The sequence below is a fragment of the Mchenga conophoros genome, linkage group LG3 (genome assembly GCF_057382185.1).
Source record: "Mchenga conophoros isolate Kocher_MC1m ecotype Shallow Benthic linkage group LG3, M_conophoros_male_GT1.1, whole genome shotgun sequence".
NCBI lineage: Eukaryota > Metazoa > Chordata > Actinopteri > Cichliformes > Cichlidae > Mchenga > Mchenga conophoros.
This window is the reverse complement of record NC_140528.1, coordinates 32,560,679-32,632,465: the sequence shown is the minus strand read 5'-3', so window position 1 is coordinate 32,632,465 and position 71,787 is coordinate 32,560,679. Positions and strand designations below refer to the sequence as shown.

Genomic DNA, 71,787 nt, shown 5'->3' with positions numbered 1-71,787 from the left:
AGGGCAAACAGCCACAGATTCCTGGGACTGCAGGTTACATCAGACCTGAGCTGGACTCTCAACACTACAGCAACTGTGAAAAAAGCCCAGCAAAGGCTTTATTTCATTCGGCTGCTCAGGAAAGCTGGCATGAACCACCACCCTCTCACCCAGGCCTGCAGAGGACTGATAGACAGCATCCTCACCGCAGGCATCACTGTCTGGTACGGAAACACTACACAGACAGAGAGGAAGGCTCTGCAGAGTCAGAAAGTCTGCAGAGAGGATTATGGGAACAACACTTGCATCCATGGACCTGCACATACAAAGCTGCACATACAATCTCAGACACAACAGAGCGGACAGCAGCATCACACACAGAACACGATTCTTCAACAGCTTCTTCCCCACAACTGTCAGACTGACGGCAAACAAAAACACACTGAACACTTAAAATAACACAGCACTACTTAACCTCACTTTGAATGTATCATCGGTTCACTGACCATCGGGCAATACACTCACAACAGACTTGTGAAACAGATCTGTGGAACAAATGTGCAATACTGTGAGTGCGATAAGAGGTAGAGAACTACACACTCTCTGTACATTTTCTTCTTTTTCTTTGTATATAGAAAATAGTACGACTACCCTACTCCGGACTTCATTTCTATCCTTCTGCTTTTTCTGTCTTTATATTGTTAAAGTGTGATTTGACTTGGAAAGCTCTGCACAAGTATTCCACTGTGCATGGACTGTTGGTCCTGTGTGCAAATGTCAAAATAAAAATCTTGAACCTTCAGTTGTCAGAGTAACTGGTGGAGACCCAGCAACACACTCAGACACAAACTGGTTCATCTGAAACACAAACTGAACAACGTCGTGTCTGCTGTACAGTGCAGCGTCCAGATGAACAGGATCAACAGGATGAACATCTTTTTAACAGTCGTTACAAAGATGTGAAGTTGTTTGGCTGACACAGACAAACAGTATCCCACATTCTTGATTTTTAGCTCACAAACACGTCTTATAAGGACTTATTGATCCTGAAATATTGGAGGTTTTAGCTCTTTAAACAGTAAAGTTACAGGAGGATACAGATAATTATCAGGAAAATGTCCTCGGTTTGTTAAAATGATCCCGTCCGATAACACACGAGAACAATAAATGTATAATTTTCTGTTGTAACCCACAAACTGAACGGTCACACTCATCTTTCATGTTGTCACTAAAACATCACTCCTTCCACGTCTAGTTGGTCGTGATGGAGGCGGAGTGCGTTGGGTCCGCTTTCCCTGCCCAGCCGATGTTCCTGACGCAGGGAAACAGATCCTGTTGGGGATCCCTACCTTGGCACAACACCTGCCATGGTCTTTGCACACTCACCACAGTAAATGCATCATGTTGTCAGCTTTACAGTATCATAGTCAGAGAAACTGGTCAGGCCGCTCTCTTCCAAATGTCTACACTTCACCCTTTTACTGTCAGTGGGCTCAGAGTCCATCTAATGTGGCTCATTATCTGATGCCGTCTGCAGACCAGTGTTAGACACTGAGAGGTTGATGGCTCCGTGTCAGAGCACCGGCCTTAACGAAAAAGTTATCAATCGTTCTTTTCATCTTTTCTCATTACCCACAGCTACATCCACTCCTATCACGCTGCTCACCTCTGCTGCGACGATTCAAACAGCCGGAAAGTAAATAATTTGGAGACGGTGCGTTTGTGTCACAGTGAACAGTGAAAACAGAGACTTTCTAAAACAATGATGCATGTTAGTCATGTGATGCAGGCATGTGACCAATTAAACAAAGATAGTGGAGAGCATTATACAGCAGCAGTTTTGATAGTCCTATTAAAGATGAATATCAGTCTGCACATGCTCCACAGAGCTTTTCTTCAAATTCTTTATTTCTCTCTCGCTTTTGCAACTTTGTACTTTTGTGTTACTCGCAGCAACAACTCCACCTCATTATTAGTCCATTTTAAAACTCGGTGCTTTTCCTCCACCTCTGCTGCGACGTTTCAAACAGCTGGAAAGTGAATAAGCAGCAGACAGAAATGAGACCGGTCGAATCGTCTTGCGTTTCACGCATGCGCAGGACTGGAACGTAAGAGTTTTCAGCCGTCTTAATGTGGACGCACAACTCTGTGAAAACGACTGAAAACACTAGTGTGGACGCGGAGCGCTGTTTTCAAATCTATCCGGGCGAGTGTGGACGTAGCCTAAGTGGCACCATGGAGAAATGAGGTGGCGCTCTAGACCCTGATGAAGTGAACAGAGTGAAGATTTGTGTAGAAGCAGGAAGTGTGATCAGCTGCACTCACCACTGTTGCTGAGAGAAACCTGATGGACTCCAGTGAATCTTCTTTTAGAGACAAACAGGACTCGACTGCAGCTCTGCTGCTGCTCTCTCACACTTTCACTTCTGCAAAATGACGTTGAGCTTCTTGTTTTTCAGCTGTTGCTCCGCCTCTTCTTGCCTCTCCCTTTACAGGAATCAGCCGGTCTGTACTCAGTGACTGTGTGCAGCGGGTGGGAGGAGTGAGGAGTGGTGTGTGGGTTCACACAGTAATGACGGCCTCAGGTGATCAGGAGAAACTCACCTGGATTTCCTTTTTCCACAGCAGACTGAGAGCTTCAGGTGGACCCTGAAGGAGGTCTCAGACACAGGTGGTAAAAGTACACACAGTGTGTACTGAAGTAGAAGTACTACTGTTAAAAATACTCCAAGTACTAATTCAACTTCTTTACTCAAGTAAAAGTAAAAAGTACTGGCTGTGAAATGAGAGTAAAAAGAGCTGATTGAAGAACATTTCTAACACGTGTGTTTTGTGGAGCAGGGAAATTATTTTACTGCTATTGTTAAATAATTATTATCATTACCATTGCATTAAGAATATAATCTGCAGCATTGATATTGCATTCAGAGGTTTAACAGTGTATGTCTTTCAGAAAGATTAAAGTCACAGGCTGACAGGAAACTGCAGGCTTGCAGAGAGTTTGCAGAAGTGAAAGCAGAGTCTTAAGTTATTCTGAGCAGCTGGCTAGACGAGGCTATTTGAATTACTAGGTTATTCAAATTGATCATTGCTTTAACAATGTAACAGATGGCTTTAAGATGGCCTTAACAAATTTCCCACGTGTGGGACTAATAAAGGTTATCTTATCTTATCTTAAGATGTTTATGCATACAGTTATTATATTAACCTTGTATTCCAGATGCAGTTATAACTATTTTATACATATTGCATATCTGTGCTTATTTTGAGTTGATGTTCAGGTTCAATAAGGGTCTTAAGCTTCACTGGTGAGAGTGTCCAGATGATACATGCTGAGGGAAAACTAGAACATAGAAGGATTGCAATACATGCTTACAAAACACTTATATCAGGTCATTTTATATTAAGCTTCTAGTTGAACAGCGTTGACCAGCCTCATCAGGAATGTTGCTCGTTCACGTCTGCTAAATTTTTAAATCCAAAACTTCAATTATATTGTACGAAATGGTCACGTGTGACAAAAGCATGTATGCATGATTACAGTTTTTACTGCCACGAGGACTGGACCGGATTCTGGACCGGAGTTTTTCCCATTTTGTGGATAAGCTGTCGGTCCACCGTTTACCTCAGCTGTCAATGCTGGAGCTGAGAAATGTCCACTTTTATTTACTCTCAAACAGGGTGTAAAACTTTGTGCAAGTTAATAAAGCTCACTGCTGACCGAGGACAGCCATGCTGAGGTGAGCTGTCGACGATATGCTAAACTGTTGGTTAGCGTTGGTATTAGCCTCTGTTAGACTCTGCTAGCTGCAAACAGCAGCTAGCAGAGGCTTTTCCACTTTCCTTGAAGTGGATCCTTCATCATTTGTTTGTATTCATGTGTTTTTGGCAGTTCTAGTAAATTGTAAACTCAGTCAAGAAAATCTGGATAAATGACAGATTTGTGTATGAAATGTTTTTAAGTATAGTTTTTAAAGTGCTTCATCTGCAAACAGACTGTTTTTCAATGAGGCCTAATACTTTTCTTATGTTGAAAGCTGATAGAGGACAGGGTTTGATGAATATCTGTGAGAGATTAGAGATTCAGAACAGAAACGCTAAGGCTGCTAGTGTTTGTCTTTGTACCATTTTTCTTGTATCCACTGATATTAGCTAATAAATGTACGGTCTGTACATTTCTTCTGTGTGTGATGATGATTTATTTGTATAAAGAAAAAACTAGCTGTCACAACACAAATCAGTCAAATGTCTGATGTTCTACATATGTATATGTGTTACAGTGCTGCATTTCTGTCCTGACCTTTGACCCCATGCTCAGACTAAAGCTTCACACAGGCTGGTGTGTAAAAACAGCTAACAATGCATTTCTGTGTAAAGCATCATTTGTAGTAAACATTTAATGCCTGTTTCAGTTTTACACAACCTGATGGAAAAGAGAAGGAGAGCAAAGGTCAGTGAAGGGAATGACTGTAGTGCAAATACAGGTGATGTCAGTGAGGATGTGACCCTGCTGCCCTCTCCTAAACAGAGGAGACATTGTTACCTCAATACTGTCAGGCCAACATCAGCAATAAAACAGGGAAGATGTGGGGTTAATGCGCACTAATGTTAAAGAAGATTGTGTCACAGGGTTTTAGAGAAGCATTACATGTTAACTACAGTAGCTCCATAATGAATGAGTAACACGGGAAAAAGCTGTCCTGTAAAATTCAAACAAATCAAACAGTTGGAGCTGTTTAGTAAAGGAGCCGCCGACTAATATCATGTAAAATGTTTAAGAATTCAAGAAAATTACCGTATTTCCTGGACTACAAAGAGCACCTGAATATTAGCCGCACAAGCTAAAATCAGGGGAAAATCCTGTTTTGTACATACATTACCGCACGTGACTAAAAGCCGCAGGTGTTTCAATGTTGACTTATCATATGTAAGAGAATATGCACAAAGCGAATTGTCAGGAAAGAGATGGCTGTTTGGAGACACACCCCTTTTATTAATATTTTGAAAAACAAGTTATGGGTACATATTTGCATAACTTTTTAGGTATACGTACAAGTAGCGGTAATTACAAGTACGAAACATGTACTGTGCTTCATAAACGGGTAACAAATGTAGTACATAACAATAACCTACAGCACACCAGAAAAATAGCTTCGGACTACTGTTATGTATGAACCAAGAATTATTGTGTGCTATGCAAGCCATCGCCAGTAGGGGGCACCACGCCCAGTTATGTGTGTGTGTTACTTCTGTGTTATCCCAATAAAGAAGAAGTCAACTTGTAAACAAACTATTGTGTGTGCAGTCTGACTCGGCATAAGCTCTAATAGTGTATTGACACTACAGTGGAAATATAACAACTACCTTTTAGGCTCAGGTGCAGCGACACGGCTTTAACAAGAAGAAAAGTCAGTCATTCACCATCTTTCTCTTCTTCCTGCGCACTAAAACCACCAAAGTCCTCTTCTCCAGTGTCGGATACGAACAGGCTCAGGTTGGCTTCCTCATCCACTCTCAGCTTCTTTCCTTCGTTGTCACTTTCAAAACCAAAGAAATCCTCGTTGTCAGTGTCAGAGTCGAACACCCTCTGAAGGGCCGTGGCGGTGTCCTCCTCTCCATCATGCAGCAGTCCAGCCCTTCGAAATCCGTTGGTGATCATGGATGTTTTCACACTTTTCCACGCTGTCAGAATCCACCGGTGGAGTTGAGCATAACTTGCTTCTCGCAAGTTTATCGCCGCTCATCATCCATGCCTCCTGCTGAACGCGAGGAGGAGGAGGAGGAGGAGGAGGATGGGAGATATGAGTGGTGATGGTGGTGGTGGTTGTTGTTGTTGTTGTTGTTGCTCTTTCTGTTGTTGCAACAGAGATTGGTGTCACAGAACCTGCAGGAGAGATGAGGAAGCTGGTTAAGTCAGTTTATCATCAGCTTAGCAGATTGGCTTTAAACAGGAAGTGATGTCATTGTTCTGACCTCTGACCCTCAGAAAGCTCTGAGGAGATGATCCAAACTCATCAGTAGAACACCAGTAGAGACCTTCATCAGACTTCATCAGACAGCAGCAGCACACACACACCTGTAACAGGAGGTCAGAGGTCACTGAAGGTCAGAGGGCAGGAAATTGTAATCTGTTCCTGTGTGGTTCTGGAAACATCATTCAAACCTGATCAAGCAGATTTGGTGTAAAATGCTCGAGCTGAATTCAAATGGACTATTTTTCCTTTTAATTTCTTTTTAGGTAGAAATTCTGAAATTACACGAACCTGCTCTCAACTCAGGCATTTTAGACTAAACCAACTTCAGAATTCTCAAAAGAACCTCAAACCTATTTTCAGCTCTGGAGACCAGAGTCACTGAATAGGAGACTTGGATTTGCACCCTTTAAAAATGTGTAGCTAGTGTTAGTGTGTTTATTTAGGAATCACAAGCCAAAACACTTTATTTATGACTATTGTTTTTTAATGCATTGGATGATTAAAAAATCGGCGTGTACATGGATCTCTTCCATTCAGAAATCCGCATGGCTGCAGCCAACTTCCCAGGAGAGAGTAACCTGTCCTAGCAGTTTTATATCAGGACCAGTTAAAACTGGTGGGGTTGACCTGCTTGTTTTGCAGGCCCTAATTCTTTTATACGTCTGCAGGTTTCTAAGTAGTTGTTCAGTAAGTAAAAAAACTACAGATTCTACTAATCACAACATTAAACCCAACATTAGCAGGTTCCCATAGCCAGTGCTGGCAAAGGTAGGTTAGGCCCAATCAGCTCTTACTGGCTAAGTAAAACAGAGACATTTTAAAAAGCAATCAGAGTTAATGAACCATCAAACCACCGAGATCACTGGATTAAAGTTAGGCGACTTTGGCAATATCAGCTGCTGAGTGAGCAACCTGAAAAATCTGTTTAGTAAACATTACAGTCGTTTGAGTCCCGCTCGTCTAAATCGCTATCAGAAAATTAACAAAGCATACAGAAAATGAGGAAAATCTGACGTTAATTCTGGAAAACCAACTATCTTCAGTCATTTAGTTAGACTCAGTCAATCTGGTCTGAACAGAGGAAGTGATGATTACAACAGGCAGATAAGGAGAACATGTGGTACATGCAGCTAGGAGCCGTGGTTTCCTGAGTAAAGGTTAATGTTTGATGAAAACAGGTCACTTTCCTCTCTTACAGACACGACATGAAGCTTCAGCTCTGTGAGTCAGTCCAGATTACAGGACAGAGAAACGCAGAGTTAAACTTCTAAATTTTAAAGAGTTTATGCAATTGAAACAGTTTTCTGTCATTTGCTGTATCTTCATACACTCGAGTTAAATATGAGGTGCTTACAGGAAATACACTACTTGATTTGTGTCCAAACACACAAACAAATATCAGATACAACCAGCCTTAGATAAACAAAAGAAGTAGTGATCACTTCTTCTCACTAAGGAAAACAAAACCAACAGATCTGAACAGATTTCATGTGAGAGAAACTATCAGCGAGAGCTTCCAGCTGCTGAAAATAGGCTCTTTACCTTTGACCTTTAGTGTGTGTTGGAGCTGTGATAAAGAATTGAAGAAGGGAGGGTTTGACTCACCGAGGAGCAGAGCGACAGATGAAGTCCGCATGTTGTCATGTTGGAGACCGACAGCAGAGTGATACCTTCAGCTTCACCACTTCCCTGTTAACATCATCAGCTCGTCACGCTGCTGCTTCTCCACAAGGACGAGCTGTTTCTAATACACTCGTCTTCATCAGAATCAGAGAAACTTTATTGATCTCAGAGGGAAACTGAGTTATCATAGCAGCAAATATACAAGAAACAACACATAAAATGAGTGTAGAAACAGAGATATGATAACAAAACTATTAAGATACAGATGAACACAAAGACATGGGACTAAATATAAATATACATATGAACGTGGAAAGACAAGCATACAGTCCTGAGTGGACATAAATTATATGTGCAGTTTGCTAATACTGCAGTTTATGCAGTCTATGAACAGCTCAATGCTCCTTCTGAGAACAGGAAATAACAAAGAGAATACAACTTTATTTATATAGCACATTTAAAACCAGCAGTACCCCAAAGTGTTTTACAATAATACGATCATTTATAGGAGGGAAACATTAAAAGCCAATAAATACACCAACAGGTGGAGCGCACTAATTTGCTGCAGTGCAGTGAAAATATGTAAAAGAAAATACAAACACAACTCGACTAGGAGATTATTTAACAATAAAATAAAATAATTAAAAATACATAAAAGAACATTTACAGGATACAGACAATAACTAGGGAAGGCTAGATTGAGTAAATCCTTTTATTAAATTATGACCCCTGTGACTTTACCTGTAAGCTTCTCACTGGGAAGCTGCAGTTTCAGATCGCTATGAAAGTCCCGTGACCGACTGTCACTGCAAGGCTGCTGAGCTTGAACAACTGCCTTTACAAACCCAGTTACACAAGATCTGGGGGCCTTCGTAAAATGTAAATAACAACAGAAAGAACTGTTTCGCAAATCTCAGATTTCATTTTTTATTCACAATAGTATGCAGAAGTCATTTAGAAAAAGACTGAGGTTGTGATCAGGAAGATTTTTCATTTCATGAAGTTTCTGCATCTATAACCAGAAATGGTGGAATTATGTAAAAACATACAGAAAAATGTGTCAGTGCTTCTTTAATTACCTTATTAAGCAGAGAAGACATCAGATCATCTTTTTTTAATGGAGTGTTTGCCCAGGGCGCCAAACAGGCTAGCCTCTGCCTATTACTAAAAACATAAATAAAAACATTTAAGTTTGTGGTTTTAAGGTGAAAAAATGTGTACATTTTCAAGGGGTATGAAGACTTTTTTAAGCCGTCCTAATCCCACAGATGATCTTCTGTAAGGGAAGTGAGTCTGGAATCAATGAACCAACTAGAAAAATTTGCATTTCCTGCAAAAATGCAGTGTGGATGCTTTAAAGCTGAAGCTGTCTGCTGAAAAAAGTTGAAAAAAAAAAATGCTGCCCTGAGCAGGATTCGAACCTGGCCGTTCTAGTCTCAAGGAAGCTACTCATCTCACTGCACCAAACTCTTTCTCACAAAGAAGAGGTGGAGAGACTGACAATTCTGCTGAAATGAGCAGAAGTTGCAGAGAATTGAGGTGAAAAGAGGTGAAAAGGCTAAAACTTTGCAGAAAAGAAATAAATCAGCAGAATTTGTGCTCAAAAGAGTTTTTTTCTGAAAACAGCTGAGATTTGTGCTAATAAGAGGTGAAAACGCTGAAAAATTTGCAGAAGAGGTGAATAAGCAGAATTTGAGCAGAAAAGAGGTGAAAATTCTGAAAATTTTGCTGAAAAGAGTTCAATCAGCAGAATTTCTGCTGAAAAGAGGTGAATGAGCAGAATTCTGCTGAAGAGGTTTTTGCTGAAAACAGCTGAAAAAGCTGGGATTTGTGCTGAAAAGTTGTGAAAAAACTGAAAATTCTGCTGAAAAGGGATGAAAAAGCTGAAATTTGTGTTGAAAAGAGTTAAAAAAGTTTAACTGTTAACTGAAAGAAATGTTGCCATAAGCGGGATTTGAACCCCGGCCTCCCAGTCTGAGAACGGATGCTCATCTCACTGAGCTAAAACACAGCTCAGCCCGGCGAGCAGAAATAAGTGACCACATTGATAATGTGTTCCATTCATTTCAATGGGCAAAAATATTGCAAAAAAAATTCAATATCTCAAAAAGTATAGAAGTTATGAGCACCAAAAGATATAGCCGGCATTAGCAAAAAATAGCAGAATAGTTTAAAATTTGAACGGTGAAAATCGGCTGAAAATTGTGGAAGTAGTTAAGTGCCAAAAAGTGTACGGAAGCAACTAGAATAATAAAGTATAAAGATTAAAGAGAAACAGGAACTCAATAGTGTGGATGCTTAAAGCAGCCACACAATTAAACACCTGGTTGGTGGCAGAGCCTGTGGTGTGGATGGGATTCACTCTGAGTTCCTGAAGGCTCTCGATGTTGTAGGGCTCACTTGGTTGACAGGCCTTTGCAACGTTGCATATCTGGGGCCCTTGACTCTCAGACTCGGGTAGTGGTCCCCATATTTAAATATTGGGGAGTGAAGGGTGTGCTCAGACTGTAAGGGGAGTAAGGGAGTAGCTGACTAACTGGTGGAGAAGGAACGTCAGTGTGAGGCTTAAATATCTCCAGCCTGATTGCCAAAAATCAGCTCCAGGTGAGTGGAGCAGATGAAGAGATTATGGGCCTGCTTGGGGCGGATATGAAAGAGGTTCAAGAACCTGGTGGAAATTTGCAGCCACTCACCTCGATTGTAACGGAATGACACACCAGTAAACTCCACTGATTTGTTGTTTGTTTGAGTTGATGCTCCCCACTCAGGCTCTCAGCAGCTTTGGGTAAGTGGACAGTAAAGGTACTGCAGGCAGGTCTTGCAAAATAAAAAAGCACATTCTTGAAGGTTAGATGTTTATTCCACCTCAGCTGTGGGATGAACAGTGTGAAAAAGCTGTTTCATGGATTTTATTTGCAGGTTTACGTCCTGTTTGAGTCTCACTTTGCTCATATTTGAAGCTCATCATCAGAAAGTAACAAAGCATACAAACTCTGAGAGAAATTAAATTTGACTCAGTTGACATGATGGAAAATTTGTAAACAGAAGAGGAAGTGAAGACTATACAACAAAGGCCGGTCAGACAAACATTTAGTACATGCAGCTAGCAGCTGTGGTTTCCTGAGTGAAAGCTGATATCTGATGATTGTTGGCTGATATCTATACAAACCATCATGTTACAGAAACTGAAAACATCTCTACTTGATTTCCTCTTCACAACATGACAAACAAATATCAAATAAAACCAAAACACAAAAGAAGATGAGTGAACTCTTCCTGTCGCCTAAACAACACATGAAACTGTGGACAGACCTGAACAGATTTGATTTGAGAGTCAGTCAGTGAGAGCTCACACTCTGTTAGTGTGTCTATCTGTGACAGATGAGTGAAGCACTTCAGTGTTTACACTCAGTGTTTGTCCTGGACCATGGTTCACTTATTTTTTGCCCTGAGCTGGAAGAAGTTGGCTTTTACAACGGAATTGATTTGTTTCACAAATGAAAAACTGCCATGAAAGAAATCACTTGCAAATTTTTTAAACAGGAAGTTCTGGAGTTTTCCAAAGGGCTAAGGTCACCCTAAAGATAATGACGGGGCTCAAATCGTAAAATCTACGTTCTTTGATCATTTACATGCAAAATATTTAATGTCAACCATGATTTTAAATCATTGGGTTAATCTAGCAAAGCTGCACCAGCTGTTTGTGGTCAAACAGCCGCTAAAAAGAGCTTAGTAATAGTAATAACAAGATAATAATAATAGTAATAACATCTTGGAGATTGAGAGACCAGTGACGGACATCTAGAGCAACTGTAAAATTGGCATGCAGTTTTTGCACTAAAGGAAAATCACTACCATCTCATGCGCCTACCACATTGGCGCCAGCTGTGGCCTCAAGGCTGGAGCTGGACAACAAGACCTTTCTCCATGATAACAGACTGTGTTTAGAATCTTCGTTCCCATCCTTTGCACCCCAAACACCTCTGCATGCTTATCTCCAAGGCCGAGGTCAGGGGGCAGATCTGGGCCCAGCGCATGCTACAGGACCAGATGTGCTGTCTACACCGGCTTACCCCCGCCCCTGTTGCTTGTGCTTCCATGGTGTATTAAGAGTCATTGAGCGCTTAGAACAGGTACTGCTGAAGGGATTGGCTGAACAGCTGTCCCAATCCAAGGAATGGGTGCGAGTGCAAGGATAGGTTGTGTCTTGGCCACTGTCACCCTAGGAGTAGGGACAGGCATGGGAAGTAGTTGGACACCAGCCAGGGTGCAAAGGTGGACTGGGCCTTGGATGTCCTCACGCTGGGAGCAGGCATGGGAGCAGGTGACAGCTGGACACTAGCTGTTGCTACCTGAGGAACTGATATGGTTGCAGGGACAAGCGGAGCCCTAGCTGCTCTAGGCAACTGGGACTGACTGGACCACAGCGACCACCATTCAGGGAACTGGAAAGGGTGCAGGGGAAGGCAGGGTACAAGCCTCTCTGTGAGCAGGAACAGGCAGAGAGACAGGCTCTAGGATGGTCACGGGAGGGCAGAAACAACCAGAAAGAAAGAAAGCAGGGAAACTATAACTGATATGGGAAAATTTGACTGAACCACACGGCGTTGTTGAGGTGGAACTGCTGAGTGAAACAAAGCTGACCTTGAGGAGACAGGCATTTGAGGAGGGAGTTTGTGGGTCGTCTTCTTCCTTCTACTCATCATCATCATTCTTAGTTTACTGTAGTTCATGAGGTCATGGTATTTCATTCTCAGTAATAATTTGATCCAGTTCAGCACACTCTCATGTTCTGTCAGACACTGTTTATCTTTTCTTTCTTCATGGCGGGAAACAGTCCACAACGTTCGAATAGCAGTTAAACTGAACTTAAACACATAAAACACTTCGTGGTTTATCACACCGGTTGTTTTACCTTTGATCATTTCCCACTGGTGTCAACAAGGAAGCCCTGTCACGCAGAGACTTCAGCTTCTCTCATCAGTTAACCACACCAGCAGCACCTGTTTTGATGTGGGTGAATGAACACTCGACTCTGGGAAAAAACAGCTACTGACTCAGGTGACTTCACCATTTATCTGCTTTTGATGTGACTGCTGCGTCTCACACAGGAGAACTTTCTCCCGTCACTTTGGTGACTCTGCATCTTCATCAGCTCCTCGTGTGGAATCCAAAAGGTGGCCTAACCTCATCTTTGATCTCTCTCTGAGCGACTTGTCAACTTTATTTTTCACCAAACACACATGGATAAAGAAAATTTCCCAAATTTATTTTGGAAAAGGGCAGACGTTCATACTAACCTGAACTGACTCACACTATGTACCAATCACATTCTTCCAGTGCAGCGATCTGTTGAAGCTGCAGGATCAGTGCCACGGCTGTCTGACACTGTCACTGTCCCATTTTTCAAACCGTGAATCGACCACAGAGACCACAGTAAAGGTTTAGTGGAAACCAGTGACAACGTTAACTGTAAAACAGGAAACTAGCGACAGAGCTGCAGACCTGCTGTGGATCCTGCGTTCCTGTCCCACTTTCAAAACTTTTGATATGTTTGGTAAATGGTCTGTATTTGTATAGCGCTTTTACTAGTCCCCCCTAAGGACCCCAAAGCGCTTTACACACCCAGTCATCCACCCATTCACACACCGATTCACACACTGGTGGAGGCAGCTACAGTTGTAGCCACAGCTGCCCTGGGGTAAAAATATTTTTTCCATGACCACATGTTACGACCTCAAAGTAGTGATGCTGTTTAAAACAAATAAAAACAGAATCCAATGATTTTCAAGTCTCATATTCTCTCAAAGACAGAAAACCAAACACATGTCAGAAGTGTAATTTTGTAATGCTCCTGTACAGCCTCGCCTTTTAACATCATTCTGTAAATGTCTGTGAACTGAGGACAGCAGCTTTTGGACTTTTTGGGAGTGGGATGTTGCTCCATCCGTGTCTGATGGAGGGTTTTAGCCGCCCAGCAGTCCTGGCTGTTCTTTGTCCTGCTTCTGGTTTCATGATTGTCGCGGGGTCCTCTCCTAAACTTCTCCCGAACAAATACAGGCGTAGTCGGAAAGCATTCAGTGTGGATAATTTATTTATTTTGCCGGCCTCCCAGGTGCACAAAAAGTTATTTACAAAGAAAATAGAACTGACTTAAGTCAGCACAAACAAACATCTATATACAAAACACAGTCTGCATGTTACCCTCTCTGTAACAGCTCACTGGAAAAAAGACAACAGGTAGGCCCTGACCGCCTTCTCTTATACCCCATAGCCCCTCCCACTAGGCGTAATAGTCATCTCTTTATTATTTCTTTTATCAAACCGTCTTTCCCCCTCAGCTTATTTCCTGCTGTAGTCCTACAATACATATATGTATATACAGACATTTATGGCCACTTCCAGGCAGCCTACAGTGTTTCACAATAACACCAAACAAACCAAAAGAATAATGCAGTTCACGTGACCCTTCAAGCGCACGCGAACCCACTATTTAAACCCCGGAACACCATACCATCGGCTTGCATAACCCCCGTATAATCGGCGATCACAGCGAGTCTCTGCGACCGGCTTTATTGAAGGTAAGTGGGAAAATATGTTGGCCACCCTCTGCGCTGCTCAAAATATACCTCTCACCCTTTTTTGTTTATCTGCCCGGTCGCCGAAAAGCCGCGCAGCCACGGTAATTGTAAAAACTAATGGTGGTGGTGCGTGTATGCGCCCAGATCAGCTGTCGGCGGCTCGGGACGGTGTAACTCCGTCACAATGATGCTCCAGATGTTTTCATTGATGAAAGATCAGGACTGCAGGCAGGCCAGTTCAGCACCTGACTCTCCTACTATGAAGCTGCGCTCCTGGAATAGGTGGTGTGGTGAACTGTGTTCATTGTCAGTCATTTCTGGAAGTGTTCCTCCGCCAGCTGTTGGTCTTTGGTACCACTTTCTCTCCTTTTAACCTGTTTTTGGTATTGTATTGTTAATAAAATATAAGATTTACAAATCTTTTTATTCTTTGTTTATTTACACAGTTTTTAAATTTAAAATGTTTAGAAAATGGGTTTACATTTAAATTTGTCCAGAACAAGAAACTTTCAGATTAATTTAGAGACAGAGGTCAAATACACATGGCAGCATGATGAGGAGAAAAAAATCAGAGCCCCAAATAAAGCTTATTGTTATTCATGTTTTTATTATTGGCTCCAATGGAGAGGTTGTTGTTCAGTTCCACCTGCAAACACAGATCCCGTTTGAGTTGCCTCAGGAAGCTCATCTAGTGCAAAACTGCCAAATCAAACATGCTGAGCTACCGGCTCCACCTGTTTATTATTTATTAATAATAAATTATAGAATGTGTTACTGTTTATCTGCAAGACCTTCATTAGGAACCTGGAATTTTAAATCATTATGCTATTATTATCATTTCAAAATGCCAGTCACTGGCTGTCACTACAGGTCTGTGCTGGACTTTCAGTAACAGCCACTTCCATGCAACAACTGCCTGAAGCATAGTACACTAAAAAATCATTCTTTACAAATCCCTTTGCAGCCCTGGCAAAAGCCTGCTTTTAGTAAATGGTAGAAGGACTGGTTCTTATGTAGCACTTATATAGCGCTACTCTGACACCACAGCCAGGGTTCAGTTTATCAGCAAGAGATTTTTATTTAAACAAAGGAATAAACTGAAGGCTTATTTTTGGCCAAGACAAACATCAAAGTTGAAGGCAGCTGGACATTTGGATGCAGAATGTACACTTTTTAAGCAATGGCAAGAAAAACAGATGAGCAGGGCCTTCATTCTGAAAAACAGGACAAGCTCTAAATCTTAGCAGGGAGCTGACGGGACTGGCAGAGAGAAAATCCTCTTCTTCCCATCCTCCTTTAAATTTGATCTGGGAAACTCCATCAATAACTCAGCCCTGATGCACAAGAGAACGAGAATGAGTAGATGGTTAAAAGAGAATCCAGGAGATGGAAAGACAAGACGAATATAGGAGCAAAGAAATTATCACAAGGACCCACAGTGGACAAAGGGTCATAATCATATTTTGTGAAGCAATAAGTTGTTGGATAACAGCTGAATGTGTACCTGCAGTGTCCTCGGACTGGAGAAAACAACATGTGAGTGTGTATCTGTAATTTTATTGGCTGATTGTCTGAAGTTCATATCCTGATAGGTGACTTGACTCAGACTTGATGACGGCGTCCTTTCTGCAGGAATGAGAAAGACGAGGATTTAAACACGAGACAAATAATAAAAGATTCTAAACCGAAGACGTCTGCCAGCATGGAGCACAAACTGGGCGTCATCAGGACGCTACAACACAGAGCGAACACCATCCCCACAGACACAGCGGCCAGGAGGAACATCACATCAAGAAGGCCCTGAGTAAATGTGGTTATCCCAGCTAGTGATGTGTCGGTCGCGAAGGAAACTCTCAGAGCCGACTCTTTGACGTGAACGACACGAGCCGGCTCCTTATCGCGAGCCGTGGGTTTTTTTTTTCTCTCACCCTCTCTCTCTCGCACTTTTTTTCGCTTCACTGAGCAGAGGGGGGAGGGGCGGTAGTTACACTCAGTAGCACAGGAACAGAGCGGGAGGGAGAGAGAAAGAGAGCCAGGGGCAACAACGTCACATTAGAAAGGTATAGTAATCATCCACAACTATTTTCAGTTGCAGATGATAAAGGATTCAGAAAGTTTATTCATGCAGGTCCATATGACAGAGAATGTGCATCTTCTTTTTGTTTTCATATTTTAATTTATATTTAATTGTGTTGTGGTTTGCAGTGTTTTGTGTTGTTTCACTTTAAATTTGTAAAAGGAAAAAGCTGAAAATTTAAATAGTTAAAAGTTGAAATGTAATTAGTTGGTTTTTGTATTATATGATTTATTTATTACATTTTATGTGGAGTGAATAAAAAAGTATATTTACGGTGGCCCCTACAGACAAAGCACGTACAAACTCCAAAGCATGTACAGAAAACAACAGAAGTGCTCCAGGATGCTAGGGGGCAGTGTTGAGCTTTTGTTACCTAGAGGCTACACAAGCCAGCAAGTACCAACAACCGGATTTGGTGTGTGGTAGTAACAGGCAGTGTTGGTCAAGTTACTTGAAAAAAGTAATCAGTAACTAATTACTGATTACTTCCCCAAAAAAGTAATCCCGTTACTTTACTGATTACTTATTTTGAAAAGTAATTAATTACTTAGTTACTTAGTTACTTTTTAAAAACATGATTTACAACCTGAAGAGGTGATAAAGTGATAGATCTTTCAGCCCAATTCTACTTTTTCTACATAATCCATCATACAAAATGTAATCAAATGGAAAAGTCTCTTTTTTTTAACTTGTTTTATCAGTTTTAATCTTTTAACTTTATGCATCAAGCAAAAATTTAATTATATGCAACATTCTCTGACTTGAATAAATTAGTTTAACATTTAAACCTATTTTCTGCACATTCCAGCTCATAAAATAAAATATTTTGTGTGTTTACACTCAGTCTTTCAAATAGATGCAAGTAAAACACAGCAGAAAATAAATAAAGTTAAAGACTCAGCGGTCCTGTTGCTCTATTTTCACCTGTAAAGCAGGAGTCAGGTAGGCGGAGGTTTACCCTGGTGCAGGTGTGCCGCAGCGGTCAGTGGAAGAATCCGCGAGTGTCTCTGTGAGTTTCCCATTACGTCGTTGCGCACTCGGTGCTTGCTTGGAAGTTTAGGGGGTTTTTTTCACTTTAAAAAGAAGTTTTCTTCCCACGCACAACGGACGCTAATGTTTTTGTCACTTTTTATGGAATCAAACTCAAAGTAAGGTCAGTACTTCCACGCTTTAAACGCTGCACGCTCATACTCTCTCCCGCACTCGATATGTGATCCACTGTTGTTCTGCAGACAGCTATTGTCACGAACCGAACGGCACACTCGCTTACGTCACTGTCGTGAGACATTCTGGCAAAAAATCACGGTTTTAGTAACGCAGTAACGCAGCGTTCCTGCGGGAAAGTAACGGTAATCTAATCACCGTTTTTGCAATAGTAATCCCTTACTTTACTCGTTACTTGAAAAAAGTAATCAGTAACGCATTACTGCCCATCTCTGGTAACAGGTAAATGAACATTTGTTTAAATTATTTGAATATATATGAGTGCTTGTGTATAAATACACAAACAATACACACATGCTTTCATGCTTTCAATTGTGTAATTTAAGTGATCTAGTAGCTCTGTTTGGAAGTTCAGTTAAAGTTCAGTTACTTTGGAAACATGGCTCGAACAATTTCTCTTCCACGACGTAATCCGATAACTACCGATCTCTTTACCCGTCGGCTTCCCGTGGCTGTCATGTGACCGGCTATTGCAGTTAATAATACAGCAGCTTCTTGCCATTTTTGTGTTTCTTTTTATTACTGTGTGACTGTTTTCGTGTGAAAGCCTGCGTGCGCTAGTACCGCTTGCCACGCGTACCCACAATCCTTTGTGGTTTTACCCCAGAATGACGTCACATTTCCCATCTCTATTCTCTGTGTTTTCAGGCCGTCCCACCCGCAGTCTTGTCCGTCTCAGGTGTCTTAGACTGCAGGTAAACTGCTCGTCCCTCACTGAGTCGCCCCCTTTGGCCATCTGAGGAACTGCAGCTCCAGCCTGCTTTAAACTCTTACTGCTGTGTGTGTGTGTGTGTGTATGTGTGTGTGTGTGTGTGTGTTTCAGCTCAGAGCTGGTGTGTTTTCAGGGTGTGGTGTCTGAAAGGATCAGTGTGAACAACAGGACTGCCCACTCTGGACACACACACTCAGGTACAAACACACAGGTAGTCTGTGTATCAGGCTTTTTCTGCTGTGAAGTTTTAACATGGGAGTCTATGGGGGCGACTCACTGCTGCCTCTGCTGGACACTAGAGGAACTGCAGGCATCAGTGCTTCAGGTATGAGTCTCAGGTCTGACTGTTAGCTGAATGTGTGTGTGCAGGTGTGCGTCTCACTCTTTGTGACCAAGCTGGGAGGAGTCTGCAGGTGTACCTGGACTTAAGCCACACCCCCTACCCACCTGGCCTGTTGCCGGGTAACACTCTGCTGTTGTCTGGTTTCCAGAGGAGGCTGTCCAGGTGAGACACACATAGACAGGCTTATAAATGTTTGGACTCTTTATTTGGACTCATTTCCAACAATGTCAGCCCCAATAAAGTTCTGGATCATCTTGCATCAATAGGCTGCTGGTTTTCTTTACTGGTTTCAGGTGTTACCAGCAAAATAGTTGTTTAATCATCTGGAAATGTACCCAGATTTATTTATTTAGACAGAGATCTTGACCCCCCCAATGTGAATGGGGACAGTTTATAATTGAATTATAGTATATAATTACATAATTATTAAGGAAAATATATTTTTCCATGTAAAATGTTTGATCTAATGAGCTCTGGGGGGTTTGACACACTTTATACCTATTTTTTTGTTCCAAAACAGCAAAGCTGCAACCAGAATAAGATCTAGAAGACCCAGAGAACCCAGAGCAGCTACAGGTGAGATGATGGAGGAGGACGATGTAGAAGGAGGGGAATTGAGATTGGTAGTTGTTGTTGGTGGTGGTTTGGTGGCACTTGGTGAAATGGTGGTGGTGTCATAGACATCTGCAGGAGAGATGATAAAACTGGGTCATTAAATTTATTATAAGCTCAGCAGGTTTGCTTTAAACAGGAAGTGATGTCAGTGTTCTGACCTCTGACCCTCAGCAAACTCTGAGGAGATGATCCAAACTCATCAGTAGCACACCAATACAGACCTTCATCAGACTGCTGCACGTTAATGGTGATGTTTTTCTCTGATTTAGGTCCAACAGGACGTCCATTAAAGTAGAAATAAGCTGCAGCTGTGCCACCAGTTTTCTTCTTACAGCGTAGTGTGACATCACTTCCTGTCCTCACAGGAAGTGCAGGGATCTGCAGGATCACATGTTTATCTGAGGAAAAGACCCACAGAGTGATGTAGAGGTGGTATAACAGTCTGCTGTTAGTCTGATGAAATGAATGACTTCATTACCTGATACAGTGATGTTGACTTCTTCACTCTTCTCTCCAGCTTCACCTTCACACCAGTAAACTCCACTGATTGGCTTGAACTCATCAAAAACACAGGATGAACCATTTAACCTCCCGAAGCCCCGCCCACCTGCTCCACATGACTCAGTCCCACTTCCTGTGTCCCTCTTCACCGTCCATCCATCAGAGCCCAGCTGACCTTCACATGTCAGAGACACTGAGGCTGCTGTGAAGAACTGCTGAAGGTTTGGACTGACGCTCAGAGAGACTGGAGGACAGACGGACAGTTTCTATCAGTGTTTACACTCAGTGTTTGTCCTGGACCATGGTGCACTTCATCTACTCACCTGCACAAACAGCCAGTGCAGACAGCAGCAGCACACACACACCTGCAACAGGAGGTCAGAGGTCATTTAAAGAAAGACTGAGGCTGCACAGTTTTTTTTTTGTTGTTGTTTTTTTTCTCTCAGGAAACTTTTTAATCTCCTGAAGTATCTGCCACAATCTAAGGAGCTTGGAAAGAAAAGCGTGTGGACTTCTTTGAGTTGCTTGAAGACGTTTCACCTCTCATCTGAGAAGCTTCTTCAGTTCTAGGATCAAACGGTGAAGAGACCCACATTTAAGCTCAGTGGGAGTTTCCCCCTGAGAGGGACAATGGACCCCCTGATGATCCTCTACCTAATCACATGAGCCAAGGTGTGATAATGGGTGTGGGTCACAATCAGCCAGGGTTTTACTGCTACTACTTTGTACGTTCTTACTTTGAGTACATTTCCTAGTCTGTACTTTTTTTTACTTTTACTTGAGTTAATAAGTTGAATCAGTACTTCATCTTTTACTGGAGTATTTTTGAACAGTAGTATTTGTACTTCTACTTAATTATGGAAGGTCTGTATTTTTGCCAGATCTGTGAGCCACGCAGATTAAACTACACAAACACCACCGTGCACTGTAACAGGAACAGGAAGTTATAAAATACCACCGAGACAGCAACGCAGGTTAGCCTGTCTTTTCCTGTTTTCTATACATTTTTTGATCAGATGGCAATCAACGGTAAACATCACAGTGCACAGCATTGTAAACAATGGAGAAGGAACTGTGCATGGATGAGCTTTCATTCATGTGCAGAGAAGAAAGTGTGGGACTAAGAAGCCACCCTTCAAAAGCACAGTTTTTATTTTCAGATTTGCGGCCTGTTTCAGTCCCACACTGCTGCTGTTTAAAGGTCATCATGTCAACGGGAATGGGAACTTTAACAGTCAAAACCGTCTGTGGTTGTTTGAATACACTCAGTCCTCTTAATGGAAAATTGGCTGTGAATAGAGGAAGTGAAGACTAGATAAAAGAAGGGACGCAGTCAGAGGACCCTGTGCTTCATGCAGTCAGAGGCTGTGGTTTCCTGACTGAAGAGATGTTTGATGAAAAGAGGTCAAGTCTCTTTTGTTCTTTTGGTCTTCATGTTACTGACACTTAGCTGGGCAGAAAGTTTAATCGCTGACTTAGTCCAGACTATATGGTGACTTTCCTGCAGGACTCCAGGTTAAACTGCTGAGAGTCTGAACCTCTGAGAGGTTTGCAGTGATGATGAGATCGATTTAAACCGAAAAACTTTCATCATGCATGTTTGAAACCATTTTCTATCACTCTTCATACATTTCAGTTAGAACTGTGAGCTCCATTATTCAACATTAACATCACTTCTTGGTTCCTGCCCAACTTCACAGCCACCAATCAAATGAAACCAGAAAGACATAAGAAGGAGAATGAACTGTTCCTCTCGCCTTGACGAAACTTTTCAGAATTTTTACATGAACTTTAAAGTCAGTAGCTGCGAGCTTGTAACTGCTGAAAGGTTGTTTTCCTGCCATATTGTTTGTTGGAGCTGTGATAAATAAATCGATGATTTTAGTGTTTGACTCACCGAGGAACAGAGAGACCGGTGCAGTCTTCATGTTGTCTGGATGACGACTGAACGTCAGTCTGAGCAGCAGAGAGACGCCTTCAGCTTCAGCACTTCCCCGTTAACAGTCTTCAGTACGTCACGCTGCTGCATCACAAAGAGGCAGAGCAGCTTCTCCAGCAAACGTCAGTGAATGAGATGTTCCGTTGGGTAATTCAGCTCCGAATCTATAATCCTTTTAAAAAACAAATTCCCTTTTCCCACAAAATGTTAATTGAACTCACATGTAGTTATAAGGAAAAACAGACTGTATGTGTCCAAGTCCAAACACTAAATGTATATCATCACTTTAGCTCCATCTTTGTAGAAGTAGTCGGTTTAAATCTGGTTTTACTATCTTAGAAAACATTATGAGTTGCAGCAGTTTATAATAACTAAGAAGCTGTAAAATTAAAGGTGTTGAGGTGGCAGGCAGGATGTAGGACCCAAACGCAGGACCCAGAGACAGAATGATTAACTAAAGTGGCAGCTTTATTGCTGGAGAACATTCAAATAGAAATAGAAGAAAACAAAACTAGAAACTCAAAACTTAAGCCCAAACTAGAAACCCGGGAAACTAGAAAATCAAACCAGGAAAGAGCAAACCAGAACATTACCAGAAGCACATAGAAAACAAAACACAGTACAGTTGTTAGATTTCTATTGTTGATTGTCATTTATGCTTAGAAATATCTACTTATATATATGCTTAGAGTTTTGTAATTAGTTGTAGATTGGTAGAGGTTTTGATCCTTGATAGTCTGCAAACTTTGTGTGTATTAGACAGCACTTTGGGAGCATGAGAGGTCATACCGTGTCTTATTGTTTTATGGTAGGATTAACGTAGTTGCGTCTGTTCTAGTCTAAGTGCTCTTTGTTTAGATGAACTGCAGGACTTCCTCACCGTGTTATCTAGGATGAACCATCTAGGGTGAGGGGGAGGCTACCCTCTTCCTGACCAAGGATGTTTGACCCTTTGATCAGCAGTCCACACACACACACACACACGCACACACACACACACACACAGGCAAGGTACTCTTTGTGTGTATGTAGACGTCATATGTTAATGAACTTATGCATATTCATGTAACCTCAATAAAAGAACAGTGGTACGGGAGAACAGACGAGAGCAACTGGGGTCAAGCGAAGGAACGGTGCCTCCCGTGCACGAGAAACATGAAGAAGCTTGCCTACTTGTGTCTTGCTTTGCAGTGTAATTATATTGTCTTCAACGTTCCAGCGGATAGATTCAAGCTACAAACCTATCAACAGTGAGGGTACAACACAACAACTAACAGAGAAACACAGGGCTTAAATACACAAGCAGGACTACGAGAAGATGGGGAATAGGTGGTAACACATCTGGGACAAATCAGGCCTAATGACAGAAGGGAAGCAAAACCAAGCACACTGCACACAGGACAGGGACTATCAAAATAAAACAGGAAACACATGAGGCACAGACTTGATACTGAACAGACGGAACACAGAGCACAGGGACAGGATTGACAAACTGCAACATGAGACACGACTGAACAAGAAAATCAGCATGAAGACAGAACTAAACCTTGAGTAAACATGAGGGCTGCAGGAAGAAAACCCAAGTAGATTAGATTAGATTAGATTAGATGAAACTTTATTAATCCCTCGGGTGGGTTCCTCCAGGAAATTCAGTTTCCAGTAGCAAAGCACCGAAAGAAGTTGCATGTTACAGATACATTAAGGGGAATAAGAGTAAGGATATAAGCATAAATACACCATATATACACATATAGATACAGAATATACAATATGGATAAATAGGATTGCTCATTTGAGTGAGTATATTTCACCGTTGCTTTCGTATACATGAAGCGGACATACCTGAGTGGCTGTGATCTAATCCTGTTTACATAAAGTAAGCCTGCTCCCGAGCAGGTTTACGCTTACGGATCTGTTGCTATGACAGCAAGTCCCGGATGAGCTTCGGAGAACCGAACGATCCAAGATCACGCAAAATCGTCAACAATCTAATCCAGCTAATTTACGTAGCGAGGTACAAAGAACGGACCCCTGGTCTGACTGTTAGCTGAACGTGTGTGCGCAGGTGTGCGTCTCACTCTTTGTGACCAAGCTGGGAGGAGTCTGCAGGTGTACCTGGACTTAAGCCACACCCCCTACCCACCTGGCCTGTTGCCGGGTAACACTCTGCTGTTGTCTGGTGTCCAGAGGAGGCTGTCCAGGTGAGACACACATAGACAGGCTTATAAATGTTTGGACTCTTTATTTGGACTCATTTCCAACAATGTCAGCCCCAATAAAGTTCTGGATTATCTTGCATTAATAGGCTGCTGGTTTTCTTTACTGGTTTCAGGTGTTACCAGCAAAATAGTTGTTTAATCATCTGGAAATGTAGCCAGATTTATTTATTTAGACAGAGATCTTGACCCCCCAATGTTCAATACAAAGTCACGCCGATGGTTACGTACCTGTGCGGTTTACCTGTGTGTGTGTTTCAGGACAGGAAGTGTGTACTGCACGTACTTACCTGTCAGCTCCATAACTGTGGTCTCCCTGGGAGACACCAGGTAAGTTTACAGGTAAAGTCTGGTTCACGTGTTTGTCGTGCTGTTGTTTATTTGTTTGTTTGGTTTCTATACGCTCGGCCCAGCCTCCTCCTCCTGCTCCCATCATGCACCTGGGTGAGTGGGCTCTGAGCAGCAAGCAGAGGTGCGCTGTGGGACAGGTCAAAGGTCACGTGGTGTGTTTCCTGTTCCTGCAACTGCAGTGGAGCTGCTCGCTGTGTGGCAGCGTGTACACACAGGTACTGCATAAAATACACACAGTGTGTACAGGATGTGCTTAGTTGCAGTTTCTCGGGTGCAGTGAAAGTACTCAGAGTGCTTCATGTGTTGTTAGCGTGTTGGTGGCGTGTTAGTGTTGGTGCAGTAAGTAAAGTGTCGTTTTGGAGGAAACTGCTCACGATTTCAGGTGTGTGTGTTTACCTGTTGCTCTCTCTCTCTCAGGGCTGCAGCAGCTCTCAGTGTCACTCGACCTCGTCAGTGTTTCAGTCCAAAGCAAAGTAAGAGCAGCTTCCTGTTGAGCTCACCTGCTGATACGTGTTAATCACCTGGATGAGTCAGGTGACAGTCACATGATCAAACCATGTGGCTCTGCTCTTCGATCAGGCTGGTGATTGATGACGGGACAGGTGAGGCTCACGTCTGCTTCTCAGCTGCTCTGGTTCGTGCTCTGCTGGGATTGGCTGATGCTCAGTGGGAGGGGCTTCAGAGAGCTCTCAGGGTCAGAGGTCACATCAGTCTTCCCTCGTGGGCAGAGCCAGGTCAGTAGCACCTGTCAGGTGTATATATTTACCTGTCACAGGTGAGTCACAGGTGAGTCACAGGTGAGTCACATGCTCATCGTCGTCTTTAAACTTTATTTTATCTTTAAAATTTAAGATGAGGCTTTAACTGTGAAAGGGCACATCCTGTTTGCATCCTGGTAACAGCTCCGTCTGCTCACACCTTACTGCTGAACTGGTTTGGGGGCGTGGCCACTTCCACCTTTAAAAGTCTGTAGGTGTGACGGACCCACGCTGGGCTCACGTGAACAGGAGGGAGGGGCCTTACAGCCGTGTGTTTCAGCGAGACTCAGGTCGTGCCCCTGACTCCACCCACTCGACCTGATGAAGCAGCAGGTGGTGTAGTTCTGAGGGTAATCAGGGCTGACTGTGAATGCCACACCTCCCACATGGAGGGTGGAGACCACAGGGGAGGGGCAGGACAGCGAGAGGCATTTAGGACTCGGGTCACACCAGGAGAACCCACAGGGCCCCTCCACCCACAGGTGGAGCTGTGTTAAAAGACCCTGCAGACTGAAACGTCCTGTGGTCAGAGGAGGTGAAACGAGAAGAAGATGCAGCTACAACCCAAAGAACAGCGTCCACACAGTGAAGCACGGTGGGGACGCTGTGGGGGGGGCCACCACAGAGAGAAACAGGCGTCCTGCAGGACGTTTCCACAGGGCCGAGCCGTGAGTCTGCAGAGACATAACCTCTGTGTCTGTCTCAGGTGTGTGACGGGGACGCTGACGACTTCCTCCTCCACTTCCTGTTGTGTCTGTGCAGCAGCGATGTCATGATTCGGCCGCTCAGCCTCACCTGCAGGAAACACACCAACCAGAGACCAGAAGGTAACCCCACCCTCACCACCCTCACCCAACCTGACTGCAACCTTCAGAGTCGTGTGTGTGTGTGTGTGTGTGTGTGTGTGTGTGTGTGTGTGTGTGTTTCAGAGGTGAGGAGGTTCACTCGAGGAGACAGAGAGTTCCTGACCAGACTGGCTCCTCCCCTTCAGCTCACCTGTCTGCACCTCCACCCTGACTGAGCTCCACCTGCTTCGTTCTGACTTCATCTGTTCTACGTGTTCGTACAAATAAAACTTTATTGTTCCTCCTGTCACACGATATCTCACCTTCACTGACCCTAACGCTGGTGATCAGGGTCAGAGGTCACACGAAGCTCTCTGGGTTTAACCTCACACGAAAGGGGCGTCGCTGTCATCATCACAAAGGGGCCTATAACAGGTCATGTGACCCTTCTACAGGAAGTGATCCCTGTGGGTGGCGCCCACATCAGAGACGTTCTCAGATGGTGATTCATCAAACCTGCACCAGTAAAATCTGACAGTAGAAGGATGATGAGTGAAACTGGTTAATCTGGTGTTTGTGGCACAGAAGGTTTGACCTCCACTGTGTGACACGGGTCAGACTCCAGCTGGGCCTGCCGCTCTCAGCCTCACTCTGAGGAAGCCCACAGTCTGTCACAGTGGAAACTACACCGGGGGACCCCATCCTTGGGGTGGACCCATTTTTGTTTTAGCGTGTTTTGGGGTTTAAAAGCCACAGAGACGCGGTGCTTAGGAAAAATGCATTTCAGCTGTGCTGATGCTCCTGACACGTATAAGACTGGGGAAACCTGCATTCAGCTGGACCTGAAAAACACTATGTCCAGATAAACACAATCAACTTTTGGAGAAAAATAAAAGATTCTTCATCAGACTAACAACTAAAAACATGACACTTACCTTAACAGTATGGGCTACATCAAATATATTCAAGACCGACAACAACACTTCTCACTGCTGCTAATTTTAACAAAACTAAACAAAAAGTAGAAAAAGGCAATTCACCAAGTCTTGAAAAGTAAAACTGAAAAATAGAAACACAGAATAAAATAAAACATCCATCCAGATCTTTACCACCAACAACATAAAATCTACCTTTATTAAATGGCCAAATTCTCCAATAAATGAGCAATAATAAAGTAAGAAAAAATAAGACATTCAATTTATGGACGCTCAAATTAACAGAGCGACATTAAACGCACCTCATTGCCTGCCGTAGCGTTCTTCGCAGCTGCACTTCACCTCAAAGGTCGGTTAATACATCGGATTGAACTTAACCAAAGTCCAATTAAAGGAAAATAAATGTTTCTAACAAATACAATGAAGAAGATTAAAATAATTCACTGTCAGTTACTGTCGCTGTGAGTTTGACGAGGTCAGCTGCTTCATTTGGTTCTGCCTAAAGTTCTCTCAGTGATCCAGTGTTTATATGATAAGATACGTGTTTAATGCAGAGAGTTGGAATTACAAGTTGGTAAGAAGCTTTTTAACAAAGGTTTGATTTAAGCTTTAAGTTCAAAGGTGAAAGAAATTTCACGTTTGATGAAGGAAGATCAAGGCTAACAAGGACATAGGTCAAAGGTCAAAATAAGGTAAGGTGAGAAAATATGATAGATATATATAATCAATCAATAATGTGAAAATATCAGATAAAAGGGTTTATTTGGTTATAAGGAATAAAGAGGTCAAAGGTCAAAACAAGAGTACTAAATTTTAAATTAAAATTAAAGGGTCAAAGGTCAGATTAAACAGGTTACACAGAAAGGATCGGCAAAACTTAAACAAGGATAAAGAAATAATACATTAAACAAGGAAATAAATTAAAAGTCTGAGTTAATGAGAAATTAAACGTTTAAATCAGGTTAAGAGTTAAATTTGAAGCTTTTCTTAGTTAAACTAAATAAAATAATCAGAATAAACGATTGGAGGAAAAAAGCAAAGATGTTGTGATCAAATAGTTTGTACGGCAGAAAGAAAAACATGTTTCAGTAGATTGTATGTTGGAAACCACAGTAGACACAGTAGACTCAAATCATTGTTACTGAGGAATTCTGCCTTAAACAGTAAAGTGTTCTTTAACAGTGTGTGTGTGTGTCTGCAGCTGTTCTTTGTGTTGTTGCTGCATCGTTGCCTCAGGGGGAAAGTTGTGTGTGTGTTATGCAGACTAGCAGAGACTGCAGCTGTCAGCAGCCACACACACTTTCTATTCTTCAAATCAAATCACAGTGAAACATGTTCACTGACAGCTCAGCTTCAGCATCGTCTTCATGCTGTGACTGCAGCCGTTCAACTCTGTTTGTCTTTAACCCAAATCATCACAACATGCAAATATAATCATCAAAATGATGTGACTGGAAGGATGCAGCAGTCTGTGCTCCACCTTTCTCCTCCACACCTGCAGGTGGAGAACATGGATGCATGAATCTCTACAGAGTTCTTTGAATATTATCCGTCTCATCAGTTTTCAGTGAACAAAACTCCTCACAGAGCCAAAATAAGCAGTTTGTATCCAACATAACTCAGCTGGACTCTGATGCTCCGTATAACAGCCACACATGAGTCTGGATTCACTCAAAGCATTGAACAAACTTTATTGGAAATGAAGCTTTTGGACATTTGTTCTCTGATATTTGCTCTTCAGCTCGAGTCTCCATCAGTGGGAACATTTCCTGATTCAACTTTTCTTCTGTTCAAATCAAACTCCATGAGAATCAAAGTGTGAATCAGAGTCCTGATGATCAGATTCTATAGAAACATGGAGACTGTAGAGGATTTACACTCAATATGTTCATTTGTTCCCTTCAAGAAAAATCAATCATTCATCCAATAAAATCAGTCGTTGATCAGTTTGATTGACAGGACAGATGATCAGAGGTGCAGAGTTTTTACCTCCATCATTGTTACAGGGATTGAAGTATGGGTGGAGTTTGTGAGTGAAGGAGCAGCCAGTAAAGGAGTAGATCAGAGCTGCAGCACCTACATCATAAAAGGAGACCAGACCCTCCTCATAATCCACAAACACCCCCACCTTCTCAGGACCAGGATGGAGACAGAGGGGGACTGAAGGGGAAGCAGCAGCTTCGTACTCATTTCCATTTCTCAGCACTACAGTCCAGAAACCATCCTGAGGTCTCACTGTGATTCCTCCCTTCCTGTTGATCGGCTCTGTGGCCACTCCTAAATCCCACGCAGTCTTTCCTTTAACCTGAACCTCAAAGTAAAATCTGCCTGAAGAGAAACTCTGCTCTCCTAAAACATTAACACAGTGAGAAAATCTCTCTGGGTTGTCTGGAAGATTCTTCCTCACATCACTATCATACACTTGTTTTCCATCATCAGACAGGATGAGATTAGGATAAGCTGTATCAGGATCCAGAGTCACATCCACCTCATGCTGCTGCACCCTCTGCAGCTCAGCCTCTAACAGCTTCTTCTTCATGGGTTTCCAGACTGTCTCCTCCAGCTGAGCCACAGCTCTCCCCACAGTCCCCTCATATGATGGTGGATGAACTCTGACCTCTGTCCAGTCCTTGCTGGGTGGAGCAGCTTTCAGGGAGGAGAAGCTTTGGAGGAGGTGGAGGTGGTCTTCAGAGCGTGAGAGCTGCTCCACCTCAGAGCTTCTCTCCATCAGCTCAGAGATTTCCTGTTCCAGATCTTTGATGAGACCTTCAGCCTGTTTCTCTGTAGCTTCCTGTTTGTCTTCGATCTCCTTCATGAGCTCCTTCAGGCGTCTCTCAACAGACTCCATCAGAGCCGTGAGGACCTGAACACCTTCTGCTTTCTGTCTGTCTGCAGCATCTTTACTCATCTTCACCGACTCTGTGATCTCCTGAATCTTCAGTCGTCTCTTCTGGATCATCTGCTGAATCTCAGCCTCTGTCTTCTCCAGCTCTGCCTTCTTTCCTTCATATTCTTCTCTCAGAGGAACAAACTCGTGGTTCTTGTGGTCTAAAACAGGGCAGAGCATGCAGACACATGTCTGGTCGGTCTTACAGAACAGCTGCAGGAGGTTATCGTGCTTCGTGCACATCCTGCCTTCCAGGTTCTCCACAGCATCAACCAGCTGATGTCTTTTCAGACCTTTCAGTGTCAGATGAGGCTCCAGGTGAGTCTGACAGTAGGAGGTCTGACACACCAGGCAGGACTTCAGGGCCTTCAGTCTGGTTCCAGTGAAGACGTCACAGGGAACTTCTCCTGGTTTGGCAGCTTGTTGCTCTGAGCTGCTGCTGCTGGCTTTCTGCTGAGCTTCACGTCTGAACTGAGCAACCATCTCAGAGAACAAAGTGTTGATCTTCAGCTGAGGTCGAGTGTAGAAAGTCTCTTTACACATGGGACACTGACAGCTCTGACTCATGTCCCAGTGCTGACTGATGCAGGTTTTGCAGAAGTTGTGTCCACATGGTGTAGAGACTGGATCAGTGAACACATCCAGACAGATGGAGCACAGAAACTGATCTTCAGATCGCAGATTGCTGGCAGCAGACATGTCTGCACTCTGAGGGAGAAAGAAGAGAAACATTTGATTCAAAATTCACTTTAAATTTCATTTTACAAAGAGAGAAACAAGCGTCAGTAGTCTGAGGAGCTTGGAGAGAAAAGCGTCTGGACTTCTTTAAGTTTCTACTCATCACAGAAGCTTCTTCACCTCATCCTCAACACGGACCAAGGAATGAATACTGCACTTTTGGAAGAACTCCCTCCCCTGCAGCCTCTTATCGTCAAAGGGACGGAGGTGGAGAGGGCAAACAGCCACAGATTCCTGGGACTGCAGGTTACATCAGACCTGAGCTGGACTCTCAACACCACAGCAACTGTGAAAAAAGCCCAGCAAAGGCTTTATTTCATTCGGCTGCTCAGGAAAGCTGGCATGAACCACCACCCTCTCACCCAGGCCTGCAGAGGACTGATAGACAGCATCCTCACTGCAGGCATCACTGTCTGGTATGGAAACACTACACAGACAGAGAGGAAGGCTCTGCAGAGTCAGAAAGTCTGCAGAGAGGATTATGGGAACAACACTTGCATCCATGGACCTGCACATACAAAGCTGCACATACAATCTCAGACACAACAGAGCGGACAGCAGCATCACACACAGAACACGATTCTTCAACAGCTTCTTCCCCACAACTGTCAGACTGACGGCAAACAAAAACACACTGAACACTTAAAATAACACAGCACTACTTAACCTCACTTTGAATGTATCATCGGTTCACTGACCATCGGGCAATACACTCACAACAGACTTGTGAAACAGATCTGTGGAACAAATGTGCAACACTGTGAGTGCGATAAGAGGTAGAGAACTACACACTCTCTGTACATTTTCTTCTTTTTCTTTGTATATAGAAAATAGTACGACTACCCTACTCCGGACTTCATTTCTATCCTTCTGCTTTTTCTGTCTTTATATTGTTAAAGTGTGATTTGACTTGGAAAGCTCTGCACAAGTATTCCACTGTGCATGGACTGTTGGTCCTGTGTGCAAATGTCAAAATAAAAATCTTGAACCTTCAGTTGTCAGAGTAACTGGTGGAGACCCAGCAACACACTCAGACACAAACTGGTTCATCTGAAACACAAACTGAACAACGTCGTGTCTGCTGTACAGTGCAGCGTCCAGATGAACAGGATCAACAGGATGAACATCTTTTTAACAGTCGTTACAAAGATGTGAAGTTGTTTGGCTGACACAGACAAACAGTATCCCACATTCTTGATTTTTAGCTCACAAACACGTCTTATAAGGACTTATTGATCCTGAAATGTTGGAGGTTTTAGCTCTTTAAACAGTAAAGTTACAGGAGGATACAGATAATTATCAGGAAAATGTCCTCGGTTTGTTAAAATGATCCCGTCCGATAACACACGAGAACAATAAATGTATAATTTTCTGTTGTAACCCACAAACTGAACGGTCACACTCATCTTTCATGTTGTCACTAAAACATCACTCCTTCCACGTCTAGTTGGTCGTGATGGAGGCGGAGCTTTCCCTGCCCAGCCGATGTTCCTGACGCAGGGAAACAGATCCTGTTGGGGATCCCTACCTCGGCACAACACCTGCCATGGTCTTTGCACACTCACCACAGTAAATGCATCATGTTGTCAGCTTTACAGTATCATAGTCAGAGAAACTGGTCAGGCCGCTCTCTTCCAAATGTCTACACTTCACCCTTTTACTGTCAGTGGGCTCAGAGTCCATCTAATGTGGCTCATTATCTGATGCCGTCTGCAGACCAGTGTTAGACACTGAGAGGTTGATGGCTCCGTGTCAGAGCACCGGCCTTAACGAAAAAGTTATCAATCGTTCTTTTCATCTTTTCTCATTACCCACAGCTACATCCACTCCTATCAGGCTGCTCACCTCTGCTGCGACGATTCAAACAGCCGGAAAGTAAATAATTTGGAGACGGTGCGTTTGTGTCACAGTGAACAGTGAAAACAGAGACTTTCTAAAACGATGATGCATGTTAGTCATGTGATGCAGGCATGTGACCAATTAAACAAAGATAGTGGAGAGCATCATACAGCAGCAGTTTTGACAGTCCTATTAAAGATGAATATCAGTCTGCACATGCTCCACAGAGCTTTTCTTCAAATTCTTTATTTCTCTCTCGCTTTTGCAACTTTGTACTTTTGTGTTACTCGCAGCAACAACTCCACCTCATTGTTAGTCCATTTTAAAACTCGGTGCTTTTCCTCCACCTCTGCTGCGACGATTCAAACAGCCGGAAAGTGAATAAGCAGCAGACAGAAATGAGACCGGTCGAATCGTCTTGCGTTTCACGCATGCGCAGGACTGGAACGTAAGCGTTTTCAGCCGTCTTAATGTGGACGCACAACTCTGTGAAAACGACTGAAAACACTAGTGTGGACGCGGAGCGCTGTTTTCAAATCTATCCGGGCGAGTGTGGACGTAGCCTAAGTGGCACCATGGAGAAATGAGGTGGCACTCTAGACCCTGATGAAGTGAACAGAGTGAAGATTTGTGTAGAAGCAGGAAGTGTGATCAGCTGCACTCACCACTGTTGCTGAGAGGAACCTGATGGACTCCAGTGAATCTTCTTTTAGAGACAAACAGGACTCGACTGCAGCTCTGCTGCTGCTCTCTCACACTTTCACTTCTGCAAAATGACGTTGAGCTTCTTGTTTTTCAGCTGTTGCTCCGCCTCTTCCTGCCTCTCCCTTTACAGGAATCAGCTGGTCTGTACTCAGTGACTGTGTGCAGCGGGTGGGAGGAGTGAGGAGTGGTGTGTGGGTTCACACAGTAATGACGGCCTCAGGTGATCAGGAGAAACTCACCTGGATTTCCTTTTTCCACAGCAGACTGAGAGCTTCAGGTGGGCCCTGAAGGAGGTCTCAGACACAGGTGGTAAAAGTACACACAGTGTGTACTGAAGTAGAAGTACTACTGTTAAAAATACTCCAAGTACTGTTTCAACTTCTTTACTCAAGTAAAAGTAAAAAGTAGTGGCTGTGAAATGAGAGTAAAAAGAGCTGATTGAAGAACATTTCTAACACGTGTTTATACAAAGCTAACTGAACCATGTGCTGCATCAACGTGATAATAAAATAATATTATTCACTTTGTTTCTGTCTAAATTTGAATTCTAATAAATATTTTAGCTTGAAATAAGTGAAAAAAATCTGCCAATGGAACAAGTTAAAACTCTCTATTTTTTCTCTGGTTTCAAGATTCACTGTCTTGAAAAAAGTTCATATCCGGTGGCGGACGCCCTCAGACATCGGTGCGTTGGTGGTTCTTTGTGTCTGGGGATGGGCGTCCAGGTACACACCGGCTCACTCCTTGGCGGGCGCTTATCGGGGCCTGGAGCCTGGGGCTCGCTCGGGCCACTTCAGGGGTGGGGTGCCCCCGGCCTCTCGGCCTGGGGCTCGGTCACTCAGGCACAGCTGGCTGCCGGCGGAGCTCATGGGCACGTCACTGCACCCCCCCCCCCTAGCTTCTGCTCCGCGGCTGCTGGGTGAGCCCTCATCTGGGACTCTCCTCAGCTCTTTCTGGGACAGTGGCGCGGCTGCCCCTCTGTGGGTCTTCCTTGGTCTCTTGTGTTCTGGGGGCCTCTGGATGTCTGGAGTTTTGATCTCCTCCATACCTGCTTCATGCCCTGGAGGACGGGGCTGTGGCCCCCCCACACCCTCTAGCAGATCATTACATGAAGGAACCTTTTAAAAACAAGCGCGTCCATGCTCACAGGTGTACACACGGGTGCTCACACACACAAACTACACCCTTTTTGGCTCCTACCTCAAAGCACACTGTGTTCTGTCGATCTTACAATAATGTTTAATATTTAGTATTTACTGTTATAGTCACATAGATCATCGTGATGTTGTTTATGCGATTGCTCTAGTCTTCCTCTGCTTGTTTTCTTTTTTCTTTCTCAACAGGTGATCCAGGGAAAGGAAAAAGAGAAAAAAAAGGTGATGAAGCAGATTTTCATCGTCTTTTCTCTCTCTCTCTCTTTTCTCCTTTTTCTTTCTCTCTCCTTCTGTTAACTTTCTTCTGAACTTTTCTTCTTGTTTTTCTTTCCCGTCCCCGAGTCCAGTCTGGCCTGATTACAATAACTTATAAAAATAACTAATAAAGATCAAATAAACTATGACAATCAAGTGGACCAGTATTGCAAAAGGCCCACTTGGGAAAGTAAATCTGTTGGGCATTTGTCTTGGCCTTCAGACATAATTCTGATTGCTACAGTGCCAGACAGGACAATTGAAGGCCGGACAGCCCTGATGCCAAAGGATCCCAAGAAGAAAGTGGTCTCACCCGAATACCTCGGTACCTCATACTGAATCTTGTCCATGTCCGCTATGACTCCCCACACCCACTATCAGATCGTTACACGGAAAAACCTTTTGAATATAAGTGCACACAGGTGTGTGTCAAGATGAACCGAATCAACCTTTTGGGCCTGCAGGGAGGGCACTGGCTGCCTCGAGAGTGAAATGTCGTGACCTGTTATTGGAGATACAACATCAGGAAATCTTTATATGGTATTAACCTGCTGTGCCCAGAAAATGGCACAGCTCATGGTGTGTTTGAAAAGCTGGGAAATCTAATATTGGATGCACTTAAGCTGCAACTGGGAACCAGCAAAGTAACACATTCACATTTAATGAAGTTTGGTGTGAGTGAGCAAGTATTTCACTGAGGCAATTCAGTTCAGGGGGATGTGTAGGCTGGGATATCATCCACGTAGGCTTCTAGTTGAACAGCGTTGACCAGCCTCATCAGGAATGTTGCTCGTTCACGTCTGCTAAAATTTTAAATCCAAAACTTCAATTATATTGTACGAAATGGTCAGGTGTGACAAAAGCATGTATGCATGATTACAGTTTTTACTGCCACGAGGACTGGACCGGATTCTGGACCGGAGTTTTTCCCATTTTGTGGATAAGCTGTCGGTCCACCGTTTACCTCAGCTGTCAATGCTGGAGCTGAGAAATGTCCACTTTTATTTACTCTCAAACAGGGTGTAAAACTTTGTGCAAGTTTTTTTTTTTTTTTTTTTCTTTTTTTTTCTTCCTTTCTTCTTCTTTCTTTTTTTTCTAAAAAACAAAGCACCATCACAATAAACTAGCTAGCAATAGATATCAATAATTACTAAATAATAGACGATATTGTTCAGCACGCAAGATAGACAGCGCACAATGTGCTTTGAGGCAGCAGCCAAGAAAGCTGTAGTCCGCGTCTGTGAATACCCATGCGTACACCTGTGTGCATACCTGTGTGGATCAGCATGCTTGCATTCCAAAGGTTTCTCCATGTAATGATCTGCTAGGGAGTGTGGGGGGCCACAGCCCTGTCCTCTATGGTATGAAGCAGGTATGGAGGAGATCAAAACTCCAGACATCCAGAGGCCCCCAGAACACAAGAGACCATGGAAGACCAACAGAGGGGCAGCCGCGCCACTGTTCTAGTAAGAGCTGAGGAGAGTCCCAGATGAGGGCTCATTCAGCAGCCGCGGAGCAGAAGCCAGGGGGAGTTGCAGTGATGCGCCCGTGAGCTCCGCCGGCAGCCAGCTGTGCCTGAGTGACCGAGCCCCAGGCCGAGAGGCCGGGGGCACCCCACCTCCGAAATGGCCCGAGCGAGCCCCAATAAGCGGCCGCCAAGGAGTGAGCCGATGTGTACCCGGACGCCCACCCCCAGACACAAAGAACCACCAACGCACCGACACCTGAGGGAGTCCGCCACCGACAGGGGAAGTGGTGGTGGGTGGAGATAGGCCCTCCAAGGTTTGGAGGCCTGAAATGTCCCCAGAGAGGTGGCGTCTGACACCCAACCTGACATATAGACACAGACATACAGGCACACACAGACACAAACATCCATTCCCACCCTCATGCTCTCATATGCACTTACACCACACTCAACCAACGTGGAGACAGACATAAAGAGACGCTGTATACACGATCACACTCCCCAAGCGTACTCTACCAACCAGGTCTAGGTACCCTTGCCCCTGGAGGGGGGAACTGCACCCAGACCCAGGTGGTGTTACCCTTTTCCCTGCGGTGGGGAGAGGCAGACCGCCCCGACTCCGCAGCAGCAGGGAGGCCCCACACCCCAGACCGCAGTCTGGGGTGTGGGGCCCTTAACTCTTGTGCAAGTTAATAAAGCTCACTGCTGACCGAGGACAGCCATGCTGAGGTGAGCTGTCGACGATATGCTAAACTGTTGGTTAGCGTTGGTATTAGCCTCTGTTAGACTGTGCTAGCTGCAAACAGCAGCTAACAGAGGCTTTTCCACTTTCCTTGAAGTGGATCCTTCATCATTTCTTTGTATTCATGTTTTTTGGCAGTTCCAGTAAATTGTAAACTCAGTCAAGAAAATCTGGATAAATCACAGATATTTTTAAAGTACTTCATCTGCAAACAGACTGTTTTTCAATGAGGCCTAATACTTTTCTTATGTTGAAAGCTGATAGAGGACAGGGTTTGATGAATGTCTGTGAGAGATTAGAGATTCAGAACAGAAACGCTAAGGCTGCTAGTGTTTGTCTTTGGACCATTTTTCTTGTATCCACTGATATTAGCTAATAAATGTACGGTCTGTACATTTCTTCTGTGTGTGATGATGATTTATTTGTATAAAGAAAAAACTAGCTCTCACAACACAAATCAGTCAAATGTCTGATGTTTTACATATGTATATGTGTTACAGTGCTGCATTTCTGTCCTGACCTTTGACCCCATGCTCAGACTAAAGCTTCACACAGGCTGGTGTGTAAAAACAGCTAACAATGCATTTCTGTGTAAAGCATCATTTGTAGTAAACATTTAATGCCTGTTTCAGTTTTACACAACTACAGGCCGATCTCAAATCTCCCATTTTTAAGTAAGATCATTGAAAAAGCAGTTTCTCAACAGCTCAATTACTTCTTAAAACAGAATAACTGCTACGATGCCTTCCAGTCAGGTTTTAGACAGAACCACAGCACTGAAACCGCTTTGACCAAAGTGTTTAATGACATATGTCTGAATACAGACAGTGGAAAAATGTCAGTCTTAGTTTTACTGGATCTCAGTGCAGCATTTGACACAGCTGACCACAACATATTACTCAAACGACTGGAGAACTGGACAGGTCTTTCAGGAACTGTACTAAACTGGTTCAAAACATACTTAGAAAACAGGAAATACTTTGTATCAATAGGTAACTTCACATCCGAGCAGACAAGTATCACATGTGGAGTTCCCCAAGGTTCCATCTTGGGACCCCTTCTGTTTAACATCTACATGCTCCCACTGGCACAGATTATAAACAACAACAAAATAAACTATCATAGCTATGCAGATGACACACAAATATATATCACAATGTCACCAGGAGACCGAGGCCCTGTACAGGCTCTTGGTAAATGCATTGAGGAAATTAATGACTGGTTGTGCCACAATTTTCTCCAGCTAAACAAAAACAAAACTGAGGTAATAGTCTTTGGTGCCAAAGAAAAACGATTACAGGTCACCAGAGAACTTCAATCTATACATCTAAAAACCACAAACCAGGCGAGAAATTTGGGTGTAGTGATGGATGCAGACCTACACTTAGAAAAACACATTAAGACAATAACAAAGTCAGCTTACTATCACCTCAAGAATATTTCAAGGATAAAAGATCTGATGTCTCAACAGGACCTGGAAAAACTAGTCCATGCATTCATCTTTAGTAGGCTTGATTACTGTAACAGCATCTTTACAGGTCTACCTAAAAAATCAGTCAGACATCTACAGCTCATTCAGAACTCTGCTGCTCGAGTCCTCACTAAGACCAAAAAAGTGGACCACATCAGTCCAGCTCTGAGGTCTTTACACTGGCTGCCTGTCCGTCAGAGGATAGACTTTAAAGTCCTGATGCTGGCCTATAAAGCTCTGAATGGTTTAGGACCAAAATACATCAATGACCTCCTGACCCAGTATGAACCTTCCAGATCCCTCAGGTCATCTGGATCCGGTCTTTTATCAGTTCCTAGAATCAGAACCAGACACGGAGAAGCTGCATTCAGCTTTTATGCTCCTTATATCTGGAACAAACTCCCAGAAAGCCTGTGATATTATTCTGTTATCATATGTTACCTTATATATGTAATCAAAGTAGTTGAAGTATGATACTGTTGTAGATCATATTATACCCTTTAACATAGAGTGTGTGATCAGTATGTAGTTTTAGTTTGCATTATACTTCTGACTTAAAAGAGTGTGAAAATCATTAGATCTATTGGATTGACCTGTATTACTCAACACTGTTGAATGTGTTACACTGTTTCTTGACATGTTTTACTGCTGAATCATGAAGAGAATGTTGTGTGCAGAGGACCTTGTGCAGATAATAGAAGAAGCAGACCACATTCCTTTTCAGAAGAGCAGAAAGACAGGGAGCCGAGGTCATAACTTAGGCGCCGTAAGAGAGAAAGAATGTAATGTTTAGGCTTTTACGACTAGGTGGGGGCCACTAGAGAATATAAAAAGCTGAGTAACCCGTCACCATTTTGAGACTTGCTGTGACCCTCTGCAGGCAGGTCTCCCCATCATGATGGTTCTAGTGCTCATAAGTATTGAATTGTATGGAAATAAATGATTGTTGATTGAGCATTTATACACCGAGTACTGTCCTTCCTTCAGCCCAAAGATTAAAAGAATTGGGAGATTTCAACAAGCCTCAGATCAGCTGAAACACTCAGTTTATTTAAATCCAGGTTGAAGACTCACCTATTCTCAGCTGCATTTGAATAAAGCACCAACTCCACACTTTTAAGCTTAAATTTCAAAACTTACATTAATTACTGATTTTATCTACTGTTCTGATTTTATCTGTTTTGATTTTATATACTGTTTTGTTTGTTTGTTTGTTTGTTTGTTTGTTAAGTGGGTTTAGAGCTCTGGGTAGCTCCCCAGCTGGGTCTAGACTGGGTCTAGAGAGTATTTTAAATTCAGGGAATTTAAAATAGAAAGTAGCTCGTCCACAGAAGGACTGGTAGCTCCCCTTACGATAAGGGTTCAGATCGCGCGAACAGGTGTGAATGTGAATATGTGTGTTTAGTTAGTTTGTTTGCTTGTTTTAATCAATTTTAAATCATGCTTTTTATCTGTTTTTGTTTCTAATGTCTCTGTAAAGCACTTTGAATCACCTTGTTGTTGAATTGTGCTATACAAATAAATTTGCCTTGCCTTGCCTTGCCTTGATGGAAAAGAGAAGGAGAGCAAAGGTCAGTGAAGGGAACGACTGTAGTGCAAATACAGGTGATGTCAGTGAGGATGTGACCCTGCTGCCCTCCTAAACAGAGGAGACATTGTTACCCCAATACTGTCAGGCCAACATCAGCAATAAAACAGGGAAGATGTGGGGTTAATGCGCACTAATGTTAAAGAAGATTGTGTCACAGGGTTTTAGAGAAGCATTACATGTTAACTACAGTAGCTCCATAATGAATGAGTAACACGGGAAAAAGCTGTCCTGTAAAATTCAAACAAATCAAACAGTTGGAGCTGTTTAGTAAAGGAGCCGCCTACTAATATCATGTAAAATGTTTAAGAATTCAAGAAAATTACCGTATTTCCTGGACTACAAAGCGCACCTGAATATTAGCCGCACAAGCTAAAATCAGGGGAAAATCCTGTTTTGTACATACATTACCGCACGTGACTAAAAGCCGCAGGTGTTTCAATGTTGACTTATCATATGTAAGAGAATATGCACAAAGCGAATTGTCAGGAAAGAGATGGCTGTTTGGAGACACACCCCTTTTATTAATATTTTGAAAAACAAGTTATGGGTACATATTTGCATAACTTTTTAGGTATATGTACAAGTAGCGGTAATTACAAGTTTACAAGTACAAAACATGTACTGTGCTTCATAAATGGGTAACAAATGTAGTACATAACAATAACCTACAGCACACCAGAAAAATAGCTTCGGACTACTATTATGTATGAAGCAAGAATTATTGTGTGCTATGCAAGCCATCGCCAGTAGGGGGCACCACGCCCAGTTATGTGTGTGTGTTACTTCTGTGTTATCCCAATAAAGAAGAAGTCAACTTGTAAACAAACTATTGTGTGTGCAGTCTGACTCGGCATAAGCTCTAATAGTGTATTGACACTACAGTGGAAATATAACAACTACCTTTTAGGCTCAGGTGCAGTGACACGGCTTTAACAAGAAGAAAAGTCAGTCATTCACCTCCATCTTTCTCTTCTTCCTGCGCACTAAAACCACCAAAGTCCTCTTCTCCAGTGTCGGATACGAACACGCTCAGGATGGCTTCGTCATCCACTCTCCGCTTCTCTCCTTCGTTGTCACTTTCAAAACCAAAGAAATCCTCGTTGTCAGTGTCAGAGTCGAACACCCTCAGAAGGGCCGTGGCGGTGTCCTCCTCTCCATCATGCAGCAGTCCAGCCCTTCGAAATCCGTTGGTGATCGTGGATGTTTTCACACTTTTCCACGCTGTCAGATTCCACCGGTGGAGTTGAGCATAACTTGCTTCTCGCAAGTTTACTCAGGTGACTTCACCATGTACGTGCTTTTACATCTGACTGCTGCCCCAACACAGTGAACTGAAACATCCTCGTCAATCAAAGTGAGTCTTCCTCAGCTCCTTTCTACTATGAGGTGTAATTCTTGAACAAATTCTTCTCTCTCTTCATCGTCTCTTTCACAGAGTCTTTATTGCCTAACCCCTGTTTTTATGTGTATAACCCCAAACTTACATGCCAGTGAAACATCGGTGGCTTGTGCTGTCATGTTCCACGCTTATGTTATTGGGGCGATCGTGGCTCAAGAGTTGGGCGTTTGCCTTGTAATCGGAAGGTTGCTGGTTCGAGCCCCGGCTTGGACAGTCTCGATCGTTGTGTCCTTGGGCGAGACACTTCACCCGTTGCCTACTGGTGGTGGTCAGAGGGCCTGGTGGCGCCAGTGTCTGGCAGCCTCGCCTCTGTCAGTGCGCCCCAGAGTGGCTGTGGCTACAATGTAGCTTGCCATCACCAGTGTGTGAATGTGTGTGTGAATGGGTGGATGACTGGATGTGTAAAGCGCTTTGGGGTCCTTAGGGACTAGTAAAGCGCTATACAAATACAGGCCATTTAGCTTCACCTCTGCCTTTTATTTCCAGATGTTTTTATCAGCCTTGTTAGACGGCTCCCCTTTTGTTTATCTTCTATGTTCATTCGTGTCAGGATTTTGGGTCCACTCCTGAAATTCATAGTGTGCTGCTGCATGCTGTGACAAAATCTCCCCAAATCATTTTCACACTGGAGTTCAATCAGACAGTTCGTGCTGCATGGTGTCATACACACTAATCTTCCACATCATGCACCAATCACATCCTTCCATTTCAGCGTTCTGATTGAGCTGCAGGATTGGTGCCATGGTTTTCTCTGACACTGACCCATTTTTACAAACTGCGACTCGACCAGTGAGACCACAGTAAGGTTCAGATGTGAAACCAGTAACATGTTTTACTGTCAGACAGGAAACTAAAGAAAGTTTATGTTTCATAACGCTTGAAGCCGTTGAGTCACAGTTCCTCTTTGTTTTGATGCATTTGAGGAAAATATAAGTCAATGTTTCCACGACCACAGTTTACTCCAATTCTTAAAAACCACAGGGACACTGTGCAAACACAGACTGAATGATGTGCAAATCTCACAAACCCATATTTTATCATGAGATAAGAAATAAGCTGAGATAAGAAAACCACAAAGAAGAGGCTGATTCTGGAGCATGCTCACATGTGGTTCTTCTTTGCATTATAGAGCTTCAACCTGCATTTGTGGAAGGCAGGTGAACAATGCTCACAGAAACAGTTTCAGGAAGTGTTCCTCCACCTGTTTGTCTTTGGGACCACCTGCTTTTTATCCATTTGTGCATTCAATCCCTTTACTGTGTTCTATTTATTAAAATATGGTTTTATAAGATACACAAATCATTGCATTCTGGCTTTATTTATACAACATCACAAAAGATGTATTAACCTAAGTGTATCTCTAGTTTTCCTGCTTTTATCCCTCATTTCCGTACCTGTAGTGTTTGTCTTCAGGGTGGAGTAAACCATTTCTGGTTGGATGACTGGCATCTTATTGGATGACTCTCTACTGGTGACCTCAGAGTAGGTGACATCATTTGAAGGAGCCTCATTGTGGACTAGGCAGAGCCATGAAGGCAGCATGAGAGTGATAAGACCAAGAATCACTGATCCCATACAACACATACATACATGTATACTGCTTCACTTACAAGTGCTCAGTTGGGTCAGACAGACTCTATACCTGTGTGTTTCTTCCAAAGGAGCCGGACCAGAACCAGAACTAGAGACGCAAGAACCAGAGAAACCACAGCAGCTACGACTAGGATGATGAAGGGCTGGAGAGGAGGAGGAGGAAGAGAAGGAGAAGGTGGATGGGAGACATCAGTGTATGTTGTTGTTGTTGTTGTGGGAGGAAGAGGACCTGCAGGAGAGATAATGACGCTGATTCAGTAAATTTATCATCAGCTCAGCAAACAGGAAGTGATGTCAGTGTTCTGACCTCTGACCCTCAGAAAGCTCTGAGGAGATGATCCAAACTCATCAGTAGAACACCAGTAGAGACCTTCATCAGACTGCTGCACTTTAATGGTGATGAGTTTCTCTGATTTAGGTCCAACAGGACGTCCATTAAAGTAGAAATAAGCTGCGACTGTGCCACCAATTTTGTTTTTACAGCGTAGTGTGACATCACTTCCTGTCCTCACAGGAAGTGCAGGGATCTCCAGGATCACTTCTTTATCTGAAGAAAAGACCCACAGAGTGATGTAGAGGTGGTATAACAGTCTGCTGTTAGTCTGATGAAATGAATGACTTCATTACCTGATACAGTGATGTTGACTTCTTCACTCTTCTCTCCAGCTTCACCTTCACACCAGTAAACTCCACTGACTGGGCTGAACTCATCAAAAACACAGGATGGACCATTTATCTTCCCAAAGCCCCGCCCCCCTGCTCCACATGACTCAGTCCCACTTCCTGTGTCCCTCTTCACCGTCCATCCATCAGAGCCCAGCTGACCTTCACATGTCAGAGACACTGAGGCTGCTGTGAAGAACTGCTGAAGGTTTGGACTGACGCTCAGAGAGACTGGAGGACAGACGGACAGTTTCTATCAGTGTTTACACTCAGTGTTTGTCCTGGACCATGGAGCACTTCATCTACTCACCTGCACAAACAGTCAGTGCAGACAGCAGCAGCACACGCACACCTGCAACAGGAGGTCAGAGGTCACTGAAAGTCAGAGGGCAGGGAATTGTAATCTGTTCCAGTTAAAACTGGTGGGGTTGACCTGCTTGTTTAGATAAACAGATGAATACAGAGACATGGGACTAAATATAAATATACATATGAACGTGGAAAGACAAGCATACAGTCCTGAGTGGACATAAATTATATGTGCAGTTTGCTAATACTGCAGTTTATGCAGTCTATGAACAGCTCAATGCTCCTTCTGAGAACAGGAAATAACAAAGAGAATACAACTTTATTTATACAGCACATTTAAAACCAGCAGTACCCCAAAGTGTTTTACAGTAATACGATCATTTATAGGAGGGAAACATTAAAAGCCAATAAATACACCAACAGGTGGAGCGCACTAATTTGCTGCAGTGCAGTGAAAATATGTAAAAGAAAATACAAACACAACTCGACTAGGAGATTATTCAACAATAAAATAAAATAATTAAAACTACATAAAAGAACATTTACAGGATACAGACAATAACTAAGGAAGGCTAGATTGAGTAAATCTTTTTATTAAATTATGACCCCTGTGACTACCTGTAAGCTTCTCACTGGGAAGCTGCAGTTTCAGATCGCTATGAAAGTCCCGTGACCGACTGTCACTGCAAGGCTGCTGAGCTTGAACAACTGCCTTTACAAACCCAGTTACACAAGATCTGGGGGCCTTCGTGTAAATAACAACAGAAAGAACTGTTTCGCAAATCTCAGATTTCATTTTTTATTCACAATAGTATGCAGAAGTCATTTAGAAAAAGACTGAGGTTGTGATCAGGAAGATTTTTCATTTCATGAAGTTTCTGCATCTATAACCAGAAATGGTGGAATTATGTAAAAACATACAGAAAAATGTGTCAGTGCTTCTTTAATTACCTTATTAAGCAGAGAAGACATCAGATCATCTTTTTTTAATGGAGTGTTCGCCCAGGGTGCCAAACAGGCTAGCCTCTGCCTATTACTAAAAACATAAATAAAAACATTTAAGTTTGTGGTTTTAAGGTGAAAAAATGTGTAAATTTTCAAGGGGTATGAAGACTTTTTCAAGCCGTCCTTAATCCCACAGATGATCTTCTGTAAGGGAAGTGAGTCTGGAATCAATGAGGCAACTAGAAAAATTTGCATTTCCTGCGAAAATGCAGTGTGGATGCTTTAAAGCTGAAGCTGTCTGCTGAAAAAAGCTGAAAAAGTTGGAAAGAAAAAAAACAAAAGCTGCCCTGTGCAGGATTCAAACCTGGCCCTTCTAGTCTCAAGGAAGCTACTCATCTCACTGCGCCAAACTCTTTCTCACAAAGAAGAGGTGGAGAGACTGACAATTCTGCTGAAATGAGCAGAAGCTGCAGAGAATTGAGGTGAAAAGAGGTGAAAAGGCTAAAACTTTGCAGAAAACAGTTCAATCAGCAGAATTCTGCTGAAAAGAGGTTTTTGCTGAAAACAGCTGAAAAAGCTGGGATTTGTGCTGAAAAGTGGTGAAAAAACTGAAAATTCTGCTGAAAAGGGATGAAAAAGCTGAAATTTGTGTTGAAAAGAGTTAAAAAAGTTTAACTGTTAACTGAAAGAAATGTTGCCATAAGCGGGATTTGAACCCGGGCCTCCCAGTCTGAGAACGGATGCTCATCTCACTGAGCTAAAACACAGCTCAGCCCGGCGAGCAGAAATAAGTGACCACATTGATAATGTGTTCCATTCATTTCAATGGGCAAAAATATTGCAAAAAAAATTCAATATCTCAAAAAGTATAGAAGTTATGAGCACCAAAAGATCTAGCCGGCATTAGCAAAAAATATCAGCATAGTTTAAAATTTGAACGGTGAAAATCGGCTGAAAATTGTGGAAGTAGTTAAGTGCCAAAAAGTGTACAGAAGCAACTAGAATAATAAAGTATAAAGATTAAAGAGAAACAGGAACTCAATAGTGTGGATGCTTAAAGCATCCACACAATTAAACACCTGGTTGGTGGCAGAGCCTGTGGTGTGGATGGGATTCACTTTGAGTTCCTGAAGGCTCTCAATGTTGTAGGGCTCACTTGGTTGACAGGCCTTTGCAACGTTGCATATCTGGGGCCCTTGACTCTCAGACTCGGGTAGTGGTCCCCATATTTAAATATTGGGGAGTGAAGGGTGTGCTCAGACTGTAAGGGGATCACACAACCTCAAAGTACAAATTTTGACTGAATTTTTCTTCCTTTTAGCTGATTGGTTAACGTCATGTCAATCACAAATTTAACAATCCAATGAGAGAACAGATAGGTTTGGCTGTTGGAGGGGTGCTTTACTGAGCTTCAGGTCCTGGAGGTAGTTCATTCTTATGGTTCTTATGGGCTAAAATTGTTGGTTCTTCAGCCTAATTACTATTAGGCTGGTAACAATAATAATTATTGTTATTATTATTTTTCTTTTCTTTCTTTTAAAAAAACAAACAAAAAAACCCAAATCTTTTTTGCACATACACCAATTTGCATCTATAGATGCACAAACATAAATGTTTTAGATATTTTGGTTTACAAGGTTACAAAACTCAGTTCACAACTAGTCGGTCAGATTTACAAGTACAAAATATTTATGACCACAATTTGAGCCCATAGATGTGTGTGGAGAATCAGTTTGTGTTGAACATGTTTCACCTTCACGAATCCTCACAGTCAAGGGAGGAGGAGACAGGGAGGCAGGAACCAATGAGAGACAAGGAGGAAACTGAAAAGAAGAAAATAAAGAAGAGTGAAATAAATGAGACAAGGAGAGAGTAGGCAACGAAGGAGGAGTGAAGGATGAAGGAAACTTTGAGACAAGAAGATAGAGGCAACATAGGAGGAGGCAGGAGATAAAGTGAAAGAAGAGAAGGGTAAAAAGAGTAAAGAAGCGATGAAGGAGACATACATAGAGGAGGAAGGAACAATGAGACTGGAGAAGCAAGAATGTGAGAGTGGGGAAGACATGGTGGAAGGAGGGAGGAGACAAGTAGGCAAGATGAAAGGAGACACATAAAGGGAACAGAAATAAAGAAAGTTAATTTTGGACAATTTATGCCTTTATTTTCAATCATGTGACTCTGACGCCCTCTGCTGGTCAGTGCTAATGTCACACAGCTCACAGAAGAAACATTTCCCTTTGTTTGCACTCAGGTTTATTTCTGATGTCATCACTCATCTCTGTGTCTGATAGAAGAGACAGGTTACTGTTAATGTTTGTCTGACTGACACAATAAAGCCTAAACATTTATTCTTTACTGACTTTAGTCACTTTGAATCAATAACCAGGATCCATTTACCTGACTTTACCTGTTTAAACTCATTCGTGCCTTTAATGCTACATGGAATATACAAAGGAGCACGAGGAAGATGAGGAGAGGACTGAACAGCGCTTGCCTTGCCTGAAGATCATTACCTCTCCTCACCAGCAAGTCTGCAGCTCTGACCTCAGTTTCCATCATTCATTTTCCATTTGATCTTCTTCTTTTGTGGTGTCTGTAGGCCCCAAAGACCTGGGCCTTCGCATGATGTGCCCAGTCACGCCACCCAGGTCTCACTGTCATTGTCCACATGAGCTCTAAAGTCTCCAAAGATTCACTGGATGAAGAACCCTTGAGTACCCCACCCAGTGACCCCCAACAGACTGGCTGCTCTCAACTGTTGTTTGGTGCATAAATACAAACCACAGTCAGGATTTGTTCACTTTCTAAAGATGAATTCATTTGTTCATGATTCTCTGGACCTCTGTGGTTAGTCCACATACAGGTACGCCCAGCCTACCTTCGTTCTCACCTGTGTGGCGACGTCAGTGTTGTTGTGTATGAGTGAGTGAAGGACTGAGTTTGAGTTTCTGTCTGTTGAACTGAACTCAGATTATTTGTAATTTTTTTTACTGAGAATGTTTAGAGACAGTCTGAATGTCTGAGAACAAAATGCTTTTGTTCATTTGTCCATTTTTGAAATTGAGGTGCTGTGATAGTCCAAAGCCGAGACCCTAACATTGAATGAAATGTGTTGGTGGGATTTCAGAGAGCTGTGCATAACGTAGATAAACGTCAGTGAGCTGAAGCAGCACTGTGAAGAAGATCACGTTTTTCAGTAGTCTTGAGATCAATGTCTCATGGAGGCTTCACCTGTTCACCTGTAATGACCTACGCCTGTATTCACACCTCTGCTCGTGTGATGACTCACATGATCAATATTCAGTCAATGACCTTCAGGACAGAGGTTAGTGTCACAGTTTCAATGTAGAAACAGACACAGTTACTCTTAATGACCTCTTTGCAGATATAAATATTTAGTTCTCTTCCTCTGGTTCTGTTTTTATCTCACATTTACATCACCTGTCAGAAAACAGGTAAACGTGTACTTGTTAAACAGCTTCTAGTTGGCCGCCTTAGATTGTCTCAGGTGTAATCAGCTAAATCAGCTGCTTCACCCAGAAGAACTGATGTAGTGTCTGATAGACTTCATACTTCTGTGTTTCTTTCATAGAAGTTGAACCAAAACCAGAACGACCAGGAAATCCACAGCAGCCATGACTGTGATGATGAAGGAGGAGGAAGAAGAAAGAGCTGGAGGAGGAGAATAGGTGGTGTGAGTGTTTGTTGTTGTAACGGAGGCTGTGGTTGGAGGACCTGCAGGAGACATGATAAAGCTGGTTCAGTCAGTTTATGATCAGTTCAGCAGATTGTCTTTATACAGGAAGTGATGTCAGTGTTATGACCTTTGACCCTCAGAAAGCTCTGAGGAGATGATCCAAATTCATCTGTAGAGACCTTCATCAGACTGCTGCACATTAATCATGATGCTGTTTTGGTTAGTTGTCCATTAAAGTAGAAATAAGCAGTGACTATGCCACCAGTTTTGTCTTTGCAGCGTAGAGTGACATCACTTCCTGTCTTTTCAGGAAGTGTCAGGATGTCAGGATCCTTTCTTTATATAAAAATTAAAACAGCGTGCTGTTATTCTGATGATTAAATGAACGTGTCATGAGGGCCAGAACTGAGCAGAACCCTGGAGGAGAAGCAGGGTTTAACAACATTTATTGGTCTAGCACAGGTTAACACTTGGCAGTAGCAGAAAACAGCCACACAGAATGCAACAGTGACTTGGCGTGAGAAACCTGGTAACGTGGTTGTGGACCAAAAGCGGAAATTGGGCTGGAAGGGTAACTGGAGCGTGACAGCTTAGGTCTAGCTGTCAGGAGAACGGAGTTAGAAGAAGGGGAAACACTGGAGAGGGTAAGTTTAGCTGTATTTATAGCTCACTGGGAGTTGGAGTGAAAAACGCTTTGAGGGAGGGGCAGTGTGAGTCCAGGTGAGTTGGATGGTGTGAGCTGGCTGATCTACGTTCCACAGGTTTGGATGGAGCGGGATGGCAGGCCGGTGAGGCACGGAGAGATTTCCAGAGTGAAGGTAAGTTGTTCGAGGTCCAAGGGATGAGCTTAAGGTAGCGTAAGAGACGTGGAAAACTAAGGCACACGAGAACAAGGGACATAAAAGCCAGCTCCAACATGGAGTAGCTGACTAACTGGTGGAGAAGGAACGTCAGTGTGAGGCTTAAATATCTCCAGCCTGATTGCCAAAAATCAGCTCCAGGTGAGTGGAGCAGATGAAGAGATTATGGGCCTGCTTGGGGCGGATATGAAAGAGGTTCAAGAACCTGGTGGAAATTTGCAGCCACTCACCTCGATTGTAACGGAATGACACACCAGTAAACTCCACTGATTTGTTGTTTGTTTGAGTTGATGCTCCCCACTCAGGCTCTCAGCAGCTTTGGGTAAGTGGACAGTAAAGGTACTGCAGGCAGGTCTTGCAAAATAAAAAAGCACATTCTTGAAGGTTAGATGTTTATTCCACCTCAGCTGTGGGATGAACAGTGTGAAAAAGCTGTTTCATGGATTCTATTTGCAGGTTTACGTCCTGTTTGAGTCTCACTTTGCTCATATTTGAAGCTCATCATCAGAAAGTAACAAAGCATACAAACTCTGAGAGAAATTAAATTTGACTCAGTTGACATGATGGAAAATTTGTAAACAGAAGAGGAAGTGAAGACTATACAACAAAGGCCGGTCAGACAAACATTTAGTACATGCAGCTAGCAGCTGTGGTTTCCTGAGTGAAAGCTGATATCTGATGATTGTTGGCTGATATCTATACAAACCATCATGTTACAGAAACTGAAAACATCTCTACTTGATTTCCTCTTCACAACATGACAAACAAATATCAAATAAAACCAAAACACAAAAGAAGATGAGTGAACTCTTCCTGTCGCCTAAACAACACATGAAACTGTGGACAGACCTGAACAGATTTGATTTTAGAGTCAGTCAGTGAGAGCTCACACTCTGTTAGTGTGTCTATCTGTGACAGATGAGTGAAGCACTTCAGTGTTTACACTCAGTGTTTGTCCTTCATGGACAGCCATAAATGTAGCAGCAAGGCGCATTAAGATCAAATGAATATCGTGGAGGGGAAATCAACAGAGGACAGGAAATCTCTACCTTATCCCACTGGGATTCAGCATTCTGAACAAGCTGAAGATGAGAGAGCAGAGCCTGGCTGATACCAAAATAAAGACTATCACAGTAATCAAGCCTGGATTAAATAAATGCATGAATAACTTTCTCAAAGTCAGCCGATTACAAAATGTTCTTATTTTTTGCCCTGAGCTGGAAGAAGTTGGCTTTTACAATGGAATTGATTTGTTTCACAAATGAAAAACTGCCATGAAAGAAATCACTTGCAAATTTTTTAATCAGGAAGTTCTGGAGTTTTCCAAAGGGCTAAGGTCACCCTAAAGATAATGACGGGGCTCAAATCGTAAAATCTACGTTCTTTGATCATTTACATGCAAAATATTTAATGTCAACCATGATTTTAAATCATTGGGTTAATCTAGCAAAGCTGCACCAGCTGTTTATGGTCAAACAGCCGCTAAAAAGAGCTTAGTAATAGTAATAACATGATAATAATAATAGTAATAACATCTTGGAGATTGAGAGACCAGTGACGGACATCTAGAGCAACTGTAAAATTGGCATGCAGTTTTTGCACTAAAGGAAAATCACTACCATCTCATGCGCCTACCACATTGGCGCCAGCTGTGGCCTCAAGGCTGGAGCTGGACAACAAGACCTTTCTCCATGATAACAGACTGTGTTTAGAATCTTCGTTCCCATCCTTTGCACCCCAAACACCTCTGCATGCTTATCTCCAAGGCCGAGGTCAGGGGGCAGATCTGGGCCCAGCGCATGCTACAGGACCAGATGTGCTGTCTACACCGGCTTACCCCCACCCCTGTTGCTTGTGCTTCCATGGTGTATTAAGAGTCATTGAGTGCTTAGAACAGGTACTGCTGAAGGGATTGGCTGAACAGCTGTCCCAATCCAAGGAATGGGTGCGAGTGCAAGGATAGGATGTGTCTTGCCCACTGTCACCCTACGAGTAGGGACAGGCATGGGAAGTAGTTGGACACCAGCCAGGGTGCAAAGGTGGACTGGGCCTTGGATGTCCTCACGCTGGGAGCAGGCATGGGAGCAGGTGACAGCTGGACACTAGCTGTTGCTACCTGAGGAACTGATATGGTTGCAGGGACAAGCAGAGCCCTAGCTGCTCTAGGCAACTGGGACTGACTGGACCACAGCGACCACCATTCAGGGAACTGGAAAGGGTGCAGGGGAAGGCAGGGTACAAGCCTCTCTGTGAGCAGGAATAGGCAGAGAGACAGGCTCTAGGATGGTCACGGGAGGGCAGAAACAACCAGAAAGAAAGAAAGCAGGGAAACTATAACTGATACGGGAAAATTTGACTGAACCACACGGCGTTGTTGAGGTGGAACTGCTGAGTGAAACAAAGCTGACCTTGAGGAGACAGGCATTTGAGGAGGGAGTTTGTGGGTCGTCTTCTTCCTTCTACTCATTATCATCATTCTTAGTTAGACGTTCATACTAACCTGAATTGACTCACACTATGTACCAATCACATTCTTCCAATGCAGCGATCTGTTGAAGCTGCAGGATCAGTGCCACGGCTGTCTGACACTGTCACTGTCCCATTTTTCAAACAGTGACTCGACCACAGAGACCACAGTAAAGGTTTAGTGGAAACCAGTGACAACGTTAACTGTAAAAAAGGAAACTAGCGACAGAGCTGCAGACCTGCTGTGGATCCTGGGTTCCTGTCCCATTTTCAAAACTTTTGATATATTTGAGGTAAAAATATTTTTTCCATGACCACATGTTACGACCTCAAAGTAGTGATGCTGTTTAAAACAAATAAAAACAGAATCCAATGATTTTCAAGTCTCATATTCTCTCAAAGACCGAAAACCAAACACATAGCAGAAGTGTAATTTTGTAATGCTCCTGTACAGCCTCGCCTTTTAACATCATTCTGGAAATGTCTGTGAACTGAGTACAGCAGCTTTTGGACTTTTTGGGAGTGGGATGTTGCTCCATCCGTGTCTGATGGAGGGTTTTAGCCGCCCAGCAGTCCTGGCTCTTCTTTGTCCTGCTTCTGGTTTCATGATGCTCCAGATGTTTTCATTGATGAAAGATCAGGACTGCAGGCAGGCCAGTTCAGCACCTGACTCTCCTACTATGAAGCTGCGCTCCTGGAATAGGTGGTGTGGTGAACTGTGTTCATTGACAGTCATTTCTGGAAGTGTTCCTCCTCCAGCTGTTGGTCTTTGCTACCACTTGGTTTTCTCTTCTTTTAACCTGTTTTTGGTATTGTATTGTTAATAAAATATAAGATTTACAAATCTTTGTATTCTTTGTTTATTTACACATTTTTTAAATTTAAAATTTTTAGAAAATGGGTTTACATTTAAATTTGTCCAGAACAAGAAACTTTCAGATTAATTTAGAGACAGAGGTCAAATACACATGGCAGCATGATGAGGAGAAAAAAAGTCTCATCTTCTTCAACTCTCAATTTCTCTTGCTTTTATCACTCATTTATGTCACCTGCTAGAATGTGTACCTGTAGTGTTTATGGTCAGGCTGGAGTAAATCACTTCTGGTTGGATGACTGACATCTTATTGGCTGACTCTCTAATGGTGACCTCGGCATATGTGACATCATTTGTAGAGGCTGGCTGGTGTCTCCCTGCAGAAATGATGTGATGTGAATGAACGTTGGTGATCACTTCACTGCTGTAGGATGTTTAGAAGACCTTCATAGACAGTCTGATGTTACAGGTACAGGATTCAGGAGCAAAGACTCGTTGATTATGGATTAAGCAGAGCCATGATGGCAGCATCAGAGTGATGAGACCACAGAACACTGTTCCTGTATCATACCACCTTAACAAGTGACAGCCAATCAGGAAAAACAACCCAAACTGGTGTTTGTGTCTGTGGGGTTTTAGTCTGAATCTAATTTCTAGGGAGCGATCCTAAAATTGAAACCCTGATGGAAGCTGTCTGGACGTGACTTTGAATGAGAGATAAGCCAAGTTTATATCAGTAATACTTTTCATTTTTATGGACCCACTTCCAGAACTTTTAAAACTTTTCAATTGGGCCATGGGAATGCATCAGTCTAAAGATGTTGGGACCCAGTGCTCTACAAAATAAATGCAGACAGGAAAGTCCCTCAGATTTTCTCAAGTGAAATTTCAAAATATTTTAATTTGCTGCTTGAACCAAAAGAGCCCAGGTGGGTCAGACAGATATCATACCTGTGTGTTTCTTCCAAAGAAGCTGAACTAGAACCAAAACCAGAACCACAAGGACCAGAGAACCTACAGTAACTATGACTGGGATGATGAAGGAGGGATTAGGAAGAGGAGGAGGAGAACAGGAGATATGGATGTTTGCTGATGTTTTTGTTGTTGGTGGTGTTGGTGTAGTAGGATCTGCAGGAAAGATATGAAGCTGGGTCATTCAGTTTGTTATCAGCTCAACAGGTTTAAGCTTTAACAGGAAACAGTGATCTGACCTCTGACCCTCAGAAAGCTCTGAGGAGATGATCCAAACTCATCAGTAGAACACCAGTAGAGACCTTCATCAGACTGCTGCACGTTAATGGTGATGTTTTTCTCTGATTTAGGTCCAACAGGACGTCCATTAAAGTAGAAATAAGCTGCGGCTGTGCCACCAATTTTGTTTTTACAGCGTAGAGTGACATCACTTCCTGTCCTCACAGGAAGTGCAGGGATCTCCAGGATCACTTCTTTATCTGAGGAAAAGACCCACAGAGTGATGTAGAGGTGGTATAACAGTCTGCTGTTAGTCTGATGATGAAATGAATGACTTCATTACCTGATACAGTGATGTTGACTTCTTCACTCTTCTCTCCAGCTTCACCTTCACACCAGTAAACTCCACTGACTGGGCTGAACTCATCAAAAACACAGGATGGACCATTTATCTTCCCAAAGCCCCGCCCCCCTGCTCCACATGACTCAGTCCCACTTCCTGTGTCCCTCTTCACCGTCCATCCATCAGAGCCCAGCTGACCTTCACATGTCAGAGACACTGAGGCTGCTGTGAAGAACTGCTGAAGGTTTGGACTGACGCTCAGAGAGACTGGAGGACAGACGGACAGTTTCTATCAGTGTTTACACTCAGTGTTTGTCCTGGACCATGGTGCACTTCATCTACTCACCTGCACAAACAGTCAGTGCAGACAGCAGCAGCACACACACACCTGCAACAGGAGGTCAGAGGTCACTGAAGGTCAGAGGGCAGGAACCTGTTTCAATCTGGTCTTGTTCCAAAAACATCACATTAAAGGGGGGAGACCTTTAATTCGCTTTGAAGGTTCTGTTTAGGTTTTCAAAGTACATTTAGACTTATAAACATCACACAAAGCGCCAGCTCAGTTTTAACACATGCTGACGAAACTATGTTGGTACACTTGGTCTGAATGAGGTGGGCGTCATATGTGTTTTGACAATCTAACACCCTGCACCTAAACATTTCCCAAACTAAGCAGATTTTGGGGAATTGTTGATTATTGGAAGCAGAAGAGAAACTGCTCCCCACTCAGGCTTCATGAAGACTCAGCAGTTTGGGGTGGATGGGCAATGGGGAATAAAAGAGTAAGGGGTACAGCAGGCAAGAAAAGCATTCTCAGGATTAAATAGTCAGAACTTATAAACCAAAGCCATGGGATAAGGGTTAGTTGTTTATTCAGCATCAGCTGATGAATAAAAACCTGGAGAAGCTGCTTCATTGATCTTTATTCACAGGTTTGAGTCCCAGTTTGCTTCTGTTTGAAGCTCATCATGAGAAAACAAAATACACAAAAGTAAGGTAAATGACAAAAAACTGTCTCCAGTCCTTTCATTAGAGTCCACATGAAGGAAAGTTTGCTCTCTATAGTGAAAGTGAAGACTACATAACAGAGGCAGACCAGAGGAGCATGTGGTACCTGCAGCTAGCAGCTGTGGTTTCCTGAATGAAAGTTGATCTTCGATAAAAAAAAAGAGGTTGCCTGACTTCTCTACAAGTCAACACGTTACAGACAACAAACTGGATATGAAGGTCCAACTCTCTGAGTCCAGAACACACGATGGATCTGAACTTTGAGATGAAAATAGGTTCTGAGCAGCAAAACATACAAACTGTTGATGAGACAACTATACAAACACACTTTCATTGTCCTTCTTTCACCTGTCAGGAACAAATTTCTCTTCATGTGGTGCCTCTGAGTTAAAAGTGTGAGCTGCCGTAAAAAACAAACACATTTTACTTGATTTCTGTCAAACTTGACGAACAAATATCAAATAAAACAACAAAAAACGCTAAAGAAGAAGAGTGAACTCTTCTTCTCACATAAACGTAACTTCAGACTTTGGACAGACCTGAAGAGATTTCATTTTAGAGTCAGTCAGTGAGAGCATCCAGCACACACTCTGTTACTGTGTTATAAGATAAATGAACGCTATGAGTGAGTGAAGGATTTCAGCATTTGACTCACTGAGGAGCAGAGACACAGATGAAGTCTTCATGTTGTCGGGACGACGACTGGCAGCAGAGTGACACCTTCAGCTTCACCACTTCCCTGTCAAGATCATCACGCTGCTGCTTCTGGACAGCGAGGACGAGGAAGAGCTGGTGATGCGCAGTTAGCTGATTTGGATCAAAGTTAGCTCCTTATTTGGTACAGAGGAGGGAAGTAGAGGGCGGAGGTGGCTGTGAGCTGGGGTTTAAGAAGCTGCTGTGCATCCAATCATCCAGTCAACACTTAGGAACTCTTTCAAACCAGCAATCAGCAGCATCCACCTGCCTCAACAATCAACACACACATATCCATACTCACATCTCAGAGAAAGCAGAGAAAGATGCACACCATCCCGTGGGAGGAGCCAAACGTCTAAAAATATTTGACCATGTGATCATGTATCATGAAATTTACCCCCACCCCAAAATCAAACATTTCTCCCCTAAAAGAAATGGACTTGGGGTTCAGAGTGTGTTTGGGGAGTGTGGGTTCATTTTTGCTTGTCTCCACACTGGGTGAGTGCTGAATATTTGTATATGTGTGTATGAGGGTGGTGTATGTTTGTGTCTGTGTGTGCATGTTTGTCTATGTCTATGTGTCAAGTCAGGTCTCACATACTGGCTCACTCCCGGCGGCTGCTTGGCAGGGCCTGGCATCCGTGACTCCGTCAGGCTACTTTGGGGGGTGGAGGGCCCTCAAACCTCGGGCCTCGGTCTGCTCTGGTGCAGCTGGCTGCCGGCCCTCTCTGACTTCTGCACTGTGGCTGCTCGGTGACATCCCATATAGGCATCTCTTCAGCTCTTTCAAGGAGGGTGGAGCATCTGCCCATCGGGTGGTCCTGGGGGGGGCTGAATCTATGGCTCCCCACACCCACTATAAGATCGTTACACGGAAAAACCTTTTGAATACAAGTGCACACAGGTGTGCGTCAAGATGAACCGAATCAACCTTTTGGGACTGCAGGGAGGGCACTGGCTGCCTCGAGAGCGAAATGCCGTGACCTGTTATTGGAGATACAACATCAGGAAATCTTTATATGGTATTAACCTGCTGTGCCCAGAAAATGGCACAGCTCATGGTGTGTTTGAAAAGCTGGGAAATCTAATATTGGATGCACTTAAGCTGCAACTGGGAACCAGCAAAGTAACACATTCACATTTAATGAAGTTTGGTGTGAATGAGCAAGTATTTCACTGAGGCAATTCAGTTCAGGGGGATGTGTAGGCTGGGATATCATCCACGTAGGCTTCTAGTTGAACAGCGTTGACCAGCCTCATCAGGAATGTTGCTCGTTCACGTCTGCTAAATTTTTAAATCCAAAACTTCAATTATATTGTACGAAATGGTCAGGTGTGACAAAAGCATGTATGCATGATTACAGTTTTTACTGCCACGAGGACTGGACCGGATTCTGGACCGGAGTTTTTCCCATTTTGTGGATAAGCTGTCGGTCCACCGTTTACCTCAGCTGTCAATGCTGGAGCTGAGAAATGTCCACTTTTATTTACTCTCAAACAGGGTGTAAAACTTTGTGCAAGTTAATAAAGCTCACTGCTGACCGAGGACAGCCATGCTGAGGTGAGCTGTCGACGATATGCTAAACTGTTGGTTATACAAGTACTTCATCTGCAAACAGACTGTTTTTCAATGAGGCCTAATACTTTTCTTATGTTGAAAGCTGATAGAGGACAGGGTTTGATGAATATCTGTGAGAGATTAGAGATTCAGAACAGAAACGCTAAGGCTGCTAGTGTTTGTCTTCATACCATTTTTCTTGTATCCACTGATATTAGCTAATGAATGTACGGTCTGTACATTTCTTCTGTCTGTGATGATGATTTATTTGTATAAACGAAAATGTCACAACACAAATCAGTCAAATGTCTGATGTTCTACATATGTATATGTGTTACAGTGCTGCATTTCTGTCCTGACCTTTGACCCCATGCTCAGACTAAAGGTTCACACAGGCTGGTGTGTAAAAACAGCTAACAATGCATTTCTGTGTAAAGCATCATTTGTAGTAAACATTTAATGCCTGTTTCAGTTTTACACAACCTGATGGAAAAGAGAAGGAGAGCAAAGGTCAGTGAAGGGAACGACTGTAGTGCAAATACAGGTGATGTCAGTGAGGATGTGACCCTGCTGCCCTCTCCTAAACAGAGGAGACATTGTTACCCCAATACTGTCAGGCCAACATCAGCAATAAAACAGGGAAGATGTGGGGTTGATGCGCACTAATGTTAAAGAAGATTGTGTCACAGGGTTTTAGAGAAGCATTACATGTTAACTACAGTAGCTCCATAATGAATGAGTAACACGGGAAAAGCTGTCCTGTAAAATTCAAACAAATCAAACAGTTGGAGCTGTTTAGTAAAGGAGCCGCCTACTAATATCATGTAGAAATGTGTAAGAATTCAAGAAAATTGTTTCACTTTCTTGTACACAAACCAAAGAAACTTCCAGACATTTCACCAGAAAAAGATGAATCTGTTGATCTCACAGTTTTCCATGCTTTCATCTCCTCCAGTCTCCTCACGTAGTGCAGACTTTACTCAGTCAAGAGTCCAGCTCGTTCAAAACTCTGCTGCCACACTTTCAGCATATTTAAAAAACAGCGCTACACTGGCTACCTGTGATTTTACCATATTAATGGCTACTTTTAAAGCATTCCTTGAGCTTGTTGAGACCCACATTACAAATGATGTTACATCCTCAGATCAGAGCCCCAAATAAAGCTTATTGTTATTCATGTTTTTATTATTGGCTCCAATGGAGAGGTTGTTGTTCAGTTCCACCTGGAAACACAGATCCCGTTTGAGTTGCCTCAGGAAGCTCATCTAGTGCAAAACTGCCAAATCAAATATGCTGAGCTACCGGCTCCACCTGTTTATTATTTATTAATAATAAATTATAGAATGTGTTACTGTTTATCTGCAAGACCTTCATTAGGAACCTGGAATTTTAAATCATTATGCTATTATTATCATTTCAAAATGCCAATCACTGGCTGTCACTACAGGTCTGTGCTGGACTTTCAGTAACAGCCACTTCCATGCAACAACTGCCTGAAGCATAGTACACTAAAAACTCATTCTTTACAAATCCCGTTGCAGCCCTGGCAAAAGCCTGCTTTTAGTAAATGGTAGAAGGACTGGTTCTTATGTAGCACTTATATAGCGCTACTCTGACGCCACAGCCAGGGTTCAGTTTATCAGCAAGAGATTTTTATTTAAACAAAGGAATAAACTGAAGGCTTATTTTTGGCCAAGACAAACATCAAAGTTGAAGGCAGCTGGACATTTGGATGCAGAATGTACACTTTTTAAGCCATGGCAAGAAAAACAGATGACCAGACTAAATTGAAATTAAATTAAATTAATTAAATAATTAAATTAAATTAAAATTGATCTGGAAAACTCCATCAATAACTCAGCCCTGATGCACAAGAGAACGAGAATGAGTAGATGGTTAAAAGAGAATCCAGGAGATGGAAAGACAAGAAGAATAGAGGAGCAAAGAAATTATCACAAGGACCCACAGTGGACAAAGGGTCATAATCATATTTTGTGAAGCAATAACTTGTTGGATAACAGCTGAATGTGTACCTGCAGTGTCCTCGGACTGGAGAAAACAACGTGAGTGTGTATCTGTAATTTTATTGGCTGATTGTCTGACGTTCATATCCTGATAGGTGACTTGACTCAGACTTGATGACAGCGTCCTTTCTGCAGGAATGAGAAAGACGAGGATTTAAACACGAGACAAATAATAAAAGATTCTAAACCGAAGACGTCTGCCAGCATGGAGCACAAACTGGGAGTCATCAGGACGCTACAACACAGAGCGAACACCATCCCCACAGACACAGCAGCCAGGAGGAACATCACATCAAGAAGGCCCTGAGTAAATGTGGTTATCCCAGCTAGTGATGTGTCGGTCGCGAAGGAAACTCTCAGAGCCGACTCTTTGACTCTTTGGTGTGTGGTAGTAACAGGTAAATGAACATATTTTTTCAATTATTTGACTATATATCAGTGGTAAATGGTCTGTATTTGTATAGCGCTTTACTAGGCCCTAAGGACCCCAAAGCGCTTTACACATCCAGTCATCTACCCATTCACACACATTCACACACTGGTGATGGCAAGCTACATTGTAGCCACAGCCACCCTGGGGCGCACTGACAGAGGCGAGGCTGCCGGACACTGGCGCCACCGGGCCCTCTGACCACCACCAGTAGGCAACGGGTGAAGTGTCTTGCCCAAGGACACAACGACCAAGACTGTCCAAGCCGGGGCTCGAACCAGCAACCTTCCGATTACAAGGCGAACTCCCAACTCTTGAGCCACGATCGCCCCACAAGAGTGCTTGTGTATAAATACACAAACAATACACACATGCTTTCATGCTTTCAATTGTGTAATTTAAGTGATCTGCTCTGTTTGGAAGTTCAGTTAAAGCTAGAAATGTGTTTTGGAGTTTGCACGTGCTTTGTGTCGTGGTCCTCGTGCCTCGCTGGCTCACTCTGTGTTTGGCAACATGTTTTGTTTGTTTTGTTTCCTTTGCGCTCTCTCTCCTCTGCTGGGGCGGTGCTCATTACGGGCCCCGCCTCTGGCCCACGCACCTGTGCTCACCGTCACACCTGCAGCCGATCCCAGCTGATTTGGAGCACTATTTATGACGGCGGACCTGAACCTGTATCTGTGAGTTTGAGACTATCCCTAACCTGGACGTCTTTCTCTGTGTGTAATATATATCTATATTTTTCATGTAAGATAAGTTCTCTGCTAAACAATGTGAATGGGGACAGTTTATAATTGAATTATAAGATAAGATAAGATAAGATAACCTTTATTAGTCCCACACGTGGGAAATTTGTTTTGTCACAGCAGGAAGTGGACAGTGCAAAAGTTATGACGCAAAAATTAGAATACAATAAGAATAAATACAGTACACAGCTGTACAGAATAGAATAAAATAATATACTATATACAGTAGAATAAAATAGAATAAAAATATACAATAAGATAAAAATAGAATACGAATGCTATATACAACTGAGTAAAAATACAACGATGCCAGAAAAGATTATTGCACTTAGTATTATTGCACATGTGTGGATGTGTGTGTTTGTTCAGTTAAAGTCTTTGTTGTGGAGTCTGACAGCAGTGGGGAGGAAAGACCTGCGAAATCTCTCCGTCCCACACCGTGGGTGCCGCAGTCTCCCACTGAAGGAGCTGCTCAGTGCTGTCACAGTCTGCTGCATGGGGTGGGAGATGTTGTCCATCAGGGATGACAGCTTAGCCGCCGTTCTCCTGTCACTCACCACCTCCACTGGGTCCAGAGGGCATCCTAGAACAGAGCTGGCCCTTCGGATCAGCCTGTTCAGTCTCTTCCTGTCCCCAGCAGAGATGCTGCCGCCCCAGCAGACCACACCATAAAAGATAGCAGAAGCCACCACAGAGTCATAGAAGGTCTTCAGGAGTGGGCCCTCCACCCCAAACGACCTGAGTCTCCGCAGCAGGTACAACCTGCTCTGCCCTTTCCTGTAGAGGGCGTCTGAGTTATGAGTCCAGTCCAGTCTATTGTTCAGATGAACACCAAGGTACCTGTAGCTGTCCACAGCCTCAATGTCCATACCTTGGATGTTCAGTGGTTGCAGTGGAGAATGCTTGTGCCTGCGGAAGTCTACCACCAGTTCCTTGGTTTTACTGGCGTTGATCTGGAGGTAGTTCAGCTGGCACCAGTCCACAAAGTCTTGGGTCAGACCTCTGTACTCCTTGTCGTCCCCATCAGTGATGAGGCCGACTATTGCAGAGTCATCAGAGAACTTCTGCAGGAAGCACTGGGTGGAATTGTGGGAGAAGTCTGCAGTGTAGATGGTGAAGAGGAACGGAGCCAGAACCGTTCCCTGTGGGGCCCCCGTACTGCAGACGACCCTGTCCGACACACAGCCCTGAGTCCTCACATACTGTGGTCGGTCGGTGAGGTAGTCCAGGATCCAGGTAGTGAGGTGATGGTCCACTCCAGAGTTCTCCAGCTTGTCCTTCAGAACCGAGGGAAGAATAGTGTTGAAGGCACTGGAGAAATCAAAGAACATGATTCTCACAGTGCTTCCAGCGGTCTCCAGGTGAGCGAGGGAACGATGTAGGAGGTGAATGACGGCATCATCCGCTCCAATGCCAGGCTGGTAGGCAAACTGAAGTGGGTCCAGTGATGAGCTTGTTAGGCGCCGAAGCTGAGCCAGGACCAACCGCTCCAGGGTCTTCATCAGGTGGGATGTCAGAGCCACCGGCCTGTAGCTGTTGAGGTCCTTGGGGCGTGAAGTCTTTGGCACTGGTACAACACAGGAGGTTTTCCAGAGCTGTGGGACTCTTCCCAACCTCAGGCTCAGGTTGAAGAGGTGCTCCATCACCCCACACAGTTGGTCCGCGCAGGACCTGACGACCCTCGAGCTGATGCCATCTGGGCCCGCTGCCTTCTTGCCATTAATCCTCCTCAGTTCCCTCCTAACCTGGGTGGTTGAGAGAGACAGGCTGGAGCCTTGTGTTGAGTGTGTATTGGATGCTGTTGTTGGGGGTGGGGGGAGTGAGCAGGGTGAATAGAGGAGGTGTGAAGTGTCTGAGGTGTCAGAGGTGGAACAGCAGCAGTGGGGGTGGGTGAGTCTGCAGCCGATGTTGTAGACTGTCTCATGGTTGAATCAAATCTGTTGAAGAAATGATTCAGTTCATTTGCCCATCTCACATCCCTCCCAGGCAGAGAGTTCTGCTGTTTGTGGCCTGAGTAATTATAGTATATAATTACATAATTATTAAGGAAAATTTATTTTTCCATGTAAAATGTTTAATCTAATGAGCTCTGGGGGGTTTGACACACTTTATACCTTGTTTTTTGTTCCAAAACAGCAAAGCTGCAACCAGAATAAGATCTAGAAGACCCAGAGAACCCAGAGCAGCTACAGGTGAGATGATGGAGGAGGACGATGTAGAAGGAGGGGAATTGAGATTGGTAGTTGTTGTTGGTGGTGGTTTGGTGGCACTTGGTGAAATGGTGGTGGTGTCATAGACATCTGCAGGAGAGATGATAAAACTGGGTCATTGAATTTATTATAAGCTCAGCAGGTTTGCTTTAAACAGGAAGTGATGTCAGTGTTCTGACCTCTGACCCTCAGAAAGCTCTGAGGAGATGATCCAAACTCATCAGTAGAACACCAGTAGAGACCTTCATCAGACTGCTGCACGTTAATGGTGATTATGTGCTCTGATTTAGGTCCAACAGGACGTCCATTAAAGTAGAAATAAGCTGCGGCTGTGCCACCAATTTTCTTTTTACAGCGTAGCGTGACATCACTTCCTGTCCTCACAGGAAGTGCAGGGATCTCCAGGATCACATGTTTATCTGAAGAAAAGACCCACAGAGTGATGTAGAGGTGGTATAACAGTCTGCTGTTAGTCTGATGAAATGAATGACTTCATTACCTGATACAGTGATGTTGACTTCTTCTCTCCAGCTTCACCTTCACACCAGTAAACTCCACTGATTGGCTCGCTTTGCTTATCAAGCAAACAGGATGAACCATTGAACCTCCCGAAGCCCCGCCCACCTGCTCCACATGACTCAGTCGCACTTCCTGTGTCCCTCTTCACCGTCCATCCATCAGAGCCCAGCTGACCATCACATGTCAGAGACACTGAGGCTGCTGTGAAGAACTGCTGAAGGTTTGGACTGACGCTCAGAGAGACTGGAGGACAGACGGACAGTTTCTATCAGTGTTTACACTCAGTGTTTGTCCTGGATAGGGATGGGTACCGGTGTCCGGTGCCATGATGGCACCGGTTCTGACATAAACGGTAGTAACCAGACCGAAAAGCAGCGCACATTTCGGTGCTTTATTTCGGTGCTTTTTTTTCCTGAGCTGTGATACACTTCTAGCCAATCATTTTACGTTTCCGAGGATAGTAGGCGGGGCCAGGTACGTACGTTCTGTTAGAGCAGAGCTACAGATTAAAAATGCCCAAGGCGAAGCGGTCAAAACTCTGGCTGTACTTCACAGCAAAATATGCAAACTCAGCAGCAACAAGTGCTTTAAGCTGATACTGTGATACTGTGCAAAGGAGGTAACACCTCAAATCCCATGAAACACCTGGCGACGCATAGCGTTTGATGGCAGCAGCAGCCGTTCTTCTCTGCGTGAGTAGTTTAATGTTGTTCGCGTGTAATTTACGCTGAGTAGGCTAACCACGTTATTACATTAATGCATGTAAGGTGAACTAGCAAGCATCATCATAGCTACATGCGGCTGTCTTCTTGTTTGATGGCAGATACTCCCTTCACCCTGGCCAAAAAGGCTAAAATGACCAAAGAAAAAGTGGAAAACAGTTAAACATGAGAGGTTTTTGGACAAAGTTTGTGTTTTTTCCATTGTTTAAGCACTGCTTCCAGCCTAGAGTGATACCATATATGCCCCATAGCTGCAGAAAAGGCTAACATTGTTATCTTTTTACATAAAACCAGCTGAATATGAGAGGTTTTTGGACCAATTTTGTGTTCTCCATTCTTTAAGCACCGGTTTGAGCACCGTTTGAGCACCGGCACCGTTTCAAAAGTACCGATTTAGCACCGGTATCGGATAAAACCTAAACGATACCCATCCCTAGTCCTGGACCATGGTGCACTTCATCTACTCACCTGCACAAACAGTCAGTGCAGACAGCAGCAGCACACACACACCTGCAACAGGAGGTCAGAGGTCATTTAAAGAAAGACTGAGGCTGCACAGTTTTTTTTGTTGTTGTTTTTTTCTCTCAGGAACCTTTTTAATATCCTGAAGTATCTGCCACAACCTAAGCAGCTTGGAAAGAAAAGCATCTGGACTTCTTTGAGTTGCTTGAAGACGTTTCACCTCTCATCTGAGAAGCTTCTTCAGTTCTAGGATCAAACGGTGAAGAGACCCACATTTAAGCTCTGTGGGAGTTTCCCCCTGAGAGGGACAATGGACCCCCTGATGATCCTCTACCTAATCACATGAGCCAAGGTGTGGTAATGGGTGTGGGTCACAATCAGCCAGGGTTTTACTGCTACTACTTTGTACTTTCTTACTTTGAGTACATTTCATAGTCTGTACTTTTTTTACTTTTACTTGAGTTAATAAGTTGAATCAGTACTTCATCTTTTACTGGCGTATTTTTGAACAGTAGTATTTGTACTTCTACTTAATTATGGAAGGTCTGTATTTTTGCCAGATCTGTGAGCCACGCAGATTAAACTACACAAACACCACCGTGCACTGTAACAGGAACAGGAAGTTCTAAAATACCACCGAGACAGCAACGCAGGTTAGCCTGTCTTTTCCTGTTTTCTATACATTTTTTGATCAGATGGCAATCAACGGTAAACATCACAGTGCACAGCATTGTAAACAATGGAGAAGGAACTGTGCATGGATGAGCTTTCATTCATGTGCAGAGAAGAAAGTGTGGGACTAAGAAGCCACCCTTCAAAGGCACAGTTTTTATTTTCAGATTTGCGGCCTGTTTCAGTCCCACACTGCTGCTGTTTAAAGGTCATCATGTCAACGGGAATGGGAACTTTAACAGTCAAAACCGTCTGTGGTTGTTTGAATACACTCAGTCCTCTTAATGGAAAATTGGCTGTGAATAGAGGAAGTGAAGACTAGATAAAAGAGGGGACGCAGTCAGAGGACCCTGTGCTTCATGCAGTCAGAGGCTGTGGTTTCCTGACTGAAGAGATGTTTGATGAAAAGAGGTCAAGTCTCTTTTGTGCTTTTGGTCTTCATGTTACTGACACTTAGCTGGGCAGAAAGTTTAATCGCTGACTTAGTCCAGACTATATGGTGACTTTCCTGCAGGATTCCAGCTTAAACTGCTGAGGGGCTGAACCTCTGAGAGGTTTGCAGTGATGATGAGATCGATTTAAACCGAAAAACTTTCATCATGCATGTTTGAAACCATTTTCTATCACTCTTCATACATTTCAGTTAAAACTGTGAGCTCCATTATTCAACATTAACATCACTTCTTGGTTCCTGCCCAACTTCACAGCCACCAATCAAATGAAACCAGAAAGACATAAGAAGGAGAATGAACTGTTCCTCTCGCCTTGACGAAACTTTTCAGAATTTTTACATGAACTTTAAAGTCAGTAGCTGCAAGCTTGTAACTGCTGAAAGGTTGTTTTCTTGCCATATTGTTTGTTGGAGCTGTGATAAATAAATCGATGATTTTAGTGTTTGACTCACCGAGGAGCAGAGAGACCGGTGCAGTCTTCATTGTTGTCTGGATGACGACTGAACGTCAGTCTGAGCAGCAGAGAGACGCCTTCAGCTTCAGCACTTCCCCGTTAACAGTCTTCAGTACGTCACGCTGCTGCTCCATCACAAAGAGGCAGAGCAGCTTCTCCAGCAAACGTCAGTGAATGAGATGTTCCGTTGGGTAATTCAGCTCCTGATCTATAATCCTTTTAAAAAACAAATTCCCTTTTCCTACAAAATGTTAATTGAACTCACATGTAGTTATAAGGAAAAACAGACTGTATGTGTCCAAGTCCAAACACTAAATGTATATCATCACTTCAGCTCCATCTTTGTAGAAGTAGTCGGTTTAAATCTGGTTTTACTATCTTAGAAAACATTATGAGTTGCAGCACTTTATAATAACTAAGAAGCTGTAAAATTAAAGGTGTTGAGGTGGCAGGCAGGATGTAGGACCCAAACGCAGGACCCAGAGACAGAATGATTAACTAAAGTGGCAGCTTTATTGCTGGAGAACATTCAAATAGAAATAGAAGAAAACAAAACTAGAAACTCAAAACTTAAGCCCAAACTAGAAACCCGGGAAACTAGAAAATCAAACCAGGAAAGAGTGAACCAGAACATTACCAGAAGCACATAGAAAACAAAACACAGTACAGTGAGGGTACAACACAACAACTAACAGAGAAACACAGGGCTTAAATACACAAGCAGGACTACGAGAAGATGGGGAATAGGTGGTAACACATCTGGGACAAATCAGGCCTAATGACAGAAGGGAAGCAAAACCAAGCACACTGCACACAGGACAGGGACTATCAAAATAAAACAGGAAACACATGAGGCACATACTTGATACTGAACAGAGGGAACACAGAGCACAGGGACAGGATTGACAAACTGCAACATGAGACACGACTGAACAAGAAAATCAGCATGAAGACAGAACTAAACCTTGAGTAAACATGAGGGCTACAGGAAGAAAACCCAAGTACTAGAAATCACAAAACAAATAAGAACTAGAGAGCTAGAAACACAGAATCATGAATCAAAATGATAAACCATGATGGAATTAATGATTAATAATAACACAAAACCAAACCTTGATGTTTAATTGTACAGCCATCACCTTGGAAATAAACATTTTGTTATATTTGTTATGTTATTTAAACATTTTAAATTAACATTTTATCATCATCATTACCATCATCGTCTGATAAAGTCTGATAGGAGCAGGCTGCACATACATTGTTTATACATATACATATACATACTTTATTCTTTAGTGTGTGTGTGTGCTGCAGGTTGTCTGGTGGGTGTGGTGCCGTTCACCATGGTGACAGAGAGATTCCTCCAATCAGATTTCCCCTCCTACCAACACCTGGACCAGGACAGGTTCATCACACACAAACACTGCAGGTACACACACACAACCTGCAGCATGCTGACTGCTCATTGTTCCATTCTGTGATGTAGGAGGGCGTCTGATTGGTTCAGGATGTGAGCTTCCTTCCTGGTTGTAAACATTATGAGTTAAATAAAGCTGGGTTCAATTCACAGGGTTTACCTGCAGTTCTCTCTGGACCACCTGCACATCCTGAGTCCATCTGTTGCCATGGAGACACACCTGAGACACAAGGGGGAGGAGCCAGGAGGGGATGTCACTGCCAGGAAGCAGACAGTGGAAGAAGAAGCGACTGCTGGGAGTAAGAGGAGGAGAAGAGAAGAAGAAGAAGCAGGCTGTGTCCCAATTCAGGGTCTGGACGCTTGAAGTACGCATTTTAAGTGCGGTTACGTCACCGCCACGCGACGACAGCTGTCCCAATTCGAAGTGTATTTCAAATGCATACTCCAAATGCGCCGTCGATTTCCCCAAATATCAAGCGTGGTCCGGTGCACGCTTCGTGGTCCCATATATCCCACAATTCATAGCGCGGCAGTGGGTGGGGATAATTTTGCCGCAAAATACGGCAGAAGGGAGCGGCCGAAGAGGGGTTTTTTTTCCAAACTTTATTGAACTTATAAAGCGAACAGTCAGTCATTCCAGTTCAGTTTGTACAGTAGACATACAAGGCAAATAAGAGTAACAATATACAGTACAATGAAATAAGAAGGATAAATAAATAAAGGATAAAAAAAGAAAAAAGGAAAAAAAGGGGGGAATGTGATAGACTTCATAACAACTTTGTACTTGAAAGTTGTGACAGCTCATTCGTTAAACATTTCTGAATGAATTTCAATCAATGATAAACCTTTTTTATTGGAAGTTAATTTAAGAGAGTTTAAGTAATATTCAATTTCAATCAAAAACAAATTAAATGATGGGGTTGAGTTTTGGAATTTACATTTATGTATGTGGAATTTCCCTAATAAGATGGAGCGGCCGAAGAGTGAACTGTCAAAAGTACTGAATATGACGTCACTTATTTATGTGCGAATGTTTAATAATTAAAGTCAGTCATATATCCACAAACACAACAAGCTGAAAGTCAGTGATATATGTATGTGTGTGTCATATATATATATATAAAATATATATATATATATATATATACACTCAACAAAAATATAAACGCAACACCTTTGTTACTGCTCCCATTCCCCATGGGATGGACGTAGAGACCTAAAATTCATTCCAGATACACAATATAACCATCCCTCCCAAACAGTGGTCACAAATCAGTCCAAATGTGTGGTAGTGGGCACATCTGCTATATTGAGATAATCCATCCCACCTCACAGGTGTGCCACATCAGGATGCTGATCTGACATCATGAGTAGTGCACAGGTGTACCTCAGACTGCCCACAACAAAAGGCCACCCTGGAATGTGCAGTTTTGTCTCACAGCAAAATGCCACAGATGCCACAAGCAATGAGGGAGCGTGAAATTGGCATGCTGACAGCAGGAATGTCAACCAGATCTGTCGCCCGTGCATTGAATGTTCATTTCTCAACCATAAGCCGTCTCCACAGGCGTTTCAGAGAATATGGCAGCACATCCAACCGGCCTCACAACCGCAGACCTCGTGTAACCACACCAGCCCAGGACCTCCACATCCAGCAGGTTCACCTCCAAGATCGTCTGAGACCAGCCACCCAGACAGCTGCTGGAACAATTGGTTTGCACAACCAAACAATTTCTGCACAAACTGTCAGAAACCGTCTCAGGGACGCTCAACTGCATGCCCGTCGTCCTCATCGGGGTCTTGACCTGACTCCAGCTCGTCGCCGTAACAGACTTGTGTGGGCAAATGCTCACATTCGATGGCGTCTGGCACGTTGGAGAGGTGTGCGCTTCACGGATGAATCATGGTTCACATTGTTCAGGGCAGATGGCAGCTGAGAATGTCCCAGTTCTTGCATGGCCAGCATACTCACCGGACATGTCACCCATTGAGCATGTTCGGGATGTGCTTGACCGGCGTATACGACAGCGTGTACCAGTTCCCACGAATATCCAACAACCTCGCACAGCCATTGAAGTGGAGTGGACCAACATTCCACAGGCCACAATTGACAATCTGATAGACTCCATGCGACGATGTGTTGCACTGCATGAGGCAAATGATGGTCACACCAGATACTGACCGGTTCTGGGTCCCCAGACCCGCAATAGCGCAAAAAACTGCACATTCCAGGGTAGCCTTTGGTTGTGGGCAGTCTGAGGTACACCTGTGCACTACTCATGATGTCCAGATACAGACGAACAAAATGGTGGTGGCTAACCAACCGGACATAGTGGTGGTAGACAAACAGAAGAAGAAGGCCGTAGTGATCGATGTAGCGGTTCCGAATGACAGCAATATCAGGAAGAAGGAACACGAGAAGCTGGAGAAATACCAAGGGCTCAGAGAAGAGCTCGAGAGGATGTGGAGGGTGAAGGTAACGGTGGCCCCCGTGGTAATCGGAGCACTAGGTGCGGTGACTCCCAAGCTAGGCGAGTGGCTCCAGCAGATCCCGGGAACAACATCGGAGATCTCTGTCCAGAAGAGCGCAGTCCTGGGAACAGCTAAGATACTGCGCAGGACCCTCAAGCTCCCAGGCCTCTGGTAGAGGACCCGAGCTTGAAGGATAAACTGCCCATGCTGGGTGTTTGTATATATATATCATAATAATCTGACAATACTATAATATTGGCCATATTATATTTACATTACCACAGTGAGATGACTTTAGTCTCATGAACAACATTAACTGATTGTTATTTACTAACTAATCTTAAATGACTGTTCAGCAGAGACATGAAGCCCAACAATCATGTTTTACAGTCCTGTGGTCTCAGCCTCAGATACTCAACTAAAGTGATGTCATGACAAAAATGAATGACCAACAAAACATTTTTCTCCTTCATTTCTGTCAAACAAAGCTATATGTAACGTGTCTCGCGGTTAGTATCATGGTTGCTAGGCAACCTGAACAGCGCGACGAAGCGTATACCGTCCCATTTCACAAGCCTCTCACTTCCGCACTTCTCGTACTTATAGTACGGACCGTACGTAGTACGCGTAGTGCGCGTACTTCAAGCGTGCAGACCCTGAATTGGGACACAGCTGCAGACTCCGGCAACCCCTGGCCCTGTGTCTCCATGGTGATCAGGGTGGAGCAGAAGGAGGGTGTGTCCTGGAGGAATACAGGGGTGGAGGAAGAGGATCAGGAGGCAGGGCTGAGACTGTGCTTCTCAGTGAAAGATATATATATATATATATATATATATATATATATATATATATATATATATATATATATATATATATATATATACGTATATCAGTCTGGATCACATTCCAGCATTTTGTTGGCTGGTTTTCCTACAAAACACAACAAACATTAGCCCGCAAAGCCACAGTGAACAAAGCAGCATAGCAATGAATTCAATTCAAATCAATATAAGACTTATTTGTAACCTACATCAACAATTATGATAAATTACGTAATAACTACAACAGAAGACTGACCTTTGTGGAAATGCTTGGAGCAGACTAACATGTGAGCTGGAGTGTTCTGGGACGTTATATTTGGTCTTTGAATGGCTGCAATCCAGGCCACCCGTCGGCTCTTTGTTACTTTGGAAACATGGCTCGAACAATTTCTCTTCCACGACGTAATCCGATAACAACCGATCTCTTTACCCGTCGGCTTCCCGTGGCTGTCATGTGACCGGCTGTTGCAGTTAATAATACAGCAGCTTCTTGCCATTTTTGTGTTTCTTTTTATTACTGTGTGACTGTTTTCGTGTGAAAGCCTCCGTGCGCTAGTACCGCTTGCCACTGATACCTACAATCCTTTGCGGTTTTACCCCTGAATGACGTCACATTTCCCATCTCTATTCTCTGTGTTTTCAGGCCGTCCCACCCACAGTCTTGTCCGTTTCAGGTGTCTTAGACTGCAGGTAAACTGCTCGTCCCTCACTGAGTCGCCCCCTTTGGCCATCTGAGGAACTGCAGCTGCAGCCTGCTTTAAACTCTTACTGCTGTGTGTGTGTGTGTGTGTGTGTGTGTGTGTGTGTGTGTGTGTGTGTGTGTGTTTCAGCTCAGAGCTGGTGTGTTTTCAGGGTGTGGTGTCTGAAAGGATCAGTGTGAACAACAGGACTGCCCACTCTGGACACACACACTCAGGTACAAACACACAGGTGGTCTGTGTATCAGGCTTTTTCTGCTGTGAAGTTTTAACATGGGGGTCTATGGGGGCGACTCACTGCTGCCTCTGCTGGACACTAGAGGAACTGCAGGCATCAGTGCTTCAGGTATGAGTCTCAGGTCTGACTGTTAGCTGAATGTGTATGTGCAGGTGTGCGTCTCACTCTTTGTGACCAAGCTGGGAGGAGTCTGCAGGTGTACCTGGACTTAAGCCACACCCCCTACCCACCTGGCCTGTTGCCGGGTAACACTCTGCTGTTGTCTGGTTTCCAGAGGAGGCTGTCCAGGTGAGACACACATAGACAGGCTTATAAATGTGTGGACTCTTTATTTGGACTCATTTCCAACAATGTCACCCCCAATAAAGTTATGGATCATCTTGCATCAATAGGCTGCTGGTTTTCTTTACTGGTTTCAGGTATGACTTTTGATGATACTGCCAAAAG

General features: G+C 43.4%; 3 protein-coding genes and 1 pseudogene across 3 annotated transcripts; 1 reads left to right on the top strand and 3 right to left on the bottom strand.

Annotated features, from left to right (window-relative positions):
- Positions 1-28,518: 28,518 nt before the first annotated feature.
- Positions 28,519-30,200, bottom strand: LOC146578209 (E3 ubiquitin-protein ligase TRIM21-like). Its single transcript, XM_085268559.1, has one exon. The coding sequence runs from the start codon at positions 30,198-30,200 to the stop codon at positions 28,530-28,532; it is 1,671 nt and encodes a 556-aa protein (XP_085124685.1). The 3' UTR covers positions 28,519-28,529.
- Positions 30,201-41,495: 11,295 nt separating this feature from the next.
- LOC146578208 (uncharacterized) lies at positions 41,496-48,270 on the bottom strand. Its single transcript, XM_085267774.1, has 10 exons — positions 48,198-48,270; positions 47,975-48,108; positions 45,530-45,634; positions 44,103-44,136; positions 43,430-43,471; positions 43,084-43,350; positions 42,764-43,003; positions 42,506-42,685; positions 42,258-42,380; positions 41,496-41,698 (listed from the first exon to the last, which is right to left on the bottom strand). Exons 1-10 carry the CDS (start codon positions 48,268-48,270, stop codon positions 41,496-41,498), a joined length of 1,401 nt encoding a protein of 466 aa, XP_085123900.1.
- Positions 48,271-50,911: 2,641 nt separating this feature from the next.
- Positions 50,912-55,450, bottom strand: LOC146578207 (uncharacterized). Its single transcript, XM_085267773.1, has 7 exons — positions 55,408-55,450; positions 54,091-54,132; positions 53,745-54,011; positions 53,411-53,661; positions 53,162-53,357; positions 52,462-52,587; positions 50,912-51,177 (listed from the first exon to the last, which is right to left on the bottom strand). The coding sequence occupies exons 1-7, from the start codon at positions 55,436-55,438 to the stop codon at positions 50,912-50,914; spliced, it is 1,179 nt and encodes a 392-aa protein (XP_085123899.1). The 5' UTR covers positions 55,439-55,450.
- Positions 55,451-71,690: 16,240 nt separating this feature from the next.
- Positions 71,691-71,787, top strand: part of LOC146578206 (CST complex subunit CTC1-like) — a 1,964-nt pseudogene continuing 1,867 nt past the window's right edge.

Coding starts and splice junctions, on each gene's coding strand:
- LOC146578209 (XM_085268559.1), bottom strand. CDS start 30,200: ATGTCTGCTGCCAGCAATCTGCGATCTGAAGATCAGTTTCTGTGCTCC.
- LOC146578208 (XM_085267774.1), bottom strand. CDS start 48,270: ATGTGCAGCAGTCTGATGAAGGTCTCTACAGATGAATTTGGATCATCT. Junction 43,351..43,429: donor TGCACTGACTGTTTGTGCAG/GTGAGTAGATGA, acceptor TCTGTCCTCCAG/TCTCTCTGAGCGTCAGTCCA. Junction 42,381..42,505: donor CCTTTGGAAGAAACACACAG/GTATAGAGTCTG, acceptor GGCTCTGCCTAG/TCCACAATGAGGCTCCTTCA.
- LOC146578207 (XM_085267773.1), bottom strand. CDS start 55,438: ATGAAGACTTCATCTGTGTCTCTGCTCCTCA. Junction 54,133..55,407: donor ATCTGTGTCTCTGCTCCTCA/GTGAGTCAAATG, acceptor CTCCTGTTGCAG/GTGTGTGTGTGCTGCTGCTG. Junction 51,178..52,461: donor CCTGACCATAAACACTACAG/GTACACATTCTA, acceptor TCCTGCTCACAG/AGAGGCTTGTACCCTGCCTT.